Source organism: Schistocerca americana, chromosome 2, assembly GCF_021461395.2.
Source record: "Schistocerca americana isolate TAMUIC-IGC-003095 chromosome 2, iqSchAmer2.1, whole genome shotgun sequence".
Lineage (NCBI taxonomy): Eukaryota > Metazoa > Arthropoda > Insecta > Orthoptera > Acrididae > Schistocerca > Schistocerca americana.
Genome location: NC_060120.1, coordinates 52,820,365 through 52,892,453, shown reverse-complemented (window position 1 = coordinate 52,892,453; position 72,089 = coordinate 52,820,365).

Genomic DNA, 72,089 nt, shown 5'->3' with positions numbered 1-72,089 from the left:
AAAAAGTTCGTTCCAAGTCAACATAAGTCGACTAGTATGAAACATATGCCTTAATTTCAGGAAGAAATTTCTGAGAATGTACGTCTGGAGGTCAGCATTGGTGAAACATGGAATGTGGGAAAACAGGAAAAGAAGAAAATAGAAGACTTTGAGATGTGGTGCTACAGACGAATGTTGACGATTAGGTGGACTGATAAGGTAAGGAATGAAGAGATTCTGCGCAGAATCATAGAGGATAGGAATACGTGAAAAACACTTATAAGAAGAAGGGAGCTGTAGAAGAGGGAGCTGTAGAGGGTAAAAACTGTAGAGGAAGGCAGAGATTGGAATACATCCAGAAAATAATTGAGGACGTAGATTGCAAGTGCTGCTCTGAAATGAAGAGCTTGGCACAGGAGAGGAATTCGTGGCGGGCCACATCAAGATGAGCCGAAAAAAAAAGAGGCAGCGTGCCTCAACTTTCTGTAGGGGACTTTCAACGATTTGTTGAGTATATGCCACATCGAGATCCTGCACGACGTCGGGCAAAAGGAGGCCCGACATGGTATCAGCAGTTATCCCATTACTTTTGTCGTCTCGTTGCACTAAGACCCAGGCAGTATGAGTCCACTTAACAGTACATCGTTGCACTATCTGGACTGGATGCATGCACTGACTCGGCTGAAAGGGGTGCCATAAAGCCGTTGTACTCTCTCATGAGGAACTTGGCAAACACAGCCGTGACCTGAATCCATGACCCATGGCTTCCCAAGTCATAGCGACAGGATTAGCATCGCTGTGGAAGAGTAAGACTGGTGGAAGAATGGTCATCTGCGATAGTGCAGAAGCGAGATTCATCGGTGAAAGCAATGTAGCTCCGTTCATCAGCAGTCCACGAATCTGAGACGAGAAAAATCACCAAATGCAGCCAATTATTGTTGTGGTGTTAATGACAGCTTGTGAATGGAGTGACAAATCGCTAGTCCACTGCTGCTAGTTTCTGATTAATGGGATGGGACGATATGGAATGTTGCAGTGAGCCCGTTACTTGTTTTTGGATGACAGACACAGATGTGAATGTATGCACAGTTTAGCGATCTTCCCTTGTGGAGGTCACGTATGGTCGACTGGAATCTTGACGACGAGTGCGCCTGCATTCACGTTCCCACGAGTCCAGCCTTGGGCCACTATCACAATCGAATGCCCCACAAATCTGGATATTGCACAATTCGACCAGCCTGCCATAAGGGAACCATGGCCGAGGCCCTTTTCAACCTCTGCCAGGTGCTGATACACCGTCTCACGCGAGTCCCAATGTCTTTCACAGTCAATACTCATCATCTGACTCTTTTCACACTCCTTATACATCCTACCATGTGTGATAACACAAAACACGAGCAACATCAAATGCACCCTGTTGGCCATTCTACCTACCACGAAGGATCAATTACGAACCTGCAGACGGTGTGAACGTCTTCTGGAAGCTTCTCTTTTTTTTTCCCTCGGTTGTTGTAATTGCAGAAAACGTAGGTGCCAGGCTGAAATTCATTGCGGGAAGCTTAATGATATGTAATTCATAAGAAGTGGCTTACGAAACACTTGTTCGCACGATTCTTGAGATTTGTTCACCATCGTGGGACATTTTCAAACTGGAGTAATAGAACACTTAAAAGATTCGATACAAAATGTTGCGGCCGGCCGGTGTGGCCGAGCGGTTCTAGGCGCTACAGTCTGGAACCGCGCGATCGCTACGGTCGCAGGTTCGAATCCTGCCTCGGGCATGGATGTGTGTGATGTCCTTAGGTTAGTTAGGTTTAAGTAGTTCTAAGTTCTAGGGGACTGATGACCTCAGAAGTTAAGTCCCATAGTGCTCAGAGCCATTTGAACCATTTTTTTACAAAATGGTGCGATTCGTCGCAGAATCGTTTACTCGTCACGAGAACTTTACAGAGCTCTACAACAAACTACAGTGGCAAAGACTACAAGAGTGGCGTTTGATCACGGGTAGGTATACTGTTAAAAAGTCGTGTGACTAGGGCTCCCCGTAGAGTAGACCGTTCGCCGGGTGCAAGTCTTTCTGTTTGACGCTACTTCGGCGAATTGCGCGTCGATGGCGATGAAATGATGATGATTAGGACAACACAACACCCAGTCCCTGAATGGAGAAAATCTCCGCCGGCCGATGTGGCCGAGCGGTTCTAGGCGCTTCAGTCTGGAACCGCGCGAGCGCTACGGTCTCAGGTTCGAATCCTGCCTCGGGAATGGATGTGTGTGATGTCCTTAGGTTAGTTAGGTTTAAGTAGTTTTAAGTTCTAATGGACTGATGACCTCAGATGTTTAGTCCCATAGTGCACAGAGCCATTTGAACCATTTTGAGAAAATCTCCGATCCAGCCGGGATGTTTAGAGAGTTTACCTTGCAAGAAGAGTAAGACCGGATATTACTTCCTCTCACTCCCGGCTCGTAAATCACCATTATGAAAATATCAAAGAAATTAGAACTTATACAGAGATTTATCGACAGTCGTTCTTCCTACGTATGATTCGAAAGTGGAACAAGAAAAGAGGATAGGGGGGGGGGGGGGGAGGGGGAGAGAGACAGTGGCACACGCCACACACCTTGAGGTGTCTTGCGATAAGCAGATGTAGATGAGATTTCACACAGATCTCCCAAACAATGTAATAAATTATCCTGCACAGTATGAAAATTAAAATACCCACAATAAGCGGGTTACACGAATCCAAACTCGATGTGTCGAATAGCGACAGATTATTAAGATTGCTTACACGTAGGCCCAATATCATTATGTCAAAGCTCAGTCAGTGGGGAGTCATAAAAATAGTGAGAAAGTAATATTCATTATGCCTGCCTTCTCTGCTTCAAAAGGTACAGTGTCATTAGTCGGACCGAATGGGGAAGGTACTGTAAGATACAATGCAACCACGACACAGGGTGACCGCCATCAAATAGAAGACTATACACCTTTGTCCACAGTCTTGGAGTGTTGGCTCGACGTTGAAATAATCCTTAGGAGAACTTCCACACAGTTCCACAGCTGAAAGGAAACAATTCGATTTTCCGACTTAACCTAGTTCCTATTTCAGTAAGTTTAGGTTATCTTCGCCAGTTGTGTTTAGCAGTTGAATTTTCTTTTAACACTGTTCGGTGACGGCGCTTGTTTCAGTTACGTTGAGTAGATTTACCACGTTTACTCAAGGATACACTCACTAAGGAGGCACCACCAGTTTTCGCTTGTTGTAAGATTCAACGTAGCTCCAGGTCACAAAACATGTCCACGATCGTGGAAACAGAGCCTTCTCAAACCGCCTTCAGAGGCGTCATAGTGCAGAGACAAAACTAAAAATGATGTAGCACTTTACAAACAAGCTCGGAAAATGAAGTGGTTATTCCAAAGTGTTCGCACTATTTCATTCAACTCTCCATGAAACGTGCAAAGTTTCATGAGCACCATAGAAGTTTTGCTGTAACGAACCTTCAAGTGGTATCTTGTTGAAAATCCACAAAACGAACTTGGTCGTAATATTTTGAAGTTGTGCTCACTAGTAAGCTGTGAATCTAAGATGATGTTCTTTTATTTGACAAGGTTCTTCAAACCAGTCTAGAATGTCTGCTTTTGAGGTTCTGACGATATTAATCTAACATTGTTTAACAGTACACATCATGTTTCTTGCAACGCAGAATTCATAATAGGTTTTGGGTGTTACAAGAGATCGAACAAACTTCTCGCCAAATTACGTCAGGCAAAGAGGCGAGAATTTTCTTGTGTGGTTATTACTTATAACTTTCTTATCTAACGAATCACTTAAGAAACTCAGGTTTTTCAGAAACGTAATTGTGCACTTTAGTGTGATTTTCATAGGTCTTGGAAAGAGGAATGCAGTAACGTATTTCTGCTTACACGGCGAACTATTCTAATTGCAGTCCAAAAATTTACTAAGATGATCGACGCAGAGCGGCTTTTGTATCGTATTCGATGTTGATGACGAATGTGAAATTAAAAAGGTTATTAACTAACTGTTTTACATTTCTTTGGTTAAATTAGAACAAAACGTAGCGAATATGTATCTTCAACGTTTGCAACCGCCTCATTTATCTTAACCTTCCTCGGGAAACGATTTGGTGGCTCAAAAGAGACGATCCTCGACCCGAAGGTAGTCGGCCATAACTCCGATAGCAGAGATATTTTACTGACTGAAGCCTCGCTGGCAGAGTAAGGAGTTTTCGAGGCGTATAGGTAGTAATCAGCAAATTATACGTCGGTGTTCTGAATAGAATTACAGTTTCCCACTGCACCTTGTGATGTAAGCGTATGAGATGCTGGCGGCGGTGATCATAATGTTGGCTGTGGGTATTATGCTCGGTGACCCAATTGGTAGCTTGGACCTTTTGGGTACTTAACGTTCCTTTATCACATTCCTTCATAATGGCAGAGGGACAATGCTACACTTATTAACAGTTGGTTACCACCATTCACTGTTTGGTGATCCAGTTACACAGCCAGCCCACAGTTAGGAGGTTGACAATGACAGTCACCTCTGTTAGGATATTGTCAGCAGGACATGAAGGATGATAACAGCAGGGGGAGGGGGGGGGGGAGAATGTGGCTGGAGGATCTTACACCGCTAACAAACATAGGCATGTCTACTCGCGTCTTCAAGGCGAAAGCATAGGTTGATTAAAGTTTACTGATCGTCGATATTGAGGGAGGGCTGATAAGGTTTGAAAAGGATGTGTGGAAGTATCACCCATGCCATTCTGAGATTCACCTAAATAGAGGTGGGAAAACTACGAGAGAGGAAGTGAATGTCGTGTAGCGATCAATCAACTTACTCTTTGTCGACTGTTTCACCTCACCTCACTGAGACAACACTGTGAACCTACTCCCGACGTGAGGAATTTCACCCTCTACCTCTCTGTTACCTTATGCTCTTCGCGTTTTTGCAATAAGTGTTATCGACATGCAAATGGTGGTACGTCAGTCTTCTACGTATTCAGTCCGGCTACCGAGATCAAACCATTTTAATTCCACAAATCAAGTAACGACCTCTCAAATGCGCATTCAGACAAACGTTGCCCTTTAGAAAGATAAACTAAAGACACTTCATGTGCGCTGGAAGTATAGATACTTTTAATTTTGCTGCTTCACGAAACCCAAATGCTGTAATCGTATTGTCACTTACAGAGAAAATGTATCCATTTTGTAATCTGATGTTATTTATACAGAAACATAATTCATTAAAGTCAGATACACACGTCTTTTGCAGTATCGTAACTTCAGTAAATGTGTGTCACGACGAGAATAGTGAGGACATGCAATGGCAGCTGAGAACTTCTAAGGCCTGAGGTACAGTTACCAGGCAGCTAATGTTAAGCCACAGATGCCTGCAGTCACTTCCAAGACACGCTTGAGGTGGTGGAAAGAGCGAGTCCACTGGACAGTGGATAACTGGAACCGAATGATTTGGGGCGATGAAGCCAAAGGAAGGGTTTGAGTTTGGTGAATGCCTGGAGAACGTTACCGGCCATCATGCGTAGTGCCTGTAATGAAGTACAGAGGAGGTACGGGAATGTTTTTCGTGGTTAGGGCGTAGTCCCCTTATTGCTCTTCTGGAAACGTTAAATGCGGAACAATATGAATAGATTTTACTGCTTTGAGTAGTGCATGCAGTAGAGGAACAGTTTAGGGGCAGTGACTTTTTGTATCAGCATGACAATACATCCTGTCATAAAGAGCATCTGCAGGCAATGTGGGGCAAATTCCTGAGAGGGTCTCACCGTTCTGGAGTCCCGTTCTGTACCCAACCGAGCACGACGTTGTCATGAATTAGAACGTGGACTTCGCTCCAGACGCCGGCGTCCCAGATCACAACATTCTCTGGTTTCAGCTCTTGCGGAATAATGAGCAGCCATTACTCCACAGACGTTCGGACGCATGACTGAAAGTGTCCTCTACAGTTCAAGCCATCATAAACGTGAAGGGTGGACACACCTACATTAATGACAATTGGAACGTCCCCTTTGAACAATTATACACGACTGTGCTTAAACTGACACACAATGTTTTTAGCGCAACGCAATCTGACTTTCAAAATTCCCTACTAAAGAATGGCCCTGACTAACATTAAACTATACCTTTCACAAATCACTTGCCTCACAAAAATCTTCGCTGCTCAAGCTACTGCAATACAGCGAGCGCCACTACTGCCAGCTAAATAAAAGATTCAAACTATGGAAGGCACTAACTACTGATAGGGATAGTTAGCAAATAAAAGATATTAATAGAGAACAAACAATGTATTTACCTTGATATCATCATGTATAAATTGCTTTCATGACAAATTTCAAAACTCCGCCATCTCTCTCCCCACATCCACCACTGCTGGCGGCTCACCTCCAACTGCGCAACGCTACGCGCTGTTCACAGCCAGCTGCCTAACACTACAATGGCGAGTATTACAACAATGCAAAGCAGCCACAGACTGCACGCAGCACAGCCAGTGATTTTCATACAGAGGTGGCGTTACCAATAAAAAAACCTAAACAGCCTACTTACACAATCACTGTTTCAATTTTGAGCAGAGAGTGTATGCAGTCATAGCTGTATTTTACGTTGTAGTAGAGCATTGATCGTACCTTCTGTGGCTGATAAACATGATCTCATGCACTGGGTACGGGAGTCGCTCAGGAGGACAACTAGCCAGCCGATTCTGTGTTTAGGGTTCATGAGGGCTGCATCTACCACACAGGGTAGCAACCCATGACTTTCAGTAAATGTGTTCACTGCAAGTATATCTTTTATTTCAGCCTGTGAAGATATATGTTCAAATATTTAAAAATATTTTCAATTTATTCGTTCCCAAAGCCGTGAAGGAACATTTGTAAGGTGAAGTGCTAGATTATTTGTGGCAAAGTCGAGGAACCTACTGCCATGATCTTGTTCAAGACATTATTTTGTCTAGATCAATGTAAAGAAAAGCAGAGTGGCTGGGCCAGGTAGAGTGCAGATTCCGTTGTTGCCAAATATCCCCTTCCCCTCCCTCTCCCCTATCTTGTCTTGATGATATCGTTAAGTAGATGTTTCCTTCCTCTGCCCAAATCATGTAATAGGCCAGTTGCCATATGCAGCCCCAGAGCTACAATACACTCCTGGAAATGGAAATAAGAATTGACACCGGTGTGTCAGACCCACCATACTTGCTCCGGACACTGCGAGAGGGCTGTACAAGCAATGATCACACGTACGGCACAGCGGACACACCAGGAACCGCGGTGTTGGCCGTCGAATGGCGCTAGCTGCGCAGCATTTGTGCACCGCCGCTGTCAGTGTCAGCCAGTTTGCCGTGGCATACGGAGCTCCATCGCAGTCTTTAACACTGGTAGCATGCCGCGACAGCGTGGACGTGAACCGTATGTGCAGTTGACGGACTTTGAGCGAGGGCGTATAGTGGGCATGCGGGAGGCCGGGTGGACGTACCGCCGAATTGCTCAACACGTGGGGCGTGAGGTCTCCACAGTACATCGATGTTGTCGCCAGTGGTCGGCGGAAGGTGCACGTGCCCGTCGACCTGGGACCGGACCGCAGCGACGCACGGATGCACGCCAAGACCGTAGGATCCTACGCAGTGCCGTAGGGGACCGCACCGCCACTTACCAGCAAATTAGGGACACTGTTGCTCCTGGGGTATCGGCGAGGACCATTCGCAACCGTCTCCATGAAGCTGGGCTACGGTCCCGCACACCGTTAGGCCGTCTTCCGCTCACGCCCCAACATCGTGCAGCCCGCCTCCAGTGGTGTCGCGACAGGCGTGAATGGAGGGACGAATGGAGACGTGTCGTCTTCAGCGATGAGAGTCGCTTCTGCCTTGGTGCCAATGATGGTCGTATGCGTGTTTGGCGCCGTACAGGTGAGCGCCACAATCAGGACTGCATACGACCGAGGCACACAGGGCCAACACCCGGCATCATGGTGTGGGGAGCGATCTCCTACACTGGCCGTACACCACTGGTGATCGTCGAGGGGACACTGAATAGTACACGGTACATCCAAACCGTCATCGAACCCATCGTTCTACCATTCCTAGACCGGCAAGGGAACTTGCTGTTCCAACAGAACAATGCACGTCCGCATGTATCCCGTGCCACCCAACGTGCTCTAGAAGGTGTAAGTCAACTACCCTGGCCAGCAAGATCTCCGGATCTGTCCCCCATTGAGCATGTTTGGGACTGGATGAAGCGTCGTCTCACGCGGTCTGCACGTCCAGCACGAACGCTGGTCCAACTGAGGCGCCAGGTGGAAATGGCATGGCAAGCCGTTCCACAGGACTACATCCAGCATCTCTACGATCGTCTCCATGGGAGAATAGCAGCCTGCATTGCTGCGAAAGGTGGATATACACTGTACTAGTGCCGACATTGTGCATGCTCTGTTGCCTGTGTCTATGTGCCTGTGGTTCTGTCAGTGTGATCATGTGATGTATCTGACCCCAGGAATGTGTCAATAAAGTTTCCCCTTCCTGGGACAATGAATTCACGGTGTTCTTATTTCAATTTCCAGGAGTGTATATCGGAACCGGAGTAAAAACTTGATATCGCACCCCCTCCCTCCCTTTCTCTCTCGAGCGTTTGAGGTAGGATATCACAAATTAAAAAAAAAAACGATTTTTCAAAAATGTGTTGAGAGTGATATGTACCGTATAAAACATATATGTTCGAGGAAATGTGAGACATGTTATTCAGTCTTAAGTGTGTCAAAGTGTAGTGCCACGCCCCTTCACACAGCATTCTTCTGTTGCATGTCACTGTATTTTGCTCTGTGGAATTCAAACGTGTGTATTTTGTAATGGAACCATCAAACCGATATTCAGGACAGTGGAAATTAAAATGTCCTGGTGTGCCTCTCCTGCTTCCAGTAGGCCAGTTCGACGTCCTACTCCTTTTTAAAACAAAACTCACACATTAATACTGGGTGGGGTTATTTGAGACCAGGAGAATACAAACTCTTCCGAAAATTTGCGCTCTTTATTGTCAATTAGCTAATAACTCGACATCGGGGAATAGCAGTTAGGATTCCGTGGAAATGGAACACGTGAGGCAATACTGACTCTACGACTAATCTTAGAAGACAGATTAAGGAAACGCAAACCTACATTTCTAGCATTTGTAGACTTAGAGAAAGCTTTTGACAATGTTGACTGGAATACTCTCTTTCAAATTCTGAAGGTGGCAAGGGTAAAATACAGGGAGCGAAAGGCTGTTTACAATTTGTACAGAAAGCAGATGGCAGTTATAAGAGTCGAGGAGCATGAAAGGGAAGCAGTGGTTGGGAAGGGAGTGAGACAGGGTTGTAGCCTATCCCCGATGTTATTCAATCTGTATATTGAGCAAGCAGTAAAGGAAACAAAAGAAAAATTCGGAGTAGGTATTAAAACCCATGGAGAAGAAATAAAAACTTTATGGTTCGCCGATGATATTGAAATTTTGTGAGAGACAGCAAAGGACTTGGAAGAGCAGTTGGACGGAATGGACAGTATCTTGAAAGGAGAATATAAGATGAACATCGACAAAAGCAAAACGAGGATAATGGAATGTAGTCGAATTAAGTCGGGTGATGCTGAGGGAATTAGATTAGGAAATGAGACACCTAAAGTAGTAAAGGAGTTTTGCTATTTGGGGAGCAAATTAACTGACGATGGTCGAAGTAGAGAGGATATAAAATGTAGACTGGAAATGGCAAGGAAAGCGTTCTGGAGAAGAGATATTTGTTAACATCGAGTATTGAATTACGTGTCAGGAAGTCGTTTCTGAAAGTATTTGTATGGAGTGTAGCCATGTATGGAAGTGAAACATGGACGATAAATAGCTTAGACAAGAAGAGAATAGAAGCTTTCGAAATGTGGTGCTACAGAAGAATGCTGAAGATCAGATGGGTAGGTCACATAACTAATGAGGAGGTATTGAATAGAAATGGGGAGAAGAGGAGTTTGTGGCACAACTTGACTAGAAGAAGCGATCGGTTGATAGGGCATATTCTGAGGCATCAAGGGACCACCAGTTTAGTATTGGAGGGCAGCGTGGAGGGTAAAAATCGTAGAGGGAGACCAAGAGACGAATATACTAACAGATACAGAAGGATGTAGGTTGCAGTAGGTACTGGGACATGAAGCAGCTTGCACAGGATTGAGTAGCATGGAGAGCTGCATCAAACCAGTCTCAGGACTGAAGACCACAACAACAACAAGAACAACACAGCTAATAACTTTCTCTTTTGTGTGACATAAAATTAAATATAAGAAATATAAAAGCAGTGAAGGCAAGAGGCAAGCAAGACAGTATCCATTTCCTCAATCCTTAGGTCCCAGCATTCTTTTCTCTCTACTATTGCTACACCTTTACATGGCGAAAGAATCTGTTGCCTCATCAAAGTTCATCAAACGTTTTGCTACAGGAAAAATGAAAATGTCGTTGTCTAATATTGAAAAGGCTATTAATACGAATTGCACCCAAGACTAGTGTGGTTTTTCGATTTGTTTACATCTATTTTGTCACTGTCTGCTAGATAAAACGAAATAGGCTTTTCTAGTTTTGCAGCAGTTGTCACACACGCCCAATGAGCGAGACTGCTTTTGTATAAATGGTCATTTTATGAACCTCATTTGCATAAATATCACGACAGAACATAGTTCACGAAGTACCAGTATCAAATGCCTGTTAGACATTGTTTTATATTAGGATATACTTTCACACTTCATTCATAAGCTCCAATTTCTCCAGCATGAGATCGAAAAGTAGTAGTACGAAATTTTTATGTAAATTTGGAATACTCATATTCTTCCATATAATTTGTGTGATTTCCTTGTCCCTCCTCCTTCCTCGTTCTAACAAACCATCTTGTCATCACGAATTGTGTAATTATTCCTGCCATTCTCAAAACTTATTCTCTGCTTAACTTCACTAACCCTGACAGAAGCACAGGTACAGTTATCTCGCGTTTATTCTCTGGTTACCTGTTATTACGTGTTCGTACAACGCGTTTTCCGCGCTATTCCGAGAGTAGAACATAAAGCAGCTGCTAATGCGGAACCGTACAACTGATAGTATAGCGATCTGTCAAAAATTTTATGTCAAAATTTAATTTTCTTGGATACACCGTAAAGATAATATGTAATCTGTCTTACCTCTTACTCCTGTTAATTGTGTATCTGGTATGTGACTTTATTGATTTCGCTAACAATCATAATACTGATCATTCACACACCGAACATAAACAAACAGCGATTGGAATTCGCCCATTCGGGTTTATTCGTCTCAGCTCGTACAGTTCCATCCCATTTTGTCTGCAAGAGAGTTTTTTTATTTCTAGATGCGACGGGGATTTCCCTGTCAGAGACATCACGTACATTAAGCACATCTTCAAAAATCAACTTATGATTCGTTCAGAAATCAACTTAGAATGCCTTCTAAAATGTTCAACGATCAGTTGGAACGCGTTTCAAAATACGAATAATCGATAGACCAACGTGCACTAGATGCTAGACACTTTGTGAAACAAGGTTTTTTCCTCAAGAATGTGTATATGGCGCCCCCTGAAATTGCCAACCGGTGCAGGTACCATGGTTTGCCTTCTCTCCTCCCTCCCCCCCCCCCCCCCCCCCCCGTCACCTAGATCCAGGCCTGGCCCCACCTGTATAAAAGAGCGGAAAATTCGAAAATGATAGGAAATTCCGAGTTATCCCACATGTTTTCCCCTACCCCTCTGACATCGTATCCACTTGTGCTAATTATAAAATTCTGCAAAATTAAAAAATCCAAGCTTAATGCTTGTACATGGTCCAGCAGTAAAACCTCCCTTAATTGTAATAGGTTGTCACAGAAAAACTAAATAAGATAGAGAAAAATTACTTACATTTATGAAGGATACATACTTTGCCATTTTGGATTATTTAGTTTTAAAAACTATATCTGCCAAATGACGTCCTCCATTGTTGTCTCGCAGGTTCGAATCCTGCGTCGGGCATGGATGTGTGTGATGTCCTTAGGGTAGTTAGGTTTAACTAGTTCTAGGGGACTGATGACCATAGATGTTAAGTCCCATAGTGCTCAGAGCCATTTTGAACCAACCATTGTTGTCACATTGACGAATTCTATCCCGAAAGTTCTCCATACGTCTTCGTGCCATTTCTGTTGCAATGGCTGCCACTTCTTGGGTAATGGCGTCTTTAAGTGCTTGCAGTGTTGTGTCACCAAAGAAAAAATAATCACAAGGCGATAAATCAGGCGACATTGAGGGCCACACGATGTCTCGTCTCAAAGAGACAAGATGACCAGGTACCAACTCGCGCAACATTTCCATAGAACGCCGAGGGATGTGGGATGTTGCTCCGTCTCGCTGGAACCACACTTCTTGATCTTCATGATCTGTAATAAACTGGTTTAGCCTAGGTTGGCGTAAGGTCCGTAGCATGTGACAATAACGGTTTAAATTAACTGTTACCTTGTGGCCACCTTATTCGAAAAAATACGGTCCCCACACAAAACATTGAGCAACAGCGCGTCAGACTGTCACATGAGGGCTGTGTAGTGGTTGCTCATGAATTTCTCGAGGGTTCCTTGCAGCCCAGTAGCGGAAATTCTGTTTGTTTACAGTTCCTCATAAGTGGATATGGGCCTCATCCGAAGAAATAAACAAAGCACCAGGTGGGATGTTTTGAAGAATTTCCTCACATGCAGCTCTGCGAATTTCAGAATCACTGTCACTTAATTCGTAGGTAACCATCGTTTTGAAGGGGTGCATATGAAGTTCTCTATGAGGATTTCTTCTTACACTGCTATCACATAATCCCAGGGGATCTGCATGTTTAAGTGTTGAACGCACTGGTGATCGTCGCACAGACACTCCCACACGCGCCACATTTTCCGGCGTTGTTGCAGTCTGCGGAACTTGTCATTCTAAAGTCTGACACCCACAATTGAGTAGTTTTTCTATCAGGGACACGATCACATCGGCCAAGTTCGAATCGTCTCCGAAACGCTCGCTGAGTACTAATCACCGAACCACCGTTACGAATAAATTCCTCCACAACAAACCCTCGATGCTCACCGAGCCACGCCATGGCGCACACTGAGAATGACACGTACACGCTTTCAAACAAAGCACGCTCCACATCAGTATCCCCACTACAACTCGCACGCCGGCTACGTCAAATGCGGGAGGTTTTGTTGCCGGACCCTGCACTATTGGTGAAAATTCCAAGATGGCCGACCTGGGGATATTTGCATAGCCTGCACGGTTGTCAGATCAGTTAAACCCAAGACTGATCCAGGATGGCAGACTTGAGGACTCTGGCACAGCCAGTATTCTGGTTAGGCTTCCAAGGGAACCTCCCCATCGCACCCCCCTCAGATTTAGTTATAAGTTGGCACAGTGGACAGGCCTAGAAAAACTGAACACAGATCAATCGAGAAAACAGGAAGAAGTTGTGTGGAACTACAGAAAAAATAAGTAAAATATACAAACTGAGTAGTTCATGTGCAAGATAAGCAACATCGAGCATAGTGTCAGCTCAGGAGCGCAGTGGTCCCGTGGTTAGTGTGAGCAGCTGCGGAACGAGAGGTCCTTGGTTCAAGTCTTCCCTCGGATAAAAATTTTACTTTATTTATTTTCGCAAAGTTATGACCTGTCAGTTCGTTCATTGACGTCTCTGTTCACAGTAATAAGTTTAGTGTCTGTGTTTTGCGACCGCACCTCAAAACCGTGCGATTAGTAGACGGAAGTACGTTCCTCTCCAATGGGAACCGAAAACATTTGATCGCAAGGTCGTAGGTCAACCGATTCCTCCACAGGAAAACACGTCTGATATATTCTATACGACACTGGTGACGGGATGTGCGTCACATGACAGGAATATGTTGTCGATCCACCTAACTTGTACACTTGGCGAATGGGTAAAAAGATTCTTCTACCATGCCCGATTTAGGTTTTCTTGTGGATGTGATAATAACTCCCAAAAAAGAGATGAAAACATAAGAGTTTGTCACATAAACTGCAACAAATGAATGCAACAGTTTCACAGTCACACAGTTTTCCCTGTGCTCTGTCAAAACATATGTTTTTAACGTTTTCCAATTTTTCCGTGTGTAGACCGTCAAATCCTGCACACGTCCAAGCAAATCTGAACTGGAATTTTCGAGAGCGAAGTTGATTGTGTGAGTGCCTGAACTTTGATAATTGACACACGTCAATTGCTAGAAAATAAAAAAGTTAAAATTTTTACTCGAGGGAAGACTTGAACCTTTTTTTTTTTTGTAACCATATATATTTATTTAAATATTTTAACAACGATACATTAAAAAAAAGACATTTTATTCTATTAATCTATTATCCTAGTGATGGTTAATATTATTGTCATTTTATATGTTTTCGTTTTTCTCTTGTTGTTTGTTCCTTAAACCCTTTTACATGGCCATTTGTCGTCTTTTTTTTGAGGGGGTTAGACATTGCAGGACAGGCATAACAGTTTATATTTGGCATCGTTGCATTGATTTGAGTTTATGTTTCTGTATGTGATGCACTTGTGATGACACAGGCACATTGTGTATCCTGGTTTGATCTCTTCCTCTAGTTACACTGTTTAGTGGGACAGTATGAAGGACCGTCACCATGATAGGTGGAAGTCCTCTAGTACCCCAGCTGCTTACGCTAACCACGAGACTACGGCGCTCCTCAGATCAAATTGTCCTTGATGTGGGTTATGTTACACATCGACTACTCAATTTGTATATTTTGCTTATTTTTTTCATAGTTCGACAAAACTTCTTCCTGTTTTCTCGATTGATCTGTGTTCAGTTTTTCAAGGCCTATCCACTGTGCCAGCTTATAACTAAATCTGAGGGGGGTGCGATGGGGAGGTTCCCTTGTTAGTATGTTTTCTCCAGCTGTATGACGTTAGAATCCAAGATGGCGATCGAAATGGCGGACCTGAGGATGTGGGTGCAGCCTGCAATGTCGCAGGCCACTTGCTCTAACAAGGAATCCTTGACTGAGAGGTCGCAAAGGCCAATGACTTTTACGACATTCGACGCCCCACATACTGTCCACCATGCAGCCACAACATCGGCTACTAATGGCAACAAGGGAGGGGACTGGGCGTGTCCAGTGGTGAGCACAATGTGAGGCTACAGAGCATGGTAGCATTGCTTAGTCGACAAGTAACTCACAACAGTGCTACAGCACTGTTGATACAAAGCAGAGCAATGGCAACAAGAAACAAAGCAAGCATTTGCATTATATCTATAACCTAAGGAATTTTGCAGAGGGGCAGATTAAATATTAGCCTTTCTGCAAGATGAATCAATGGAATGTGTGGTGTCGCATGCACTTGGCTGTGTGGATAATGTTTATGAGAAGTACAGTAATGATGATACATGCTTATCAAGTGAAAGTGGTACTGAAACAGGGGTCGCGCTTTGTAGTTCAAGATGCTTGTCGGATTGGGAACCCCAAATCTCATCCCCAGTGAAACATAGCAAAAGACAGTCGTTGTCGAAGGAGCGGATACTAAACATAATTATGTACGTGGAAGAACATCCGCAGGATCGAAAAAAATTGCGAATAAGTCCGCAGCAATATTGCAGTGTAGTGAATATGAAGACCTACGGATATTCAAAGGAGGACACGAAGTACAAAACTGGTGTTTGTGTTTCTCAAGGATGCTCGATTTAGTTTAGGGGATGTGCATGATAGTGACGTACCATGTTATACACATCAAATTGTGCACAACATAGATTACAATGATTTCAAGGGAAGCAGCAGGTGGTAACTTCAAACTATGCTGTAAAATCTCATTTTCGGCAACAAGTGGCAATATATAGTTATTGCACCAATTCCTTCAATTCAGAAATCCAAGATAGTATTTCCAATTTCTGTCACTGATATGTTATTTATTATGTCGCTGGAGCTACCCCCAGCATCCCTCTGATATCACATCCCAAGTGTCCTAAGTTAAAATAGCAAGGATGTGTGAAGCAAACTTATGCTTTAACCCATATTAAAAAAGGAAAAGAAATTAAAAACTGACCTAAATTTAAAATGTCGTCAGTTGCACAGTGGCCCACACGTAGGTCCAGCAGTATCACATTATTTCAAGTGTCTCAGAGGAAAATTCAGACATCCTATTTCAGAATAGGACTTGTTCAATGGCTCAGAAGACGAAAGGTTCAGGTACTATGTTTTTGAAATCAAACACAAAAAAATTAATGTACAGGATGTATGGCACCTGTTATAAAAGCTGGTCTAGTCAACAGCCAACCAACGCAACCAAAACTCACAAACTTATATGCACTAGGCTTGTATCAGCTACATTTGAGAGCTGAACACATTTACACGAAGCATGAAGTTGAATCATGACCATCAGAAACGCTACAGATATGGTTGCTGAAAAGGAACAACATTTTACAGGAATCGCACTTGGTCATTGCACCTGTGGTGTAGGTGTAGCCGGCATGGCAGCTCAGGGTGTTCGGTATGTAATAAAAAACTGAGTAAAAGAATCAACGATCAAATTCAACGAATGTCAACTGATGTCCGCCCAGACCAAACGCAATGAACAATGAAGAGATGAGACGGTCTGGGGCGCTACAGTCATGGACTGTGCGGCTGGTCCCGGCGGAGGTTCGAGTCCTCCCTCGGGCATGGGTGTGTGTGTTTATCTTTAGGATATTTTAGGTTAAGTAGTGTGTAAGCTTTGGGACTGATGACCTTAGCAGTTAAGTCCCATAAGATTTCACACACATTTTTTTGAAGAGATGAGAGACATAAAAAAGGGGTAGCATCTTTGATTAGTAATCAAAACGTAGTCGGTCCCGTGTTCGAACCCCATCACCGGTTAAGTTTGAATAAATATCATCAGCAATGGCGACCAAAGATCTCCAGCATCAGAAGTCACCCTCATTCAGCCAACGGCCTTGTCAAAGAGGGCGGAATGGTGGACAGAGGTTCCGGTCGATCTCTTGCCCATGGGACAGGAAAACTACCCCTGAAGAAAGAAGTATTAGCAACGATCAACAGCATGAGGATGCAGAAGGCAATGGAAACCACTGCATTAAAGACACATAACATGTTGTCTGAAACTTAAAAAGTGTCATAATGATCTCTCCATTTGAAAAAGTTTTCGGAACAGTCCTCACTCGTATGCAGGAGTGGACTGCCAATTGAGAGGTGAAGATGAGAAAAAGATAGAAGAACCAACAAAGGATAACGTTCGACGAGTCGAGCCGTGGAATGTTAGAATTCTGAACGTGGTAGGAAAGCTAGAAAATCTGAAAAGGGAAATGCTAAGGCTCAATCAAGATATAACGAGGTTCAGTGACGTGAAATGAAAATAAGACAAGGTTTTCTGGTAAGATGGGTGTAGGGTAATATAAATTGTGGTTGTAAAAATTGTAATTGTAAGTGGTATAACGGTAGTAGCATTCGTTACGAGTAGGAAGGTAGGGTAGAGTGTGTGTTACTGTGAACAATTCAGTGATAGTGTTTTTCTCATCAAAATCGACAGCAAACCAACACGGACAACGATGGTTCAGGTATACATGCAGCCGTAGCAGGCTGAAGAACAAGAGACAGAGAAAGTATATGAGGATATTGAACGTGTAATTCAGTACGTAAAGAGAGATGAAAAATCTAATAGTCAAGGAGGATTGTAATGCTGTTGTAGGGAAAGGAGATGAAGAAGTGTTACAGAAGGATATGGGCGTGGTACTAGGAATGAGAGATGAGAAAGATTAATTGAATTCTGCAATAAATTTCAGCTACTAATAGTGAATACTCTATTCAGGAAACACAAGAGGAGGAGGTATACTTGGAAAAGGTCGGGAAATAAGGGAAGATTTCAGTTACATTACATCATGGTCAGGCAGAAATTCCGAAATCAGGTATTGGATTGTGAGGCGTACCGAAGAGCAGATATAGATTCAGATTACTATTTAATAGTGATGAAAAGTAGGATGAAGCTTAAGAGATTAGTCAGGAAGGCTCAGTAAGCAAAGAAGTACTAAGGAAGCAACAGATACAGCTGAGGTTCTCTGTGGCTATAGATACCATGACAAGGAGTAGCTCAGTCGGCAGTTCAGTTGAAGAGGAATGGAGATCTCTAAAAATAGCAATCACCTAAGCTGAAAAGGAAAACACGGGAAAAAAAAGTAACTGCGAAGAACCCTTTGGCAGCAAAAGAAATACTACAGTTGATCGATGAAGGAGAGAAGTACAAAAATGTCCAGGGACATTCAGGAATGCAAAACTACAAGTCGCTGTGAAATGAAACAAACAGGAAATGCAGAGAAGCTAGGACGAAATGGCTGCATGAAATATGTGAAGAAATCTAAAAAGAAATGATTGTCGAAAGGACGGACTCAGCATACAGGAAAGTCAAAACAACCCTCGGTAAAATTAAAAGGAGGGGGGGGGGGGAGAGGGGGTAACATTAAGACTGTGCAATGGGAATTCCTCTGCTTAATGCAGAGGAGAGAGCGGGTAGGTGGAAGCAATACGCTGAAGGCCTCTATGATGGGGGAGACTTGTCTGTTGTGATAGAAGAACCAGCTAGACACGACATAGAAGAAATCAGGGATCCAATATTAGAATCATAATTAAAAAGGGCTTTGGAAGACCTAAAATCAAATAAGGCAGAAGGGATAGCTAACATTCCATCAGAGATTTTAAAATAATTGGAGGAAGTGGCAAGGAATCGACTATTCACGTTGGCGTGTAGAATATATGAGACTGGCGATGTACCATCTGACTTTCGGAAAAATATTCCGAATACTGTAAGGGTTGACAAGTGCGAAAATTATCGCACAGACAGCTTAACAGCTCATGCATCCAAGTTGCTGACAAGAATAATACACAGACGAATGAGAAAGAAAATTGAGAGCTTGTTAGACGACGATCAGTTTACGTTTAGAAAAGGTAAAGGCACTAGAGTGGCAGTCCTGACGTTGCGGTTGGTAGTGGAAGCAAGAGTAAAGAAACATCAAGACACTTTCGTAGGATTTGTCGACCGGGAACAAGTGTCCGTCACTGTTGGACGTGTAAGATAATCGCATTTCTGAGGAAAGTAGGAGTAACCTAGAGGGAGAAACGGGTAATATACAACATGTACAGGAGTCTAGAGGGAATAATAAGAGTGGAAGACCAAGAACGAAATGCTCGGATTAATAATGGTGTCAGACAGGGGCGTAGTTTTCGTCCCTACTGTTCAGTATCTACATCGAAGAAGGATGACGGAAATAAAAGCAACGTTCAAGAGTGAAGTTAAAATTCAAAGTGAAATAATATCAATGATAAGATTCGCTGATGACGTTGCCGTCCTCAGTAGAAGTTAAGAAGAACTACAGGATCTGATGAATGGAAGAAACAGCCTAATGAATACAGAATGCAGCTTCTGAGTAAATCGAAAAAAGAGGAAAGTAAGGAGAAGTAGCGGAAACGAGAACAACGAGAAACTTAACATCAGGATTGATGGTCACGCAGTAGATGCATTTAAGGAATTCTTCTGCCTAGGCAGGAAAATAGCTCACTATGGACGGAGCAAGGAGGACATCAAAAGCAGATTAGCCCTGGCCAAAAGCGCATTCCTGGTCAAGAGAAGTCTACTGGTATCAAACATCGACCTTAATTTGAGGAGGAAATTTCTGAGAACGTACGTCTGGAATACTGCATTGTATGGTAGTGAAACACGGACTGCGGTGAAGCCGGAACAGAAGATACTCGAAGCATTTGAGGTGTGTTGCTACAGAAGAACTAGGTAGACTGATAAGGTGAGGAATGAGGAGGTTGTGTGCGGAATAGTAGAGAAAAGAAATATATGGAACACATTGCAAGAAGAAGGGACAAGATGATAGGAGATCTGTTAAGACATCAGGGAATAACTTCCATGGTACAAGAGAGGGCTGTAGAGTTTAAAAACGGTAGAGGAAGTCAGGACGTAGTTTGCAAGTGCTACTCTGAGATGAAGACATTGACACAGGAGAGGAATTCGTGGCGAGCCGCATCAAACCTGACAGAAGGCTGATGACTTGAAACAGGAGCCTCATCAGTCGAATGATTTGCACGGCAGTGTACCTACTCGTCATCTCACAGGAGAGTGCGGTGTCCGTTTGCAGACACATAAGAGAGATATGCTCCACAAAGCCCAATCAGCTCCTCACAACGCCTAGGTGACGACTGGACCAGCCGCCCTGCTAGGTGAGTCAACAGTCACAGGATCGTGCGTGAATATAGATGAACGAGTTACCAGAATGCAAGACTAAAGGTGCAGTGGTCGTTTTTCTAGCGGAATTTGCAATGTTTGGAGGGGTTAACATGCAGTGCCGTAGCTGTTAATGTTTTTTGTGACGAGTGCCTCATAAGAAAAACTAAAATGAGAAAATTTGCCTCCATATAAATATAATGTGATCTGTTCTGGGCCACTTTTCAAAACACTTTCTGGAATATGACAAAGTCAGTTATCAAAATATTGCTATCAAAGTCCGAAAACATATGAGATTGTACTTTGAAAAGTCAGCTGTCCAAAACGACATAAAAGGAAATGTATGTACACAGTATAACGCATATGTACAGCATAATTAGTAAATTTTGTAGCGAAATCATTTAAATTTACGTTAAAATCAGTGATCCTTCTAACAAAATTAATGAATTTTGTGCAAAATCTCAGCTTATCAGTCAATTTTATTTGGATATCATTGAATTTTCCTAATCAGGTATTTAAAGTCAGTCCATATGAATATAAACACTGATGGTGATACCAGCCGAGTCTTTCAATAAAAATTGAATTTTCCATCGAACTTAATCAATTACGTGCCGAAATCAACGAATAATGTGCGCAAATCATTAAATTTTGCAACTATAGTAGTGGAACTGCGTCACACCTGATCCTCTATCACTGCACATGTACATCAGAGTGCCCAATACAGTTTTTCTCTCAATTTTGGAACTCGCAAATGATACCTCGTAACAGAACATGCATCGATCTGTACGACCATTATTGCTTCGCTATGTTTTAAGTTGCACATATGACACTAGATTTTTCGACAGCATTACTAAATGCGTAATTTCCGACGAAAGCAGGTATAGCTTCTTCAACAACTCTTATGCTGGTTAACGCTGAGAGCAGTCATGATAGTGAGTGTCAGGAGATGAGTGATAAGACAGTGACTACGGTCTTGCAGGAACTCTGCAAATATGCCAGTTTGTGGGACGTTGAAATATGTTCGACTGTAGTTAGACTTTGAAATATTTCCGGCAATCGACGAACTGGTCTTGGGGCTACAGGGTTTGAACACCAGAGTGACAAGCGATGATTGACGTCGACAAAGTCTCATTCTATGACAGTGCAAATGGTTAAAGGAGACATCTGTCTCAGGAAGGATGGAACACTCGTTAGTGACGTAGTAACTAACGTGTTGCTATTTTACATCTACGTCTACATCTACATTTATACTCCGCAAGCCACCCAACGGTGTGTGGCGGAGGGCACTTTACGTGCCACTGTCATTACCTCCCTTTCCTGTTCCAGTCGCGTATGGTTCGCGGGAAGAACGACTGTCTGAAAGCCTCCGTGCGCACTCTAATCTCTCTAATTTTACATTCGTGATCTCCTCGGGAGGTATAAGTAGGGGGAAGCAATATATTCGATACCTCATCCAGAAACGCACCCTCTCGAAACCTGGCGAGCAAGCTACACCGCGATGCAGAGCGCCTCTCTTGCAGAGTCTGCCACTTGAGTTTGCTAAACATCTCCGTAACGCTATCACGGTTACCAAATAACCCTGTGACGAAACGCGCCGCTCTTCTTTGGATCTTTTCTATCTCCTCCGTCAGACCGATCTGGTACGGATCCCACACTGATGAGCAATACTCAAGTACAGGTCGAACGAGTGTTTTGTAAGCCACCTCCTTTGTTGATGGACTACATTTTCTAAGCACTCTCCCAATGAATCTCAACCTGGTACCCGCCTTACCAACAATTAATTTTATACGATCATTCCACTTCAAATCGTTCCGCACGCATACTCCCAGATATTTTACAGAAGTAACTGCTACCAGTGTTTGTTCCGCTATCATATAATCATACAATAAAGGATCCTTCTTTCTATGTATTCGCAATACATTACATCTGTCTATGTTAAGGGTCAGTTGCCACTCCCTGCACCAAGTGCCTATCCGCTGCAGATCTTCCTGCATTTCGCTACAATTTTCTAATGCTGCAACTTCTCTGTATACTATAGCATCATCCGCGAAAAGCCGCATGGAACTTCCGACACTACCTACTAGGTCATTTATATATATTGTGAAAAGCAATGGTCCCATAACACTGCCCTGTGGCACGCCAGAGGTTACTTTAACGTCTGTAGACGTCTCTCCATTGATAACAACATGCTGTGTTCTGTTTGCTAAAAACTCTTCAATCCAGCCACACAGCTGGTCTGATATTCCGTAGGCTCTTACTTTGTTTATCAGGCGACAGTGCGGAACTGTATCGAACGCCTTCCGGAAGTCAAGAAAAATAGCATCTACCTGGGAGCCTGTATCTAATATTTTCTGGGTCTCATGAACAAATAAAGCGAGTTGGGTCTCACACGATCGCTGTTTCCGGAATCCATGTTGATTCCTACATAGTAGATTCTGGGTTTCCAAAAACGACATGATACTCGAGCAAAAAACATGTTCTAAAATTTTCTGCCGTTATAGGCGAGAAAGCAGTTGTCATCAAGTCAGCAGCATGGAATCTTGAACAGTTAAACCTTACACCAGGCTGGAAAACTCTTGCGGTGTGGTCTGAAACCGCAAAATGAATGAGTCTGAGTTATTCTAAAACTATTTTTTTCGAAATACTTTAAGTACTTAGTCGAGGGATATTTAATTAATAGAACGCAATACATTACACTTCAAAGTGAATTTCACACATTTCAGTATACATAAACGATATTAACATATAGGGTCAATGGCACTTTAAAACTGTTAAGTTATAATGTTGTGTTTTACTGAACAGTGAGTATCACAGATCTCAGTATACATGAATGATTTTACCATATAGGGGCAGTAGGACTATAAGACTGTTCAGTGATGATACTGTTATGACAGCCGAGTTCCATCGTTGGACACTCATAAGAAATTGTGGAAAACTGGAAACAAAATTTTGTCTTGGTATAATGAGATATGCTAACTTTAAATGTACGATAAAAGCTAAGAATCTCTCAATTTCTGTCACAGACTGAAAATCAACTAGGGAGCTGAAAGCTCCACTCGTAATTATATAGGTTTGGTGAAGTAAGATGTGATATGAATAGCACCTCTTCCCTGGCGTGTAATTTCTGATCTCTTCTTAGGCGCGGGATTGGTCATGCAACTGTCAGTATGTGTATTACCGTTATGATGGCTTTAATAACATATAATATCAGATCTAATGCACTTTGACTGAGTGCAAATAGGAGTCAATCTTTGCAACAATATTAGAGCCATAAACTGGCACATAGTGTCATGGGAAATTTAGACTGCTAACTATGATCTAGGAAGAATAACTAAATATCAGTAAAGAAGCTTATGACACATCTATACTATGAAGGTAATAGTTAGGCTAACATGCTACTAGAGAATGGTGTCAACAAAAGCAGGACAGGAACTGCAGCAAGCATACAGTGATGTATACAGCATCTGCTGTAACAGAAACTTTGGTACAATTTCGTTGTAATATAAAACACTTCTATTACAATGTTACTGAAACAGGGGGCCATTTTCTATAATTTTATTGAAAGATGGTGTGTTCTGTAAAAATTTTTCTTTAACATGAGGTACTTTATCATAGTTTCCGATATATGAGGGTTATTTTGTCAGAATTTTTCCAAAAAAATGGCAATATGGGGGCTAATTCGTGAAAATTACTATGTCTGGGAATGTGACACCCTATAGGGCAGATACATAAATTTATAATGATTGGAATGTTGTTATAAGTCGTTATTTCAATAAGTGAGTTTTCATAGTCACCAACGACCAGCTGAAGTGCACGTGGTATTCACAGCATGATTAACTCTTAGACACAACTTATTACCCCTATTTCCATTACCAGGAATGTGACGATGAGAAATGTGCTTTTTCGGGAATATAATCTGTGTAACAATTGTAGGAGCTAAGCTTAGCTCTGAAACAGTCATTAACTGGCACAGCCTGCATAGTTATCAGATTTCAGGTGTCCTAAGTTGAGAATACAAGATAGCCACTTGTCAAATCCAAGATGGCAGGTCTGTGGACACAGGCATATCCTGCATGCTTAACATATTTCAAGTGTTGTAAGTTGAGAATCCAAGATGACAAGTTGTTAAATCCTGGATGATAAGGCTAAGGATACAGGCACAGCCTGCTTGTTTATTAGATTTCCGATGATGTCACTGACAAAGTCAAAATCCAAGATGATGAACCAAGATGGCGATCCAAGATGTTTGACCAGGGCAAAGCCTGCAACGCTCGAGTCCAAAACAGTGGTACCAGTTTCTATGGTGCTGCAGTCGCCTACTACCATCCATCATTCACAGTTTCCACGCGTATTAGCCATCATGATGATTTGGCATTGTGCTGTGCGCTTCTAGCATCTTGGGGACACTATAAAAAAAAATGGAAGGGTTCCTTTTTGGGTTAAAAAACGCACCATCAACGTTCCAGTGGATGCAGTGCTTAAAAGCATTAAAATCACTTCTGTGTCTGATGGATCTCGATGACATAATCGTGTTTTCAAGGAATATGCAAGAAAATAGGCAACAGTTGATGGAAGTGTTCAAGAGGTTACGAGCAGCTCGTTTGACACTAAGTATGGAAAATGTCACTTTGCACTGCGAGAAGTCAGTTATTTAGGCCATGTCATTTGTACGAATGGTGTAAGAACTCATTCTAGATATCCCTGAAGACCGCCATCTTGGATTCTATATTTAGAACAAGCGACCTGACACTGTTGAAATGAAGATACAGCTCTTCCCATCATATCCAGTTTTACACATTTGAACAGTACACAGGTTTAACCTCAGAATACTGTGGCTTTTGGAAATCCAGTGGGGTTTTGAAATTCACCACTATTTCACACTTAGTACAGAGTCTAAGCTTATCGTAAGTGACATGGCAAGCATGCATCCTGCAGATGTTTCCCTCGTGTAGGCAATCTTGGAGTCACCACCTTGCAGTCTGCACCTTTGTCCTCAGGTCTGCCAACTTAAATTGATGTGTTAGATTCTAAAGTGATTGTGCTAGAGAAAATCTAGGAAATGCGGCAACCATGATGACTGTGCCGATATTCTCAAGTCCACCATCTTGGATCACCATCTTGGATTTAAGGCACCTGACAACCATTCATGGTGTTCCAAGACACCTACGTCAGCCATCTTGAATTTTCTACAAACAGAACGATTACCTGTTTCGAGTTTTCGAATTTCCCACAAATTTACACTTAGCACAGATGGCCCTTGAGGGCAGATGGGTTGAATTTCCTACCATTTTTCAAGTTTCTGCCATTTTATACGTAGAGCAATTGGCCTATGTTGCCAGGGGAGAGAAACGTGGCAGTGTGGTATGGTGACATCATAGATGATGTCATTGTGGGAGAGGGAAGAGAAAATCTGGCAACAATGCAGACTTCTGTCGAACTGGACAGCCACCCTGCTAACAAATCATGCAAAATACAAATTATGCTATCGATACCAAAAATTACAACCTCTAGTAAATGGACCTAGTGTCTTAGAAATGCTTCCCCTCACTCTTTGGTGCAATGGCAACCCAGATTATTCGCATAGAAGATTTCCGTAGTTGCCATCACATTACCTCTTTTCTGTTATACGTATTATTGCTTAGGAACTCTCTGGACTATAGCTGCCTTTGATTACAGGACGATTTATGTAACCAAATACAACTTTCCTAAGTCACTGCTACTTCCGTGCTGTTACGTGAGAAGACAAAGTATTCACATCAAGTTGTATATAATTACTAACTTTCGAAACTTTTAGGATGTTATAATTTTTTCAATGGTGTGCTACCTGCTTTTGGAACCTAGGGTGTTGTCTTAATTTTCTCCCTGAAAAACAACATTCTATTGTACTCTGATTTACTTGAATAAGTCTAATATATCACAATGAGAACTGTAGTCGAGTACACTCATACATCGTCGATTGCAGTTTGCCTTGTGGCCATACAACGGACGAATAGATTTTTTGTTTCTCCCGTCATGATTCGGCAAAACAGCTGAGCGTATGCATTACCACGTTCTGTGACTCGTCATACATGTATGTACTCTCGAATGAATAGCTGTATTGCATATTTTCTGATGTTAAAAGGGAGCAAGGCGTTTTCAGTCTGTGTGAACAGTAAGGTGTTGTTGTTGTTAACATCCGCAATCAAAACGACATAGCTGGCTGCTGTTTCTTTATTCTAGGATCTGGTCAATTATTCCTATCTTCAAATTGACCTTAATTTGCTGTAACGTCTCAAATTTTTATTCAGTAGCTCTGTACAGCAGTTTTAAAGAACCAAATTCAAGAATACTCGTTAGTTGTCACGTTATGAAATGAGTTTCTGAAGCATTATTCTCTGCCGTTATTAGGGCGGGTCTTGCGAGTATGGTGCCTTATTCTTACGTTAATTTTATGCAAATTTTAACAGTAGCTGCGTTTACTGTTTTCTTCGTCAATAATAAAAGTTTTGGCTGTCAACATAATTTAATATCCCTGAAGAGTAAACAAGTACATGTCTATCAACTAAAAAAACCGATATTGATCCAGAGTATTTCCTGCACTAGCTCGTAAGTGATGGGTTGCCTTCTTGGTATCTAGCTAACGGAATAAAGAAATAACAAATTACTAAAACAGAGAAAATTGCGTTAACGTAAATACAACGGAGCATTAAGCGCTATGGGTGCTATTCGAATTCTGTATTTTGCCTTTCGTATAGAACAGCGCAATTACCCCGCACAGGTGTGTCCATCAATAACACCTTAAGGACCATGTAGCTTGTAGATGGCGGCAGAGGCGAGCATTGTAGCGCTGAATGTTGAATGTAGTACCGAGAAAATTAATTACTGACAGAAAGAACAATGAAAAATTCGTGTGTAGTTAAAGGGGCCTAATAAAAGGGATCAGACACTTCTGATTTACAAAAACTTTCCGCTCAGCCATTATACGAAAGTATAAACTTCTAGTGAACAGGATTGGAGATGCTCGAATAAGAAGAAGTGTAAAGGCAAGATTTCTACAACAGGGATTCATTAGGTTTTTTGCCTAGGCGTGTGAGAAATCACAGAAATCGCCATCTATTATCCCGAATTTCCTCGCGTGTACCAGAGAAAAACAGGAAATTGGCAACAAATACAATAGTACAGAAAGGAAACTGATTAAGAAACGGGGAAATGACTTCATTATTGCTTCTCTCCGACCTACTAGAAACATGAACAAATAAGAGAGTCGTTTTTCAATCATTATTCGCACGGTTCGCTACCTCATAGAAAAATATATTGAAGAGATAAATGTGTATTTGTCTCCCTGTATTTGAGCAGATTAGTCCATTCCACTTTGGAGAACGTGTACAAGAGTTTTCTCATTCTCGTTTTAATACTGCTTGATGAATCAGCTCACCCTAAAATTTGTGGATAACTTGAGAAGAACATAAACAGATGCAGAAAGTCACATAAACAATTTCAGCTCTGGTGTCATACCAAAATCTCAAAAGAAAATACAAATATTCAACCAGAAGGAAACTATGCAATAGTAAAATGGTGTAAAAGACATATCATTCTCTTTGAAGACTGTTCAGTGCACACCATAAACGTTATCATTAGCTTAAGAATATATTCTGAATAGAGGCCGTTATTTGTAGGAAAATATGACCCATTCGGGAAGAGGGGCAAGGGGGATGAGCAACCTGCATAACAGTGTCAAATCGGGCACTGGGGCGAGAGGGACAGGCAACCAGCACTAGTAAGATAGCACGGCAGGTTCTGGGCCAGTTTCATGGTCACCGCTGACATCACTTTCTCATTTGGCCTTGAGAGGGTTCATCAGGTTACACATCAGGGAATTCGCGATGGCCTTGACAATTAGTACCAGGTTACACATCCTGCCCATGCAGCCCTCCGCCCCCCCCCCCTTTATCCCAGGACTGCCTACGTACCAGGGATCCTGCTGGTGTCAGATTACTCTTGGGCTTAAGAGGGGGTATCAGCAGGTATGCTAGATATACTAAAGATGATAGATGATCTCCCACCACCTGATGTACTGCCTTGAACCAGTTCAATCCATTTCCTCTGCCCCAAGAGGACTGAAGCTCCCCATGCTCTTCTGCCTTTATAACTAGGACACTTGAGTGGATAGCTTCATTCTAGTGCTGGACACCATAGGTAGAAGACCATTAGGCTTGTTATAAACAGTAATTTTCTCTCTGTAGGGAAAGTGTTAGGAAATAACAATGTTGCAGAAAATTTACTTGTGGTACATTGATAATTTTTGTGATAGAGTTTGCTAAGAAAAGTTTTAACAATTTTTTCAGTCACTGCATATAATATTTAAATTTTAATCATTTCTCTCTGATCATCATTCTATTTGCAATATATTCAAAATGGAACTTGCAGCAGGTGAAGAAACAAAAACCATACAAATATATCCACAATATTTACACAAATACCCACATAAAAACTCATGTCAACCGGTTCATCAAACTATTCCGCATACACATCTACAATAAATTAACCAACCCATCACTCAGTGAATATAGTAAGCATGGGAGGGTCCTTATCCTGTCCACCAGATGAACTATTTGTCACATGAAATGACAGCCCAATTTTCAGCTGCAGTGCAATGTGTATGTCTTACGGCCTCTCAATATAAAGACGACTTGGCGCACTATGTATGGGATGGTGCCACCACTGGCGAGCAAGCACGTCTTTACATCCTCTACTTAGATAGTCTTTGAGGTTGCACAATTACAGTCTTATACCACCTCTGGGTGACACTTGCTTCCATGTGATACCCGTACATCTTTGACCTTAGTCCCACAAACGGCACAATGTGCAACCTATTCACTTCATCTTTTAACCATGTTTTTCAGTACTATTCAGTAAGGATTATCTGCTGCGTATCCAGATGTACTGCGTGTTTTGGGGTTATGTCTGCTAGTTCATAGCATTGCAACATTTCACCCAGAAGATGAAGCTGTTTGTATCCATATAAAGTAACTTTGGATTGTTCACGTTTGGCTTGTTGAATTTGGAGAGGTACAGAATAAACATACCCATAATGAAACCTTAACCATCTCCACAGGTACTAGTCTGTGATTGAAGATGGTGGCCCACTTCAGATTTGGTATGGTAATGTAATCTCTTGCGCCATAGAGCTCACCCCACTGGCACACTAAATGAATTTCATGGTATTCCCTAACACTTTCCACTGTTTTTCCAAACATTATTGTTCATTAATTTATAAAAATTGTTTTGGAAATCACACCTTGCGGATTCCCACTTTTCAGTGTTTAAATCAATGTACTCCTTCAACCAGCATGACTGGTTGAAGGAGATATCATGGTTGTTTCTAACATGTCTCATTCCTCGACGTGAGGCATTGTTTGAGATTTCTGTACTGGAAAAGTATCTCTGATTGTTCCACAACATTGCCATGACGTATGGAACAGACTCTCAGTACCACCTTAGATGCTCTGGGCACAGTGGCAAGTTCTTGTGGCACATCATGCATATGGGCGGGATATTCCAGTCTGCCTTCAGGACAGATCAGAATCGTTAGCTACATATAGGATCTTTTTCGTCAGACTGTTGGTTTCCCTTTGGACATCCTGTGGTGTCACCTCCAGACACCACACTTGCTAGGTGGTAGCTTTTAAATCGGCCCCGGTCCGGTAGTATACGTCGGACCCGCGTGTCGCCACTGTCAGTGATTGCAGAGCGAGCGCCACCACACGGCAGGTCTAGAGAGACTTACTAGCACTCGCCCCAGTTGTACAGCCGACTTAGCCAGAGATGGATCACTGACAACTACGCTCTCATTTGCCGAGACAATAGTTAGCATAGCCTTCAGATACGTCATTTGCTACGACCTAGCAAGGCGCCATAGCATTTGATATTATTTTATATTGTGGTTATAACATGTACCGTCAAGAGAGATGTTCTACAATTGTGAATTAAAGTTAAGTATTACATCAACTACGTACTTTATTTGCTACTATTAATTCCTTTAACTGTTCCAGACCTCACGCCAATCTGCGTGAGCTTAACGTGGGCCTTTCGGCTTCCTCTCATTGTGACTTGGCTGTCTTGCCAAGTCACAACACATCCAGCGGAACCCTCTGGTCCACAGAGATTGGTGTATGACTTTTCATAGAGACTGTTTACCTCCGAGTAAAGGATGTACATTAAATCGTCAGATGGACTATATTCCTCCTCACTCATTTGTGAGTTATTTGTCTTGCCATGCTTGTGCATTCCCTGGCAAATTCCTTTCCAAATCCCACATTCAAGAGAGAGCGGCATGTCAACATTGGTCAATAGTTCGTTGTTGACACACATCTTCCTTAAGATTACATCCCATGAAAGCACTGGCATGGTGAAATAGAAGGCAGCATCCACAGAGTATGTGCCCAGCCAGATGTATGTGTGAGCAGGTGTACATTGGAGTTCACATATAATTTTGCGTGTTCGCCTAGATCAAGGATATCCAACACCTGTCAAATATTCACCATATACTCACACTCTGCATCCATTATGGCAGAGCTTGTCAGGTTGCTGGAGAATGTGGTTGTGTTAGGCAATGTGATTTCGTGGAGTCTCTCGTCGAATCCTGATGTTCATAAGGAAAGACTCCCTTCTTCATCACAAGCTGAAGCTTTGCATCGTCAAGATATGTTGCGTTGGTGATATGCATATCCTCCTGATGCATCATCTAAGCAAATTCCTAAGAGACGTTCTCACGAAACTTAGCAAATCAAGAAACCAGAACCTTATTCTTGGTGTGCTTCTCCTGGAGAAGGAAATGTATTTTGCAGTGGTATCAGAAGTGTCCTAACTCTTAAAATTAAGAGCTCTTCAAGGAAGTGAACATCATACCCTAATTAGGGAAGAAGATAGGTATGTGCCATGGCAGTAGGCTCTTCAAGTTGCAAGCGTTATCAGTTGCACCACAGATCTTCCCTGTTGGATGGCAGTAGCCTGTACATGGAGTTTCCACTTTTCTATCCATAAGAAGTCCACAAATATGCAATCAACTGCCTACTAGTATGAGGCACCGTTCTCGTGCAAGCTGGTCATGGGGACATTGTTGCGATCCCATCAACTTTTCGAGCTTAGAATGCAATCATTATGCATGATTATCCCTTACATATGATCCGAATTAGTTGCGACTGCTGTCATTAGAGTATATAACTTGATACCCAGCCTGATGTAGGGTGTGCCGTTCTCTGAGGGTGGTGTAAGGGGCAGTGGGGTCACTTTCCCAATGTGTCACAGGAGCCAGGAGACATTCAGAGTTTGTGTACACAATGAAAGGCACTGCTGCTGATGGTAGGGATTCTTAAACTTCAAGAACAGTATATCCTTGGTAAGCATTTCAGCATGTACTGGTTCCTGGTTTGGGTAATAAATCAAATAACTTACAAGAAACATTCTCTTTGGAGAGAAGCAGCCTACTCACGCCATATAGAATTCATGTGCTTTCCATTGAGTGCCAGCCTAGTCCACTGTAACTAGCTATGACGTCACGAATGTTGCACAATACCTTAAAAGTAAAGTAAATAATCTGCAAAGTTAATAGCATGTCAGGAGTGATGCTAAAATAATAATGTGTTAAGTTTCAGTTTAGCAACTTTAACAGTTTTCGAAATTTGGACATTTTACGTAAAAATCATCGGCGCAACAGGAAGGAGCTGGAAACTTCAAAATTTATATTCGGATTCCTTTTTCATTGTAATTTAATGGGAACAGCATGCTGGATCTCACAAAGTAATTTTTGGTTGAAATTCACGATTTCCTGCTTTTGTGTCCTAAAAGTACAGAAGCAAGATAGATTATGTAAGTGATTAGATAAAGCTAGGATGTTTAGATTTAGGTACAATGGAGATACGCTATAGTAACTAAGATGTGAGAAGTTTCCAAAACTATTGCTGTAGCGTCTCTCCAAAGGGCAAGTTCAGAGCTCATCCATTGCATGCAGTGCGAATAAAATAATTCCCTCGCCAAAACCTAGCCACATCAGAATTTTATTACACCTGTGTGCTGATAGCACAATTAAATTGAGAGCTTCATTGCCCTTCAGCGAATGAAGCAATTAACTATTTAGTAACATGAAGTGGTGTTCTGCTAGCCCCAGCGGCTAGTCAAGAAGGCAAATGTTGTCGGCTGCGCCTTCGGCGGTCCGCACCATGGCTATATAAATAAGATCACTGCAAGCCAGAGTCAGGCCCCAGTTCTCTTCTAGATTCGTATCAGCACGCACTCTGTGTCGGAAGCCGCGTCGCGTCTGTGCAGTTGCAAGGAACAGCCTTGGATGCCGTATTACGTAAATCGGCATGCACGTAACAATGAGTTTGCATTGTGGTAAAGTGTTAGTTGTGGAATGACTTCAGTGATTTATTCTCAGTTTGCGTATGTCGTATTTTCATCGTGTCGCGACAGGCCAGACCTTCTACCATTACTAGCGTGGCATTTGATGAGTATTAACATCAAATTTTGGAGAGCATTCACTTTTATCATCTACACCGATAACGATTATTGAACAGTTTAGTTATCTAGGGATAACAGGAACCACGCAATAGACTGTGAACAGTACAATAGCTGATAGTAGCATTGGCTGGGTAAACATTTGTCTGGACCTTTACACTTTATCGTTTTCAGAATGTAGTGAAAATTATTACAGTAAACTGCATTTTCTATGAATCCCAGACACCATCCTAAATCTTCAGCATAATGAACATCAATGATCAATAACTTTATTTCTCCATCAGAGTGGGCACAGTGAACTTTAATTACAGGCATCAAGTTTTTGCTAATCACTTTCAGGTTGACAACAGTGTGTTGAGAATGGCAACAAGAGAAAAATTTTCCACCCGCCACCCCACATCTTGGTAAACGAGTTGGGGCACCTGTGGCAAAATGTTTTGTTGTTGTTTTTTTTTTTACTCAGTTGAGCGGAAACTAGCAGGATTTGCTTTTCATCCAGACTTAGTGTCGCTTCTCATCCTTGGAGAATAGCAACAGATCCATGTATATGGGGCACTGAATGCCTAATATTAGAAAATACAGGAGCCCAACTACTTTATACTACGCTACACTCGCTATCCTCAACATCCAGGCTGTAAATGTGAATTGAGTATTCCTAATTCTGCCTCTACAGTTTTGGTAGGACCTGGAGTTTTACAGGCTATGAGATATCTTTGAAATATCTTGCAGACATTAGATGACTGATACATACTTTTACAATATGCGTTTTTGTTGTGTTGGAAAATAAGCCAATGTGTCACCAGCCTGTACCACGCTGAAGATGGCAGACAGGGCTGTTGTGGTGTCTGCAGGTGTGATGAGTACACTGTCGATGGACCAGGCTGAGATAATGAATGCATCATCACTGTGTAAGGTCACAGAGTTGTTGTTGCAGATGCAGGACCTAGTCTGCAGACGTTCATCACATCTACATCTACATCTACATCTATACTCCGCGAGCCACCTTACGGTGTGTGGCGGAGGGTACTTATTGTACCACTATCTGATCCCCCCTTCCCTGTTCCATTCACGAATTGTGCGTGGGAAGAACGACTGCTTGTAAGTCTCCGTATTTGCTCTAATTTCTCGGATCTTTTCGTTGTGATCATTACGCGAGATATATGTGGGCGGTAGTAATATGTTGCCCATCTCTTCCCGGAATGTGCTCTCTCGTAATTTCGATAATAAACCTCTCCGTATTGCGTAACGCCTTTCTTGAAGTGTCCGCCACTGGAGCTTGTTCAGCATCTCCGTAACGCTCTCGCGCTGACTAAATGTCCCCATGACGAATCGCGCTGCTTTTCGCTGGATCATGTCTATCTCTTCTATTAATCCAACCTGGTAAGGGTCGCATACTGATGAGCAATACTCAAGAATCGGACGAACAAGCGTTTTGTAAGCTACTTCTTTCGTCGATGAGTCACATTTTCTTAGAATTCTTCCTATGAATCTCAACCTGGCGCCTGCTTTTCCCACTATTTGTTTTATGTGATCATTCCACTTCAGATCGCTCCGGATAGTAACTCGTAAGTATTTTACGGTCGTTACCGCTTCCAATGATTTACCACCTATGGCATAATCGTACTGGAATGGATTTCTGCCCCTATGTATGCGCATTATATTACATTTATCTACGTTTAGGGAAAGCTGCTAGCTGTCGCACCATGCATTAATCCTCTGCAGGTCCTCCTGGAGTACGTACGAGTCTTCTGATGTTGCTACTTTCTTGTAGACAACCGTGTCATCTGCAAATAGCCTCACGGAGCTACCGATGTTGTCAACTAAGTCATTTATGTATATTGTAAACAATAAAGGTCCTATCACGCTTCCCTGCGGTACTCCCGAAATTACCTCTACATCTGCAGATTTTGAACAGTTAAGAATGACATGTTGTGTTCTTTCTTCTAGGAAATCCTGAATCCAATCACAAACCTGGTCCGGTATTCCGTAAGCTCGTATTTTTTTCACTAAACGTAAGTGCGGAACCGTATCAAATGTCTTCCTGAAGTCCAGGAATACGGCATCAATCTGCTCGCCAGTGTCTACGGCACTGTGAATTTCTTGGGCAAATAGGGCGAGCTGAGTTTCACATGATCTCTGTTTGCGGAATCCATGTTGGTTATGATGAAGGAGATTTGTATTATCTAAGAACGTCATAATACGAGAACACAAAACATGTTCCATTATTCTACAACAGATTGACGTAAGCGAAATAGGCCTATAATTATTCGCATCTGATTTATGGCCCTTCTTGAAAATGGGAACGACCTGCGCTTTCTTCCAGTCGCTAGGTACTTTACGTTCTTCCAGCGATCTACGATAAATTGCTGATAGAAAGGGGGCAAGTTCTTTAGCATAATCACTGTAGAATCTTAAGGGTATCTCGTCTGGTCCGGATGCTTTTCCGCTACTAAGTGATAGCAGTTGTTTTTCAATTCCGATATCGTTTATTTCAATATTTTCCATTTTGGCGTCCGTGCGACGGCTGAAGTCAGGGACCGTGTTACGATTTTCCGCAGTGAAACAGTTTCGGAACACTGAATTCAGTATTTCTGCCTTTCTTCGGTTGTCCTCTGTTTCGGTGCCATCGTGGTCAACGAGTGACTGAATAGGGGATTTAGATCCGCTTACCGATTTTACATATGACCAAAACTTTTTAGGGTTCTTGTTTAGATTGTTTGCCAATGTTTTATGTTCGAATTCGTTGAATGCTTCTCTCATTGCTCTCTTTACGCTCTTTTTCGCTTCGTTCAGCTTTTCCTTATCAGCTATGATTCGACTACTCTTAAACCTATGATGAAGCTTTCTTTGTTTCCGTAGTACCTTTCGTACATGATTGTTATACCACGGTGGATCTTTCCCCTCGCTTTGGACCTTAGTCGGTACGAACTTATCTAAGGCGTACTGGACGATGTTTCTGAATTTTTTCCATTTTTGTTCCACATCCTCTTCCTCAGAAATGAACGTTTGATGGTGGTCACTCAGATATTCTGCGATTTGTGCCCTATCACTCTTGTTAAGCAAATATATTTTCCTTCCTTTCTTGGCATTTCTTATTACACTTGTAGTCATTGATGCAACCACTGACTTATGATCACTGATACCCTCTTCTACATTCACGGAGTCGAAAAGTTCCGGTCTATTTGTTGCTATGAGGTCTAAAACGTTAGCTTCACGAGTTGGTTCTCTAACTATCTGCTCGAAGTAATTCTCGGACAAGGCAGTCAGGATAATGTCACAAGAGTCTCTGTCCCTGGCTCCAGTTCTGATTGTGTGACTATCCCATTCTATACCTGGTAGATTGAAGTCTCCCCCTATTACAATAGTATGATCACGAAACTTCTTCACGACGTTCTGCAGGTTCTCTCTGAGGCGCTCAACTACTACGGTTGCTGATGCAGGTGGTCTATAGAAGCATCCGACTATCATATCTGACCCACCTTTGATACTTAACTTAACCCAGATTATTTCACATTCGCATTCGCTAATAACTTCACTGGATATTATTGAATTCTTTACTGCTATAAATACTCCTCCACCATTGGCGTTTATCCTATCCTTGCGGTATATATTCCCTTCTGTGTCTAGGATTTCGTTACTGTTCACTTCCGGTTTTAACCAACTTTCCGTTCCTAATACTATATGCGCACTATTTCCTTCAATAAGAGATACTAATTCAGGAACCTTGCCCTGGATACTCCTGCAGTTTACCAATATTACGTTAACTTTTCCTGTTTTTGGTCTCTGAGGACGGACGTTCTTTATCAACGATGATAATGTCCTCTCTGGTAAGCCGTCAGGTATTTTATCGTTTCGCCCAAGGGGGGGTCCCTCTAACCTAAAAAACCCCCGTGTGCACGCCACACGTACTCTGCTACCCTAGTAGCTGCTTCCGGTGTGTAGTGCACGCCTGACCTGTCTAGGGGGGCCCTACAGTTCTCCACCCAATAACGGAGGTCGATGAATTTGCAACCATTATAGTCGCAGAGTCGTCTCCACACGGCTCCAAACCAGAGGACCGCGATCGACTCTGGGCACTATGCTGCAGATATTAAGCTCAGCTTGCACTCCGCGTGCGATGCTAGTTGTCTTCACCAAATCAGCCAGCCGCCGGAAGGAACCAAGGATGGCCTCAGAACCCAAGCGGCAGGCGTCATTCGTTCCGACATGTGCTACTATCTGCAGCCGGTCACACCCAGTGCGTTCAATAGCTGCCGGAAGGGCCTCCTCCACATTATGGACGAGACCCCCCGGCAAGCACACCGAGTGCACACTGGCATTCTTCCCCGACCTACCCGCTATTTTCCTGAGGGGCTCCATAACCCGCCTAACGTTGGAGCTCCCTATAACTAATAGGCCCGCCCTCTGTGACTGTCGGGACCTTGCCGGAGAATCGGCCACTGGCCCAACAGGCGAGGCATCCTGTGGTGGCTCGGAAACGATATCATCACCACTAGGAAGCACCCGGTACCTGTTGGAAAGGGGTAAGGCAGCTGCCACGCGGCCAGATCCCACCTTCGCCTTTCGGCCAGGCACGCGCGAGCCCACCACTGTCCGCCATTCACCCTGGAGTGATGGCTGACCGGTAAGATGCTCACTGCCGGAAGACGCAGCGACATCAGGGGTTCCATGTGATTCCAAGGCCACCGAAGTAGGCATAGGTCTCACCACAGTTGCCCCAACGCCACTACGAGCCGACGCCTGCGCCTCGAGCTCGATGAGCCTAACAGACAAAGCCTCCACCTGCCCCCGAAGAGTGGCCAATTCTCCTTGCGTCCGCTCACAACAACCACAGTCCCTACACATGACTATGTTTACCCTACTCTATACGGTGACAAATTCCCAAGATAATCTTCTGATGAGCTACTCTGATAATCAAGAAACACTCACTGAAATACGAGACGCGAAAACTACGCTAGGTTTTCCCAGAAAAACTATTTAAAAGCTAAGCGCAGCAAATAAGTACAAAAACGCTTTATACAAACAGTACTCACTGCTGCTGGTGCTCTCGCTCTGGCTGTCACAAGACAACTGCTGATTCAAGTGACTAGTGGCTAACGGCCGCGAAACAAACAAAAGACGGTTTTAGGGCGCTTTCTGTTCTAAACGATCAAGAAAACACTAAGAAATCTAACACGAAAACTACGTAAAGTTTTATCAAGAACTGTTAGTTACTATGCAGAGCAGATAAACACAAATAGAATCCCTTCCTTAGTGGAAGGTCGTAAACAAAATGCAAAATAAACGCTTTATACAAACAGTACTCGCTGCTGCTGGTGCTCTCGCTCTGGCTGTCACATCTCCAACGGAGGAAGAAGAAGAAAAAGAAGAAGGAATTAATTATTGGGTTGCAGCTATAACGAACATACACTGACATGAGGAAAAATAATCTCAAGTACATCCCAGCAGTATCACCAATGTCCACTGGGGGTTGCTTATTGGACCCTGATGAAAAATCGTCATAATCATTTGCATTATGCCGTTTCGCCACTGCTGATGTTGGTGATGAAGATGTTGCTGCGTGCTTATCTCTAGTTATGTGATTTTTAGACTGCATGGATATATGATGATGATAATGATGATGATGATGTTTGGTTTGTGGGGCGCTCAAATGTACGGTTATCAGCGCCCGTACAAATTCCCTACCTTTGCCCAGTCCAACCTCACCACTTTCAGGAATGAAGACTGGATGGAACCAGCTTGCGGTTGGGCGTAGGTGACTCTGTCTTATTCCCCTTCCACAGGTGTTCTTGAATACAGGATTACACCTGTATTTCAATGCAGGTGAGCTCGATGGTCCATCGCAAGAGTGGCGAAGGAATGCAACACACATCCGGTGATGACAGAAAAGAACATTTTTCCGACACTTGGAGTATTGCAGCACACTGCGACCACAATCTGCGGGTACTGCCGCCCCACAGACTCCACTGACCCTTGTGTGTTCTGGGCAAAGCGTGCTGTGGGGAATGACTTTGCCATTTTTATAAAATAATATGGCCAAAATAGATTTTGGCACCTCAGTACGCTTATGCTTCTTCTATAGTAAATGTTTCAGTTCACAAACAGTTCGATTTTGCGCAATAGTTTTCCACGTTAAGTAATTACGACACAGGACAGTCGTGAGACAGAAATATCGACAGGCCTCACCAATTCAGCAGAAGCACACCTAACCTTCCACATTGTATCGATGAGATATGGACAGAAATCGAGCTGACAGCATCTCCAAACTCCTCTCTCGCCAGAGTGCATTAATTCTCCTCCAGAACAGTCTATAGTATATGTGTCTAAAGCAGTATATTCCCCACAGCTCATACTGCTGGAGAGAACAATCGAAAAAATGGTTAAAAGTAAGGTAAAATAAAGTAAGGTAAATTAGAAAAACACCGATCAGTAGTACTAGGTGCTGGTCTAAGTCATGTGAATAAAATACGTCCTGTCTGTGTTGAGCACAGAACCCTTTATCCCACATTAGCGAACTGCTCATGATTCCCTCTCTAGTAGTGCAATAAGTGATTAAGTGATCCACATGTATTCCAGAAACTGACAACTTGCATATACTGGGGGAGAATACCACCGAATTCAGAATCCAAATAAGTATCATCACCATTAATTCATGCAAAAATGGTTCAAATAGCTCTAAGGACTATGGGTCTTAACATCTGAGGTCATCAGTTCCCTAGACTTAGAACTACTTAAACCTAACTAACTTAAGGACATCACACACATCCATGCCCGAGGCAGGATTCGAACCTGCGACCGTAGCAGCAGCGCGGTTCCGGACTGAAGCGCCTAGAACGGCTCGTCCACAGCGGCCAGCTAATTCATGCATACTGAACTAGTGGGAGTATGACAATTTTGTCGTGTCGCTCTGCCTCTCTTCTGTGCACCATTTTTCCACTATTAAAGCATAAGCAGTTCACTCCCTCTCTTACATCTTGTCGTTAGATTAAGGACCCACAGCTAAAAAATATTCACGCATTATTTCTAAGCGTATGTGTGGCGGCAGGTTTCTCCTCTATCTAGGGTGATTCAGGAGGAATGTCACAAAATTTGTGAGGTGATTCTACATTTGATAATAAACCGGAAACTCCTATGAACATGTGTCTGATTTTTGGTCATTACGGAACTGAAGTGGGTAGAAGACTACACGTATCCGTGAATGATTATGAACACAAGTGTGAACATTACTTACCAAAATGTTGTTTAAGCACTGTGGTGGACAGCATAACGATGGGACAGATGATTGACCCATCCTACAAGAGGTGATGCCCCACTGTCTCAATGCAGTGTCAGTACATTGGATAGTGTGTTATGTTGCACATTGAACATAATCTGCCGGCCGAAGTGGCCGTGCGGTTAAAGGCGCTGCAGTCTGGAACCGCAAGACCGCTACGGTCGCAGGTTCGAATCCTGCCTCGGGCATGGATGTTTGTGATGTCCTTAGGTTAGTTAGGTTTAACTAGTTCTAAGTTCTAGGGGACTAATGACCTCAGCAGTTGAGTCCCATAGTGCTCAGAGCCATTTGAACCATTTTTTGAACATAATCTCAGTTGGCTTTAATTCAGCCAACCGCATCAGTGATGCGAGGTACAGGTTCTCACGTACATCCAACTTCGTACCATACACATCGCCCTTTAACCAGCCCTGTAAACAGAAATCTAATGGGGTTAGGTCAGGTGATCTCGTAGACCAATCCACCGTTGAGGCAGTGTTTTATTCAGATACTGAGATACTTGTCTGGTACAGTGAATCAGTGCTACATTATGTTGCTGTTACATTTGTCGTCGTCGCTCTAATGTCACGTCTTCCTAGAGTGCAGGTACGTCATCTATCAGGAAATGTGCTACTGCTCTGGCTGTCATGTGTTTTGGCAGGAACACAGGCCCTATCATCAGGTCGTCAATCATACTTCAACAGCCGTTCGCTGAGAATCTAATTTGGGATCTTGTTTCCCTCGCCTCGTGTGGGTTCTCTGTTGTCCATGTATAAGGACTGTCTGTGTTTATGATACTATCATGTGTAAAAGTAGCCTCATCTGTATATAAAGTGCATTGCACAAAATCTATAATCACAAAATTGTTGACAGCTTACGGAGTCACCTGGATGCAGATGTTGCATGGGCTACACGTGGAATGGATACAAACCTTTCGTATGTAATATACGCCACACTTGCATTTGTGGAATATCGAGCTGATAGCTAGTGCGGCATCTACAGGTGGTGGGACTCCATTCTACAATTGCAATAACGTCTTCCCTTTGCTCAACTAACTGGGTCACCTCATGCTCTGATGTTACATGTACACTAGATAGTGTTCTGGAGTCATGCGAAAAATCTTGGAAAATACCCGGTCACAGGGGGTTCATCGATGAGGAAAACATATCTGGTGTTGTTACAGCCACACAGGCACTACCATTACAGTAACTGTACACAAGCAACATGTCTACATATTCTGCATGGGTGGATGTTTGTGGCGTGTTGCTATTCATGGACACAATGGACTTGCTCAGTTAAACAACACTAAAGCATGACAAAAACTTGGCCTCGAAACTCCTCACTGTTCCATCCCATGATTGCACACTATATATATATATATATATATATATATATATATATATATATATATATATATATATATGGTGTTACAAAAAGGTACGGCCAAACTTTCAGGAAACATTCCTCACACACAAATAAAGAAAAGATGTTATGTGGACATGTGTCCGGAAACGGTTAATTTCCATGTTAGACCTCATTTTAGTTTCTTCCACCTACGCTCAATGGAGTACGTTATCATGATTTCATACGGGATATTCTACCTCTGCTGCTAGAAAATGTGCCTTTACAAGTACGGTACAACATGTGGTTCATGCACGATCGAGCTCCTGCACATTTCAGTAGAAGTGTTCCTACGCTTCTCAACAACAGACTCGGTGACCGATGGATTGGTAGAGGCGGACCAATTCCATAGCCTCCACGCTCTCCTGACCTCAACCCACTTGACTTTCATTTATGGGGGCATTTCAAAGCTCTTGTCTACGCAACCCCGGTACCAAATGTAGAGACTCTTTGTGCTCATATTGTGGACGGCTGTGATACAATACGCCATTCTCCAGGACTGCATCAGTGCATCAGGGATTCCATGCGACGGACGGTGGATGCATGTCTCCTCGCTAACGGAGGACATTTTGAACATTTCCTGTAACAAAGTGTTTGAAGTCACGCTGGTACGTCCTGTTGCTGTGTGTTTCCATTCCATGATTAATGTGATTTGAAGAGAAGTAATAAAATGAGCTCTAACATGGAAAGTAAGCGTTTCCAGACACATGTCCACATAACATATTTTCTTTCTTTGTGTGTGAGGAATGTTTGCTGAAAGTTTGGCCGTACCTTTTTGTAACACCCTATATATATATATATATATATATATATATATATATATACTCCTGGAAATTGAAATAAGAACACCGTGAATTCATTGTCCCAGGAAGGGGAAACTTTATTGACACATTCCTGGGGTCAGATACATCACATGATCACACTGACAGAACCACAGGCACATAGACACAGGCAACAGAGCATGCACAATGTCAGCACTAGTACAGTGTATATCCACCTTTCGCAGTAATGCAGGCTGCTATTCTCCCATGGAGACGATCGTAGAGATGCTGGATGTAGTCCTGTGGAACGGCTTGCCATGCCATTTCCACCTGGCGCCTCAGTTGGACCAGCGTTCGTGCTGGACGTGCAGACCGCGTGAGACGACGCTTCATCCAGTCCCAAACATGCTCAATGGGGGACAGATCCGGAGATCTTACTGGCCAGGGTAGTTGACTTACACCTTCTAGAGCACGTTGGGTGGCACGGGATACATGCGGACGTGCATTGTCCTGTTGGAACAGCAAGTTCCCTTGCCGGTCTAGGAATGGTAGAACGATGGGTTCGATGACGGTTTGGATGTACCGTGCACTATTCAGTGTCCCCTCGACGATCACCAGTGGTGTACGGCCAGTGTAGGAGATCGCTCCCCACACCATGATGCCGGGTGTTGGCCCTGTGTGCCTCGGTCGTATGCAGTCCTGATCGTGGCGCTCACCTGCACGGCGCCAAACACGCATACGACCATCATTGGCACCAAGGCAGAAGCGACTCTCATCGCTGAAGACGACACGTCTCCATTCGTCCCTCCATTCACGCCTGTCGCGACACCACTGGAGGCGGGCTGCACGATGTTGGGGCGTGAGCGGAAGACGGCCTAACGGTGTGCGGGACCGTAGCCCAGCTTCATGGAGACGGTTGCGAATGGTCCTCGCCGATACCCCAGGAGCAACAGTGTCCCTAATTTGCTGGGAAGTGGCGGTGCGGTCCCCTACGGCACTGCGTAGGATCCTACGGTCTTGGCGTGCATCCGTGCGTCGCTGCGGTCCGGTCCCAGGTCGACGGGCACGTGCACCTTCCACCGACCACTGGCGACAACATCGATGTACTGTGGAGACCTCACGCCCCACGTGTTGAGCAATTCGGCGGTACGTCCACCCGGCCTCCCGCATGCCCACTATACGCCCTCGCTCAAAGTCCGTCAACTGCACATACGGTTCACGTCCACGCTGTCGCGGCATGCTACCAGTGTTAAAGACTGCGATGGAGCTCCGTATGCCACGGCAAACTGGCTCACACTGACGACGGCGGTGCACAAATGCTGCGCAGCTAGCGCCATTCGACGGCCAACACCGCGGTTCCTGGTGTGTCCGCTGTGCCGTGCGTGTGATCATTGCTTGTACAGCCCTCTCGCATACTTTGATCTAGTGATTAAGTGACAAATTTCAACTACTCCCTCTGTACAAATACAGATATCCTGCATGACCATTTGATATTGGGATTTTACCACATTTTGACATTTTTACTGTTTTTCCATATTTTTCAAATTCTCAATTCCTTCCATTTTTCCATATTTTCCCACATTTTTACGATTTTTCCAATTTTTCCACATTCTTAATGTAAATGTATAAGTGTATATACGCTCTTATTGCTTACATTACGAAGTGTGTGTTGCTATTTCTCTCATCTAAATGTGAGACAGAGTCCCAACACAGTCAGACTATCTGCAAACTGTACTTCTCCCAAAATGTCAGCCCACACATTGACAGCCATACCCGATGCTAAAACACACACAAATATGTGAGTTGGTATGGAGGTAGAGTTTTGATTTTATTCTGTTATAAGCAAACACCTACTTATGGCTGAGCTACACTTCTTGTGCGTCAGTTTTCCACAGGGGCTCCCATTCCCTATACCACCACCAGGCCTACTGCCATACATCCTCTTTCAGGTGCTACCCTGGATCATATGACGGTGGATCCACTTCTGAACACTACCCTGGACTTAGCACTGGAGAATCCACTTTCGAAAACTGCATCAGACATACCGCAGGGTGGTTCAATATAAGTGCTACTTCTGACTTATTCTATCCTGGACGTAATGCAGGTGAACTATTCTACTGCAACATAAATTTCTTGTAAGAACTACAAAAGATAAGGGAAATTAGGACTTGTATGGAGGCATATCGACAGTCGTTTTCCCTTTGCTCTGTTTCCAAGTGAAACAGGAAAGATAATGGCTAGTTCTGTTACAAGGTTCCTTCTGCCATGCCATATAGTGGATTGTGGAGTATGTATGTAGATGTAGACTGAAAGTCTAGCCCATAATGGTGTCTATAACAGTAATGTTGGTACAACAGGTTTGTAAACAGTGATTTTATGTATATTTTTCTTCTTGTGTTAGTTATTTCTATTGTTTCTTAAGAATGAGTTAATCAGAAACTGTCTTATGGGGTACAGAACAGTTTTAGGGCCTCGGTTTGTATTAATCAATCTGCCATTGAAATTAACTGTGAAAACCAGTGTAAAGCTTATTTAATTGTCTCTCAAATGTTTGTGGATTCAAGGTAACGAATCGTAGTAACTTCCATAAGCCACATCAAATTCAGGGCCCCCATATGTAATTCATAGTCTGCGCAATGCAAAAGCTTATACACAGTCTACAAAACTATTAGCATTCATGTGACTTAAAACAACAGTTTGGTGACTGTTTCAAAATTTCTTCTTTCAGTAATGAAGTGTTTTCATGTTCAAATTATGTGTACTTTTCCCCAGTTGAGGGGTGCACTGCAATGAACATTACTCTCTACACAGTAATGCAAGCAATGTACGTTTGTGTGAATTAGGTTGTTTTCTATACTTAATCACCTCATGTCTGGTGAATCTGCTATACGTCCTAGTGTTTTTCACATTCAGTTTCCAAACAAATTTTTCAGTAAAGTGAGGTTTAATTCAGCAACTTTTTACTTTGTTTACTATACAATTACCTGAAATTACTTTCGCCTAATTTTTACACTGGCGACGATATTCATTGGCATGACCACGGGTATTACTTTCAAAACAACATACTGTAGCTTCAATTTCCACTCCAATAAAACTGTATCCTTCCAATGCATATCTCTTCAGGTGACGAATTACTGTCTGATTCTCTTTCCATTGGCATACATGGTGTAACATATAATCTGTCAAAGGGCTAACATTTTAAGATGTAATTGCTATTTTAATTACCCCCTGCAGTAGGGTGGCCGAGAATTCAGCTTCTGAGCCTTGCCCTAGCATGAGTGCCATAGTGCCGGCCGCTGTGGCTAAGTGGTTCTAGGCGCTTCAGTCCGGAACCTCGCTGCTGCTATGGTCGCAGGTTCGAATCCTGCCTCGGGCATGGATGTGTGTGATGTCCTTGGGTTAGTTAGGTTTAAGTAGTTCTAAGTCTAGGGGACTGATGACCTCAGATGTTAGGTCCCATAGTGCTCAGAGCCATTTGAAGCACTTAAGTGCCGTAGTGCTCAGCCTTTCCCCCACTGCCACGCTACGCTGTCCGAACGCGAGGAGGGAGAAGAGGAGAAACTGCGAACGCGCCGATTTAAATGGCAATGCAATCGCAGTGCAGACGGCTTAGTTTTATATTTCATACTTCTCAACAACACAGATCACAAATAAAATAAATTACCAGTATTTTTTAATTATTTTTGGTGAGCTGAAGACATAACGTAATTTTTGTGTTGCAGACTGTCGGCATACGGACAGAGGCAGACAATTTCACAGGATTTTGAACTCCGGTCGCCATTTAATCGTGATTTATTTAGCTTTATTATGGAAGAAATGTCTTACACATATCGATCGAGATATTGTAGCAACCCTGCAGCTTCATTATGGAAGTATGGAATCACTACCTGCAGAAAGCAATGGACAGTTTTAACATTAAAGGAATTTTTCTTTAAAATGGGAATTACCTTTTAGATCAATCAGTTACATCTGCACACTCACAGGGGCGCATTCAACTGAAACGGCAGACGGTATCGAATACAGATGTAAGGTTGACAGTGCCCTCGATATGTTTAGGAAATTGTCCTTGTAATTCTTTCAAAGCCAGAATGAATTTTTCTTTAACGCCAGCTTATGTTTCATAGAAAGTGGCCCTTCTAAAACACTACTTTCCTTTTAAACTCGTCCGCATCAAATAATAAAGAAGTTGTTTACCACCTTGCAGTTTCACACAGTGGGCAATGTGCAATTAGGCCGACTTAAAATGCAAGGTCTCCAATCCATTCCGGATGTTGTGATGTTCCCTCCTGCACTCCTTTTCCTTTCAAAAACTCAGCAATAGCGGGTGTCAGATCGAAAAATTGTTCCACGTATGCCCCTTGACTTAACAAACGTACTTTGCAGTAGTGGTGTCACCGCCAGACACCACACTTGCTAGGTGGTAGCCTTTAAATCGGCCGCGGTCCATTAGTATACGTCGGACCCGCGTGTCGCCACTGCCAGTGATAGCAGACCGAGCGCCACCACACGGCAGGTCTAGAGAGACGTACTAGCACTCGCCCCAGTTGTACAGCCGACTTTGCCAGAAAGGGATCACTGACAATACGCTCTCATTTGCCGAGAAGATAGTTAGCATAGCCTTCAGCTAAGTCATTGGCTACGACCTAGCACGGCGCCATTATCCTTTGTTATATTCCCATTATACTTCTGTATCATCAAGAGCGATGTTCTACAAATGTGGATTAAAGTTAAGTATTTCAGAAGCTACGTACTTTTCTTTATAGCATTAATTACGTATCCTGTTTCAGACCTCACGCCAGCCTGCGTGAGTTTAAGCGCCTGCCTTTCGGCTTCCTCTCATTGTGTTTAGGCTGTCTTGTCTAGACACAACAGCAGTAATATATAAAGTCTCCATACTCTTCGTCCGGTTGCATCGAAAACTGTTGCTACTGACAGTGGAATAATGAGCGCTACTTCAGAAATTTTGCTATGTGCACCATCAATTTCTTCATGTGTTCAGTGCCTCCAAATAAGACACATAATGCATCTTGATTTACAGAACAATAAATCTGGCCTGTCGATCACTGTAATTTTTGGCTATTTCATTGTCAACTAAATCTTTAAATTCTTTCTGCATCGTATTTTAATGTCAGTTCGTAGCAAATTGACGATACTCAGTGCGCATGCAGCTGCGTAACATGCAGGGTAGCCCACGTTTCAGCGCTGATATCTCTGGAACAACAACGGCTATTGAAAAACGACTTTCGTGGATGTGAGTGTAAAGCAGGGGCTCAGAAAAGTAAATACTACGAGACATTCTAAAACATAAACAAATATAACTTTCAACAAAAACTTATTTTTCTTTAAATGGACGCCCCGTTTTATTTCTTAGGCAATGGGTTACATGAAAAATCACGGCGTTGTTCGCATCACGATACGTCATTTACATCCCGAGAAATTGCAAACCGAAATTCACGCTTGAAGTAAACGAAACACGCCGCTATTGCACATCCTGAGATACAAGCGCGATCCCCACATATCAACGTTTGCGGCAGGAAACCCTATTATTACTTTCGGCCCTTATGATAACAGTGAAAGTAAGATTATGTACATGACTCACATCACGATTATGAGCAACGTGGGATTCATGATTACACTTCAAGATGTGTAATAACGACGCATTTCGTTTATTTCAATCATCACCTTTGCTTTGCAATTTCTCGGGATATAACTGACATACTGCAATGCAACTATCGCCATTCTTTTCGTGATTTTTCATATTATTTATTGCATAAGAAATAACACGGGGTGTCCATTTACAAAAATAGAAGTTTATTTTGAAACTAACACTTACGCTCCAGAAAGCTTCACAGTATTTATTATTCCAGGCGCTACAGTCTGGGACCGCGCGACCTCTACGGTCGCAGGTTCGAATCCTGCCTGGGGCATGGATGTGTGTGATATCCTTAGGTTTAAGTAGTTCTAAGTTCTAGGGGACTGATGACCTGAGAAGTTAAGTCCCATAGTGCTCAGAGCCATTTGAACCATTTTTTGAAGTAATTATCACCCTGAGCCCCTGTCTTACAATAATCATATTAGGGGAAGCCGTTTAGCAATATCTATTTTTGTTCGAGAGATATTTATGCTGGAACGTTTAAGTGTGAATTATTAACCCTGTCTACTGTCATTCCAATTCATTTTGAAAGACTTGTGACAACAGTTCCATATACAGTCTCTTTTTGTGCAAAAAACCACAAGACCTGTGAAAATACTTTCATACCATGGGGGAATAACGAAGTGTAAACTCCGTTGACACCACTGTTCTGCTGAACTGAAGAGGATCGTGCCGACAGAAAAACAACACAGCGCTATACTCAGTGAGGCGTCGCGCTGTTCCATTTATTTCCGAGAATGCCCGAGCAAAGCTAAGCAGCTGAGCGGGACGAGCCTTGGTCCACAAGCTTCCTGCACGCCCCGCCTGTGTGGAGTTTGGCCCGGCGTGGCTGGCCCTGCCCCAGAGTGCTATATATTCCATAAGAGAACAGGCAGTGAAAATACGAAAAATTGCCTTAAGTCAACACAGTGAGATATGCTGCTTATGGAAGATCAGTTACGTAGTTTAGAAACAAGAGGCAGCCTGTTACCGATCCCTGTGACACGCCATAAGTTATTGTGACGTAATTTTGATGCCTGACAAGGGAACCTCCCCATCGCACCCCCCTCAGATTTAGTTATAACTTGGCACAGTGGATAGGCCTTGATAAACTGAACACAGATCAATTGAGAAAACAGGAAGAAGTTGTGTGGAACTGTGAAAAAATAAGCAAAATATACAAACTGGTCATCAGTCTTGGCCACATAGGCAACATAAGGAGAACGTGAGCTCAGCACCGCCGTGGTCCCGTGGTACAGTGAGCAGCTGCAGAAGGAGAGGTCCTTGGTTCAAGTCTTCCCACGAGTGAACATTTTACTTTCTTTATTTTTGCATAGTTATTATCTGTCCGTTCGTTCATTGACGTCTCTGTTCACTGTAATAAGTTTAGTGTCTGTGTTTTGCGACCGCATCGCAAAACCGTGCGATTACTAGACGAAAGGACGTGCCTCTCCAATCGGAACCGAAAACATTTGATCGCAAGGTCATAGGTCAACCGATTCCTCCACAGGAAAACACATCTGATATATTCTATACGATACTGGTGACGGCATGTGCGTCATATGACAGGAATATGTTGACGACCCACCTAACTTGAACACCTGGCGAATGGGTAAAATGATTCTTCTACCTTACCCGATTTAGGTTTTCTTGTGGATGTGATAATCACTCACAAAAAAGTGATGAAAACATAAGAGTTTGTCACATAAACTGAAAATAAAAATTTAAAGTTTTCACTCGATGGAAGATTTGAACCTAGGACCTTTCGTTCCGCAGCTGCTCACGTGACCACGAGACCACGCCGCTGCTGCGGTCCCAGCCTCCGTAATGTTGCCTATCTTGCCATAAACTACTCAGTTTGTATATTTTGCTCTTTTTTTCACAGTTCCACACAACTTCTTCCTGTTTTCTCAATTGATCTGTGTTCAGTTTTTCAAGGCCTATCCACTGTGCCAACTTATAACTAAATCTGAGGGGGGTGCGATGGGGAGGTTCCCTTGTGAGAAACAGTGTGTTAATGACAACCTTGCTTTCTGTTATGGAGGTAAAATTCAGTCAGTGCAAGAGGAATGCCATTAATAGCGTAACAGTTTAGTTTACTCTCCCTCTCCCACCCTCCATTTGAAAGGGTCTCCGAAGGCCCAACGGTACTGACAGACCGCCGTTTCAGGCGCCACTGGATGCGGATATTGAGGGGCATGTGGCCAGCACAATGCTCTCCCAGTCGTTGTCAGTTTTCATTAGCGGAGTCGCTACTCCTTAAACAAGTAGCTCCTCGATTGACCTCACATGGACTGAGTGCACGCCACTTGCCAATAGCGATCGGCAGACGCGGGTCTTCACCCATCCAACTGCTAGTCAAGCCCACCAGCGCTTAACTTAAGTGAGCTGATGGAAACCGGTGTTAGCACCGTGTCAAGGCTGTTGGCTACACTTTAGTTTGACAAATATAATTTTGTGATGCACGTGCTCAAAGGCTTTGGAAGGATCGCAGAACATACCAACAGGATGATTTTTCTTATTTGGCTCATCAAGTACTTCATACGTGAGGAAGCCAACAATTTTGCAGCACAACTTGCCTGAAAGGAGGAATCACTTCGTAGGACATCGTGAGGTATCAAGAAATCTTCAGTTTGATGGGAGGTAAGTCTTGTGGGTAATAACTGTAGAGGGAGGCCAAGGTTTGGCTACAGTGAGGTCATTCAAATGGAAGTAGGTTGCAGTAATTACCCAGAGATTAAGAGGCGTGCACGGGATAGACCAGTGTGAAGAGCTGCTTCAGGTCACTCTTTGGTCTGAATACCACAACAAACATGAGCTATTAGGTTGATAGATATGTTCGTAGCGTTTTTCCATAAGTTTAATAAACACAGTAGATACACACAACAGAGACTTCACTCATCAGTAATACCAGGTGATCAAAAAGTCAGTACAAATTTGAAAACTGAATAAATCACGGAATGTAGATAGAAAGGTACAAATTGACACACATGCTTGGAATGACAAGCGGTTTTATTAGAACCAAAAAAATACAAACGTTCAAAAAATGTCCGACAGATCGCGCTTCATCTGTTCAGAATAGCAATAATTAGCATAAAAAAGTAAGACAAAGCAAAGATGATGTTCTTTACAGGAAATGCTCAATATGTCTACCATCATTCCTCAACAATAGTTGTAGTCGAGGAATAATGTTGTGAACAGCACTGTAAAGCCTGTCCGGAGTTATGGTGAGGCATTGGCGTCGGATGTTGTCTTTCAGCATCCCTAGAGATGTCGGTCGATCACGATGCACTTGCGACTTCAGGTAACCCCAAAGCCAATAATCGCACGGACTGATGTATGGCGACCTGGGAGGCCAAGCATGACGAGAGTGACGGCTGAGCACACGATCATCGCCAAACGACGCGCACAAGAGATCTTTCACGCGTCTAGCAATACTTTCTTGTTTTTTTGTTCTAATAAAACCCCATGTCATTCCAAGCATGTGTGTCAATTTTTACCTCTCTATCTACATTATTCCGTGGTTTATTAAGTTTTCAAATTTATATTGACTTTTTGATCACCCGGTATATTTTCCTTCACTATTTGCAACGATTCCACAACTGTAGAAGTCACGTGGTTTCGAGGCGAAGAACTCGTTGAGAAATGCTCATAGTGCGGTTTCATCTCGAAATGAAGTCCCTTACAGGTTGTTCGACACAGAGGCGAAAAGGTGAAAATCTGAGGGCTTAAGATCGGATGAATAAAATATGGGTTTGAAATGACGTCCCAAACCAACCCCTGTATAGCGTTTTTTTTTTTTCAGTCTAGCAGAATGAGGGCGGGCTTTATCGTCGAGTAGCATCGCTTCAAGCAGTCTTCTTGATCGTGGTTCTTGGACTGCGTCTGCAAGACGTCTCAGTTCTTGACAGCAAATATCAGCATTGGTGGTCACATCTCGGGAAAGCACTTCGTAGTAGATCACACCATCGCTGTTTCACCAGATGCATAACATTATCTTTTGGGGGTGTGCGCAGGTCTTTGTTGGGAAGCTGCAGGTTTCTTTGGGCTCAACCGTGCCTTTGTTTTTCTTACGTTACCATAAAGACATCATTTCTCGTCACCAGTAACGATGCAAGATAGGAATGGTGGGCACTTCATGACGAAGCAGAGATGCACCTGCAGATTTTTTTGATTTTGACTTGGAGTATGCGGTATCTATACACCCGATTTTTGAACCCTCGTCATTGCACGCAAATTTCACACGATGGTGGAATGATCACAGTTCATCACGTTCGCCAGTTCTCCCGAACAACGGCGTGGATCATTGTGGATTAAAGCGTTTAAACGATCTGCACTTCGCACTCCATTTTCTAGCGTCCGCAGCTCCACCATTATCTCCAAACGACAAAATGACAATATGTAAACTGAAATAGCAACAGTGAACTACAAATAAGAAATGACAATCGAGAAATGAACCCTTAGCAACCGGAACACGAACATGCAAAACAAAAACGCTACGAACGTGTACACCAGCCTAACATACACTGCTGGCCATTAAAATTGCTATACCAAAAAGAAATGCAGATGACAAACGGGTATTCATGGGACAAATATATTAAACTAGAACTGACATGTGATTATATTTTGACGCAATTTGGGTGCATAGATCCTGAGAAATCAGTACCCAGAACAACCACCTCTGACCGTAGTAACGGCCTTGATACGACTGGCATTGAGTCAAACAGAACTTGGACGGTGTGTACAGGTACAGCTGCCCATGCAGCTTCAACACTATACCACAGTTCATCATGAGTAGTGAGTGGCGTATTGTGACGAGCCAGTTGCTCGGCCACTATTGACCAGACGTTTTCAATTGGTGAGAGATCTCGAGAATGTGCTGGCCAGGGCAGCAGTCGAACATTTTCTGTATCCAGAAAGGCCAGTACAGGACCTGCAACATGCGGTCGTGCATTTTCCTGCTGAAATGTAGGGTTTCTCAAGGATCAAATGAAGGGTAGAGCCACGGGTCGTAACAAATCTGAAATGTAACGTCCACTTTTCAAAGTGCCGTCAAAGCGAACAAGAGGTGACCGAGACGTGTAACCAATGGCACCCCATACCATCACGCCGGGTGATACGCCAGTATGGCGATGACGAATACACACTTCCAATGTGCGTTCACCACGATGTCGCGAAACACGGATGCGACCATCATAATGCTGTAAACAGAATCTGGATTCATCCGAAAAAGTGACGTTTTGCTATTCGTGCACCCAGGTTCGTCGATGAGTACACCATCGCAGGCGCTCCTGTCTGTGACGCAGCGTCAAGGGTAACCGCAGCCATTGTCTCCGAGCTGATAGTCCATGCTGCTGCGAACGTCGTCGAACTGTTCGTGCAGATGGTTGTTGTCTTGCAAACGTCCGCATCTGTTGACTCAGGGATTGTGACGTGGCTGCACGATCCGTTACAGCCATGCGGAAAAGATGCCTGTCATCTCGACTGCTAGTGATACGAGGCCGTTGGGATCCAGCACGGTGTTCCGCATTACCCTCCTGAACCCACCGATTCCATATTCTGCCAACAGTCATTGGATCTCGACCAACGCGAGCAGCAATGTCGCAATACGATAAACCGCAATCGCGATAGGCTACAATCCGACCTTTGTCAAAGTCGGAAACGTGATGGTACGCATTTCTCCTCCTACACGGAGCATCACAACAACGTTTCACCAGGCATCGCCGGTCAACTGCTGTTTTTGTATGAGAAATCGGTTGGAAACTTTCCTCATGTCAGCACGTTGTAGGTGTCGCCACCGGCGCCAACCTTGTGTGAATGCTCTGAAAAGTTTACCAGTGGCATATCACAGCATCTTCTTCCTATCGGTTGAGTTTCACGTGTGTAGCACGTCAGCTTCGTAAATAAGTGATGGGGCCCCTCCACGCCCGCACCAACGTGGTGACCAGACCAAAAGTTCTACTGTCACCTCCGTCAACATGTTAGTTATCTAATAGGTGGATCACAGGTTGCTGGGCTGTGATGTTATCCGTGCGTCTGGGTAAGACTATGCATTAACACGGTCCATCAGGTGATAGATAGTGGACGAAACGCGAGTGAGGGTAGCAATTTGAAGAGCAGAGGGAAAAAAGTGCCAAGGATCGTGCCGTGGGAAAGAGAAACCTCTGCGACAGTGGGATGGGTAGTAAGAGCAGTAGTGGCTTACTAGCGGCGATAGTTCATGCAAGGTTGCATTTTTTTAGTATGGCTATCATGCATCATTACCGAGGCAAGCGATGGCAATGTATCCCAGTTGCGGCAGCTGCTTCATTCCTGGAACAATCAACATTGTTATATAGTAGTGGAAGATCGGCCATAGATCATCTCACTGTGTGGGGGATGTGTGAAGCTTGTCTGCATGCAGTGTACGGTACGGCTTCCCTGTGGTGCCAGTTATTAGGCAGTGTGTTCCAGCTGGATATCCAGTAATGGCGTCTGATTAACAGGGGCTCACCTGTACCGTTGTGTTTGCGTGTGCTTGCCATAGATGTTAGGTCCTTACGAGTATGTCTTTTGGTCTTTTATGTTGCCATCTATGGTTGTGGTCGTAGTTCCTCAGATTCAGAATAAACGGGCTCTGCGAATGTCTGGAGTTTCTGTATAGTCTTGTGGTGCGTTTGTGGATTACCTCCGTGAGAGTCTCAAGTCGGTATTCCCGGTGAAGGTCCGTGGTGCGTGTGTATCGTGGAGCATTGGTTGTTCTGTATGAGCTGCAGACGGCGCAGGCGTGTAGGCGCAGCGTATCGCCAGACACGGGCTGCGTACGTCATCAGGGGTCGAACAAGTGTCATGTACATGGAACTCGACACCCTTCTGTTGAGTGTGCTACGCCTGTTGAGCATAGGATAGAGCTGTTTGAGCCTCGCGCTTGCTAGGTTGGTCATGTGTTGTATGTGGTCCCCCCAGCGTAATTTCCGGTCCAGCCGGACACCGAGGTATCTGACTTTTTCACGGCAACGTATTGGGCGTACATGTAGAGTTATTGGTCTGCAGTATCAGTGTTGGCGCAGTTGCTTCGGTCTTCTAGGAACAGAACGGCTTCGCACTTGTCGACGTTCACTCTAACACGCTATTTCTCCAACCAAGGCTCAGCCACTCTGAGCGAAGTCTGTAAACGTGACGTAATGTTTGATGGTTTCCAATTTTGCGCGAGGATGGCTGTGTCATCCGCGTAGATTGCCATCGTCGTGTTGTGTGTGGTTGGGAGATCGTTTATGTAGAGGTTAAACAGAAGGGGCCCTAGGATGATTCCCTGGGGTACTCCCACGTGTATACCGTGTCGTGTTGATTGTTTTCCCTGAACGTCAGTGTTGAAACTCGTGTCTGTGAGGTATGAGTGTATTAGACGCACCAGCCCGTCGGGGAATCCCGCGTCGCTGAATTTGCGAATGAGGCCGCTGTGCCATAGACGGTCGAAAGCCTTTTCGATGTCCAGGAACACCGCCCCTGTTGCTTTGTTTGTGTTGAAGCCATGTGTTGTATGTTCAACGACCCGTAAGAGTTGTTGTGTTGTGGAGTGGTGATTCCTGAGGCCGAATTGCTCCGGTCTCAGGATGTCATTTGTTATGCAGTGCCTAGTGATGCGTTTGAGACTCACCTTTTCAACTGAGCGAGCTTAGAAGGCTGATGGGTCGGTAATTTTGTGGGAGGCTGTGGTCTTTCCCCGGCTTCCTGAACATCAGGACCTTGGCCGTCTTCCAAAAGGCGGGGAAGTGTTGGTGTTTTAGTATGGCATTCGTTATGTGTGCTAGGTATTCCGTAGCTTTGTCCGTGAACTCTTGGAGGACACGGTTTTGAATGCTATCACGACCAGGGGCTTTCGTAGCAGCGGAATGCGTTATAGCTCAGGAGACTTCGGCTGTGCTAGCATGTCGAATGTCGTCGCGCTAAAATGCGTGTAACCTCCTGGTCAGTAGCAAGTGTGAGCACTGGATCTAATGGTATTAGGTTCGGTGTGAATGACGCTGCGAGTGTGCGGGCCATTAGTTCTGCTTTCTCTTCCGCTGAGTATGCAGGTCTGTCAGGGCCTTGAAGCGTTGGCGTATAGCAATTTTAATGGCCAGTAGTGTATTCATCGTTTTTAAACATTTTATGAAGACTGCGTCTCGTTGCTGTATTGAATAACCGTAAGCCGGCGACGCTCGCGGAGTTCGGATGACCGCGGTGCTCGCTATGCCTGTACGCCGCGAGCGGAGCGCAGGCGGCCCGTGTGGGCGGCCGCTGTGGGCTACGGAAGTGCCGGCTCATTGTGCGGCCGCCATTGTCCGGCAGTCCTGCGGCGCAGCGCGTCGAGGCGAGCCTAATCCCGCGGCGCCAGCACAGCCCCGGGCATCAGCCCTCTGGCTGCTCTCATTACGGCTCCCTGACGAACGGCTCCGTCATTACCAGCGGCGAGGATATTCGCCTCCAGCGTTACACGTACTAGCTACCTTGAGTTACCAAAATGGTGGGAGTTCTGTGCGAATCATTTTCTGTATCGACATCTACTGTGGTACGAGGCGTACTAACACCGGGTGGTTATACTTAAACTGACAGTGTTCCGACTGTTGCAGTGCAGACAGTACACATTGCAGGACGCTGAAACACCGCAGGCACGTTCATTAATCGTGCCCTCGAGGATATGCTAAAATAAATAAATATGCAAATAGTTCCACTTTCTGCCACCACGTGAAAATATGGCGCTGTAAGTAGTTAGAATGTGGTGTGAGTACAAGACAAGACGATTAACTATCAAACACATGATAATGGTGTTTCTGGCTATTTATTAGGGTACGGTCACAATTTACAAGGGTTCAGTTTCGTGTCCCGACCCAAGACAAACGTGTGGTTCCTGAAAAGGGGCAGCAGCCTTTTCAGTAGTTGCAGGGGCAACAGTCTGGATGATTGACTGATCTGGCCCTGTAACACTAACCAAAACGGCCACGCTGTTGTGGTACTGCGAACGGCTGAAAGCAAGGGGAAACTACAGCCGTAATTTTTCCCGAGGGCACGCAGCTTTAGTGTAAGGATGTAGAGGCTTATCTCACTAGGGGTAAGATAGATACTGCCTACAGGAAAATTAAAGATACCTTTGCAGAAAAGAGAACCACTTGCATGAATATCAAGAGCTCACATGGAAACCCAGTTCTAAGCAAAGAAGGGAAAGCAGACAGGTGGAAGGAGTATATAGAGGGTCTATACATGGGCGATGTTCTTGACGACAATATTATGGAAATGGTAGAGGATGTAGATGAAGATGAAATGGGAGATACGATACTGCGTGAAGAGTTTGACAGAGCACTGAAAGACCTAAGTCGAAACAAAGCCCTGGGAGTAGACAACATTCCATTAGAACTACTGATAGCCTTGGGAGAGCCAGTTCTGACAAAACTCTATCACTTTAATAAGTCACAGCTGCAAAATACTAACGCGAATTCTTTACAGACGAATGGAAAAACTGGTAGAAGCCGACCTCAGGGAAGATCAGTTTGGATTCCGTAGAAATATTGGAACACATGAGGCAATACTCACCCTACGACTTATCTTAGAATCTAGATTAAGAAAAGGCGAAACTACGTTTCTAGCACTTGTAGACTTAGAGAAAGCTTTTGATAATGTTGACTGGAATAGTCTCTTTCAAATTCTGAAGGTGGCAGGGGAAAAATACAGGGAGCGAAAGGCTATTTACAATTTGTACATAAAACCAGAAAACTATGACCGTAGCAGTCTGGTCCCTTTAATCCCAACCAACCAACCATAAACCAGATGGCAGTTATAAGAGTCGAGGGGCATGAAAAGGAAGCAGTGGTTGGGAAGGGAGTGAGACAGGGTTGTAGCCTCTCCCCGATGTTATTCAATCTGTATACCGAGCAAGCAGTAAAGGAAACAAAAGAAAAATTCGGAGTAGGTATTAAAATCCATGGAGAAGAAATTAAAACTTTGAGGTTCGCCGATGACATTGTAATTCTGTCAGAGATAGCAAAGGACTTGGAAGAGCAGTTGAACGGAATGGACAGTGTCTTGAAAGGAGGATATAAGTTGAACAGCAATAAAAGCAAAACGAGGATAGTGGAATGTAGGCGAATTAAGTCGGGTGATGCTGCGATGATTAGATCAGGAAATGAGACACTTAAAGTAGTAAAGGAGTTTTGCCATTAGTGGAGCAAAATAACTGACGATGGTCGAAGTAGAGAGGATATAAAATGTAGACTGGCAATGATAAGGAAAGCGTTTCTGAAGAAGAGAAATTTGTTAACATCGAGTGTAGATTTAACTGTCAGGAAGTCGTTTCTGAATGTATTTGTTTGGAGTGTAGCCGTTTTGGTTGTCATCCGCAACACCGTCACAGCACAGCTGTACGTCGACTATATTCTACGCCCCGTTTTGTTACGCTTCATGGCAATCCATTCGGGGCTTACATTTCAGCAAGATAACGCTCGCCAGCACAGGGCTAGAGGTTCTACTGCTTGTCTTTATGCTTGCCAAAACCTACTTTGGCCAGCAAGGTCTCCAGATCTTTCCCCATTAAGAACGTTTCGAGGATTATGGTCAAGGCGCTCCAGCCAGCTAACGATTTTGACGATCTTACGCGCCAGTTGGACAGAATTTGACACGATAGCCCTCAGAAGAACATCCAACAACTATGCCAGTCAATGCCAAGCCGAATAACTGTTGCATAAGGGCCACAGCCTGGCCATCGCGTTATCGACTTGCTCAGATTGTGAAGCTCATTCTCTTGAATAAATCATCCAATTTTTCTAAAGTTGTAATCACTTGTTTGTCTGCACAAGTACATGGCATCTACCGATTTCTGTCCCATTACGGATAATTCCTTTGTGGTGCGCTATTTTTTTGTCTTAGAGTGCATTTTAATTATCTAACTTGCCAACCTGTGTTTACTCTTTCTTCGTAATTGGAGTGCTGCCTGGTTTTGGTTGTGTTTTCCGTTATAACTGTTATTCACTGAAGAGCCAAAGAAGCTACCACACCTGCCTAATATCGTGTAAGGGTCCCCCCCGCTCGCACGCAGAAATGCCGCAACAACGTCTCATGGGCTCGACTAATGTCTGAAGTACTGCTGGAGGGAACTGACACCATGAATCCTGCAGGTAAATCCATAGGAGTACGAGAGGGCGGAGGTCTCTTCTGAACAGCGCGTTGCACGGCATCCCCAGATATGCTCAATAATGTTCATGTCTCGGGAGTTTGGTGGCCAGCGGAAGTGTTTAAACTCAAAAGATTATTCCTGGAGCCACACTGTAGCAATTCTGGACGTGTGGGGTCTCCCAATGTCTTGCTGGAATGCACAATGGACATGAATGGATGGAGGTGATCAGACAGGATACTTACGTACGTGTCACCTCTCAGGGGTCCCATATCACTCCAGCTGCACACGCCCCACACCATTACAGAGGCTCCAACAGCTTGAACAGTCCATGGAGTCACGATGTTGTCTTCATATCCCTACACGTCCATCTACTCGATACATTTGAAACGAGACTCGTCCGACGAGGCAACATGTTTCTAGTCATCAATAGTCCAATTTCGGTGATGACGGACCAAGGCGAGACATAAAGCTTTGTGTCATGTAGTCATCAAAGGTTCCGTCTCGATAATGTTTCGTTCAATGGTTCGCACGCTGACACTTATTGATGGCCCAGCATTGAAATCTGCACAAGTTTGAGGAGGGGTTGCACTTCTGTCACGCTGAACGATTCTCTTCAGTCGTCGTTGATCCCGTTCTTGCAGGACCTTTTTCCGGCTTCAGCGATGTCGGAGATTTGATGTTTTACCGGATTATTGATATTCACGGTACACTAGTGGAATGGTCGTATGGGAAAATCCCCGCTTCATCGCTACCTCGGAGATGCTGTGTCCCATCGCTCGTATGCCGACTATAACAAGACGTTCAAACTCAGTTAAATCTTGATAACCTTCGATTGTAGCAGCAGTAACAGATCTAACAACTGCCCCGGACACTTGTTGTCTTATTCAGGCGTTACCGACCTCAGCGCCGTATTCTGCCTGTTTGCATATCTCTGTATTTGAATAGGCAAACCTACACCAGTTTCTTTGGCGCTTCAGTGTAGCTTACCTGCCAGAATGCCAAAAAATAAATTAACAAATTATTTGCCAAATCATGACAGATTTTCTTGGGATTAAGTGCACAAGTTATTACAAATCAGGATTCTGTCACTGTTTATTGCCAGTGGGTTTCAGAAGTGTTCTCTATAATTTTATATACATGCAACATATGCATGAACACTAGGCTATGAGCTGCTCTGTGTTTTTGGTGTCGGTATTGATTATAGTAACTGACTGTTCTGTGGTACTTAATCTGAAATTAATTCCTTTCGTAACTACAATTTGCTAAGTCGGATGTCTATAATGTTGAAACTTCCTGGCAGATTAAAACTGTGCGCCGGATCGAGACTCGAACTCGGGACCTTTGCCTTTCGCGGGCAAGTGCTCTACCAACTGAGCTACCCAAGCACGACTCACGCCCCGTCCTCACAGCTTTACTTCTGTCAGTATCACACTCCGCTGCAGAGTGAAAATCTCATTCTATAATGTTAATAGTTCTTTATTCAATATTTTTTTTTTTTTTGGTCATCAGTCTACTGACTGGTTTGATGCGGCCCGCCACGAATTCCTTTCCTGTGCTAACCTCTTCATCTCAGAGTAGCACTTGCAACATACGTCCTCAATTATTTGCTTGACGTATTCCAATCTCTGTCTTCCTCTACAGTTTTTGCCCTCTACGGCTCCCTCTAGTACCATGGAAGTCATTCCCTCATGTCTTAGCAGATGTCCTATCATCCTGTCCCTTCTCCTCATCAGTGTTATCAACATATTCCTTTCCTCTCCGATTCTGCGTAGAACCTCCTCATTCCTTACCTTATCAGTCCACCTAATTTTCAACATTCGCCTATAGCACCACATCTCAAATGCTTCGATTCTCTTCTGTTCCGGTTTTCCCACAGTCCTTGTTTCACTACCATACAATGCTGTACTCCAGACGTACATCCTCAGAAATTTCTTCCTCAAATTAAGGCCGGTATTTGATATTAGTAGACTTCTCTTGGCCAGAAATGCCTTTTTTGCCATAGCGAGTCTGCTTTTGATGTCCTCCTTGCTCCGTCCGTCATTGGTTATTTTACTACCTAGGTAGCAGAATTCCTTAACTTCATTGACTTTGTGACCGTCAATCCTGATGTTAAGTTTCTCGCTGTCCTCATTTCTACTACTTCTCATTACCTTCGTCTTTCTCCGATTTACTCTCAAACCATACTGTGTACTCATTAGACTGTTCATTCCGTTCAGCAGATCATTTTATTCTTCTTCACTTTCACTCAGGATAGCAATGTCATCAGCGAATCCTATCATTGATATCCTTTGACCTTGTATTTTAATTCCACTCATGAACCTTTCTTTTATTCCCTTAATTGCTTCCTCGATGTACAGATTGAAGAGTAGGGGCGAAAGGCTACAGTCTTGTCGTACACCCTTCTTAATACGAGCACTTCGTTCTTGATCGTCCACTCTTATTATTCCCTCTTGGTTGTTGTACATATTGTATATGACCCGTCTCTCCCTATAGCTTACCCCTACTTTTTTCAGAATCTCGAACCGCTTGCATCATTTTATATTGTCGAACGCTTTTTCCAGGTCGACAAATCCTATGAAAGTGTCTTGATTTTTCTTTAGCCTTGCTTCCATTATTAGCCGTAACGTCAGAATTGCCTCTCTCGTCTCTTTACTTTTCCTAAAGCCAAACTGATCGTCACCTAGCGCATTCTCAATTTTCTTTTCCATTCTTCTGTATATTATTCTTGTAATCAGCTTCGATGCATGAGCTGTTAAGCTGATTGTGCGATAATTCTCGCACTTGTCAGCTCTTGCCGCCTTCGGAATTGTGTGGATGATGCTTTTCCGAAAGTCAGATGGTATATCGCCAGACTCATATATTCTACACACCAACGTGAATAGTCGTTTTGTTGCCACTTCCCCCACTGATTTTACAAATTCTGATGGAATGTTATCTATCCCTTCTGCCTTATTTGACCGTAAGTCCTCCAAAGCTCTTTTAAATTCCGATTATAATACTGGATCCCCTATCTCTTCTAAATCGACTCCTGTTTCTTCTTCTATCACATCAGACAAATCTTCACCCTCATAGAGGTTTTCAGTGTATTCTTTCCACCTATCTGCTCTCTCCTCTGCATTTAACAGTGGAATTCCCGTTGCACTCTTAATGTTACCACCGTTGCTTTTAATGTCACCAAAGGTTGTTTTGATTTTCCTGTATGCTGAGTCTGTCCTCCCGACAATCATATCTTTTTCGATGTTTTCACATTTTTCCTGCAGCCATTTCGTCTTAGCTTCCCTGCACTTCCTATTTATTTCATTCCTCAGCGACTAGTATTTCTGTATTCCTGATTTTCCCGGGACATGTTTGTACTTCCTCCTTTCATCAATCAACTGAAGTATTTCTTCTGTTACCCATGGTTTTTTCGCAGCTACCTTCTTTGTTCCTATGTTTTCGTTCCCAACTTCTGTGATGGCCCTTTTTAGAGATGTCCATTCCTCTTCAACTGTACTACCTACTGCGCTATTCCTTATTGCTGTATCTATAGCGTTAGAGAACTTCAAACGTATCTCGTCATTCCTTAGTACTTCCGTATCCCACTTCTTTGCGTATTGATTCTTCCTGACTAATGTCTTGAACTTCAGCCTACTCTTCATCACTACTATATTGTGATCTGAGTCTATATCTGCTCCTGGGTACGCCTTACAATCCAGTATCTGATTTCGGAATCTCTGTCTGACCATGATGTAATCTAATTGAAATCTTCCCGTATCTCCCGACTTTTTCCAAGTATACCTCCTCCTCTTGTGATTCTTGAACAGGGTATTCGCTATTACTAGCTGAAACTTGTTACAGAACTCAATTAGTCTTTCTCCTCTTTCATTCCTTGTCCCAAGCCCATATTCTCCTGTAACCTTTTCTTCTACTCCTTCCCCTACAACTGCATTCCAGTCGCCCATGACTATTAGATTTTCGTCCACCTTTACATACTGCATTACCCTTTCAATATCCTCATACACTTTCTCTATCTGTTCATCTTCAGCTTGCGACGTCGGCATGTATACCTGAACTATCGTTGTCGGTCGGTGTTGATCCGCTGTCGATTCTGATTAGAACAACCCGCTCACTGAACTGTTCACAGTAACACACCCTCTGCCCTACCTTCCTATTCATAACGAATCCTACACCTGTTATACCATTTTCTGCTGCTGTTGACATTACCCGATACTCATCTGACCAGAAATCCTTGTCTTCCTTCCACTTCACTTCACTGACCCCTACTATATCTAGATTGAGCTTTTGCATTTCCCTTTTCAGATTTTCTAGTTTCCCTACCACGTTCAAGCTTCTGACATTCCACGCTCCGACTCGTAGAACGTTATCCTTTCGATGATTATTCAATCTTTTTCTCATGGTAACCTCCCCCTCCCGGAGATCCGAATGGGGGACTATTCCGGAATCTTTTGCCAATGGAGAGATCATCATGACACTTCTTCAATTACAGGCCACATGTCCTGTGGATACACGTTACGTGTCTTTAATTCAGTGGTTTCCATTGCCTTCTGCATCCTCATGTCGTTGATCATTGCTGATTCTTCCGCCTTTAGGGGCAATTTCCCACCCCTAGGACAAGAGAGTGTCCTGAACCTCTATCCGCTCCTCCGCCCTCTTTGACAAGGCCGTTGGCAGAATGAGGCTGACTTCTTATGCCGGAAGTCTTGGGCCGCCAATGCTGATTATTTATCAAAGTTTAGGCAGTGGTGGGGATCGAACCCGGGACAGAAGACGTTTTGATTATGAATCTAAGACGCCACCCCTAGACCACGGGTCTAGTATTCAATATTTATAACTTTTTATTCAGAATCCCAGAAGGTTTTCTTATACTTATGGCTAAGCTCTATTATGCATGCTCTATGTGCTAGCCTGGACTTGTCTGTTTTCATATTTTTTTTATTGCGTATGTTCTATCTGTTTCCATATGTTACGAGAATTTTTCAAACGTTTTAGCTGCCATGTACGGACAGTTTAATGTTCAGGAAAAACTGTAAAATTGTCTCATCTCAGCGGGCGGCGTGCACGTCAAGACTGTTGGTGACAGGGTCTAGCTGCCTGTTGTAAACTGGGTGCGTTAATGCACGGTTTATTAATCCTTTTAGTGCGCATGGAGCACATTGCAATACTTATGTATTTGTGTCAAGCCTGACGGTAACAAACTTGTGTAAAGTTTATTGTTTTCTGTAAGGAGCAGCACTGACTTCGAGTAACATAAAATAACTTCTGTTTTTAGTGGTAAATGGGTTTTTGTTGGTACTTTCCACTCCCAGCTGCTCGCCCTCTACCCTTCCATACTTTTCTTTCGTAGGTCGCAGAACATGGCGCAAGAAAAGGGTGAACTATTGTTTTTTACATCCGTGCTCAGTAGTGGACAGAAATTTTTCTGTCTCGAGGAAATTTATTATATTTGAACCTTGAATATGCTGAAGAATTTTGCGGCAGACTGATGTTAAGGACACTGATCCGTAATTCTGTGGGTCTGTTCTTATGTACGGGTGTCGTGTGTGCTTTTTTTTTTAGTCTCTTGGGATTTGCGCAGGGCAAGGTATGTAAGCCAAGCCAATGGCCAATGGAGAAGAATTATCTGTGTAAAATCGAGTTAGAATTCCATCTAGACCTGGTGACTTATTTGGTATCAACTGTTCCAGCTGCTTATCAGTACCAGGCGTGTCTACTTCTGTGTCCTCCATACGGGAGTCAAACGACGGTGTGTCTGTGCGATCCTCCTGCATGAGTAAGTTTTTTGAAGGCCACATTTAGAACTTCAAAAAAACTTTTTTTTACTGTCTTCTACAGACACACCGGACAGGTCGACGAGCGACCGAGTAGAAAGAAGTCTTCGATCCACTCAGCGGCTTTGCTTAGGACCAGAATGTTATAGGATTCTCAACTAGATCTTTTGTTAATGTTTGATTGTGGAAGTAATTGTGTGATTCGCGCATCGATTCAAGAATTTCTATCAGCTTTCGCCTGTCGACATTTCTACGTTCTTTCTTCGAACGGAGAATGCTAAATCCCCGTTCTCTGAGCATTTTCCGAATTTTGTTATTGAAGCACAATGGTTCTTTTCCGTCCTTAATGCACTTACTCGCACGTAATTTTCAAAAATGTTCAAATGTGTGTGAAATTTTATGGGACTTAACTGCTATGGTCATCAGTCCCTAAGCTTACACACTACTTAACCTAAATTATGCTAACGACAAACACACACACCGATGCCCGAGGGAGGACTCGAACCACCGCCGAGACCAGCCGCACAGTCCATGACTGCAGCGCTCCAGACCGCTCGGCTAATCCCGCGCGGCCACGTAATTTTTGAGAACACGATATACAATCAGTTTAAACTTTGCCCATAATTCGTGTACGTTCATTTCACCGGAAGCAAATGATGTTCGTTCATAGGGTAGTAATAAAGTGTCAGTCCTTCGGTACGTATTCACCATGCAATACGATTCATTTTTTTCAACGACTGACGACTTGGCGGAAACCTTGGTTGTAGAAGCCTGCATTTTGGCTGTTCTGGGATCATTCCACTTACAAGAAACTCACCTTTTCATCATTCAGAAAATGCCTAATGTGCAATGGCTTCTTCATCCCAGGAAAGAGGAGGATGTCACCGCGTGTCTTGCCAAAAGATTAAAGAAATCGCACAAAATTTGACATTCCAGAGAAGCGACAAGTTGACCGTGTAAAGTACAGAATGAGCCGCGGCGTTAACGCAATCACGGATTTCGGCGGTCGACATTTGTCTGTTCAGAATGTCGATGACGACATTGAAAACTAACCCATAGAGATTTTCACTTTTCTCACTGTCTCCCCTACGCCTCCCTTCCTCTAGGGAATCCAGTCAGACTTGTTTAACGATTGTGATATACTGTGTCATATGATGGTGCATTGTAGCCCCACACTGCCACTAACTCAGAGCGGATTATTGCAGCATTGTTCCCCTCGAAATACAAACAGTGAATTATAGACTAAATCACTTCGGAGACGTTTCCACTTGAACCACCTGAGCACAAATCACAGCTCCGCCAATGCACTGTCATTTTACACCCTGTGCACGCGATTCCACCGTCATCTGTACACATGCATAACACTGTCCCATGGCTTTAGTCACCTCAATGTGTAACGTCCCCTTAGAAAAATTAAGAATGACTGTGCTGGTAAACTTCTACGTCATTTGATTTTCAAACAGCTGAGCAAAACTGAACGTACTCAGACATTTCTCTCTTTACTTACTCTGATCATCACTAAACTGACACACAATATCTTTAGTACAACGCAATCTGACTTTCAATAATCCTTACAAAAGAATGGCCCTGACTAACAACAACCTATATCTTTCATGAATCACTTACCTCACAAAAATCTTCGTTACTCGAACTACTGCAGTACAGTAAGCGCCAATACTGCCAGCTAAATAAAAGATTCTAACTACTGAAGGCACTAACTACTGATAGGCGTAGTTACCAAATGAAAGATTTTGATAGAGAACAAACAATTTATTCACCTTAATAGCGTTCAAAAGTCATAACATATATATAATTCTGTGACATCCAATCAAACAAATTTCCTTTTTCTTATGGACACACGTCCAGATCGTCTGCTCAAAACTCTGCCATCTGTCTCCCCACATCCACCACTGCTGGCGGCTCACCTGCAAGTGCACAACGCTACGCGCTGTTCACATCCAACTGCCCAACACTACACAAGTGAATATTCCAAGAATGAGTCCAGCCAGCCAGAGACTGGCCACAGCGCGGTCAGCGATTTTCATACACAGCACTTCGTGGCATTACCAACATAAAAACCTGAACAGCCTAGTTACAAGTGTACTGCAGCTGCACTGCTCTTCCTTGGCATTCTAGTGTGAAAGGGAACGCGAAATCAACTAAGTTTCAAAATCCGTGCAATTCGCACGTTTATTTACTGATATTTACGGCTATAAGCCGACTCCTGGCATTTTCTATGTCTTCGAGTAAATCACGTGCTTCACATAAATTCATTTCTAAACCTTAGGAAAAAAATTGACGTGTAATTCAAAAGTGTTTTGTAAAATTTAAAAGCTTCTTTTGTGCTCATTTTATCAAAACTCGTGAGAATATCATGATATTTTGCGCAGTATTATATCCTCATTACGAAACTTAATTGGGCTTTTCAGAACCTTTGGCCACAGTATCCCCTTTCACAACCAACAGTTTCAAAATTTCACTACGTATTTACAGAGAAGGGCAGCACGAAGTGTCGCAGGTTTATTTGACAAGCAGGAGAGAATCAGAGAGATGATGAAATAACTGAACTGACAGGTTCTTGAAAATAGACGGAAACTATCTCGAGAAAGCCTACCAATAATGTTCCAGGAATCGACTTTAAATGATGACTCTAGCAGTATACTACAGTTCCCTAGATATCGCTCTGTAGGGATCGTGAGGGGAAGACTAGACTAACTGCAATACCCACAGTGGCATTTAAACAATTTCTTCCCGCTTTTCGTAAGTGAATGAAAGTGGAGAAAGCCCTACTTATTGTTACAATGGGACGTACCCTCCGCCATGCTCTTGACAGTGGTTTGCGTAGTATATATTGTAGATGTAGTTTCTATTTGTAACATACGCCGCGTCGTAGTTGCGGAGGTGGCATGCGCTTCAGAATACGTAGACAAACCACGCAGTCCGTACTGTCGCTTAAAATTTGTGTGGCATCTGCAGACAGGTAAAGCGATGAACAGACGTCCAAAGCGGGATGCTGTAGTCGCACAAGCGCGTACGTTGCACTCCCGTATTGACGTTTGCCACGTCACCAACGGTCCCCTTATTGATTATCTGTAATGCGAGTTAGAAGGTCCCTGAGATGTTCCATCCACTTATACACGGCAATTTACAACTTTCTGCATGCCATCCAGTTATCGCGCTGTCGCCTTCTGAAACCGCAGCGACATGTATGAATGACCCTGCAGGTACGGGATGAAGCCAGCGAACGACCGTCATCAGACTGTCTACAGATAAAAAATAAGCAGACATCAGCACTCATTCTAGAATCTAAACTTGGCAGATATTATACACCGGTGTGACATAAGTCATCGGATAGCGAAATGCACATGTACAGGAGGCGAAAGTATCGCGTACACAAGGTATAAAAGGGCAGGGCATCGACGGAGCTGTCGTTCCTGCTCAGTTGATTCATGTGAAAAGGTTTCCGACCTCATGATGGCCGCACGAAGGGAATTAACAGACTTTGAACGCGGTGTGGTAGTTGGAGCTATTTACATTCATTACATTTTATTTCGAAAATCGGTTGGGAATTCAATATTCAGAGACCCACAGTGTCAAGATTATGCCGAGAATACCAAATTTCAGGCATTACCTCTCACCACGGACAACGCTGTGGCCGACGGTGTTCACACAAGAGCCGATGGCAGGGGAATTTTCGATGAGTCATCAGCGGTAACAGACAAGCAAATCAGATTAAAATGTGGTGTCACCGCCAGACACCACACTTGCTAGGTGGTAGCCTTTAAATCGGCCGCGGTCCATTAGTATACGTCGGACCCGCGTGTCGCCACTGTCAGTGATTGCAGACCGAGCGCCACCACACGGCAGGTCTAGAGAGACTTCCTAGCACTCGCCCCAGTTATACAGCCGACTTTGCTAGCGATGCTACACTGACAAATACGCTCTCATTTGCCGAGACGATAGTTAGCATAGCCTTCAGCTACGTCATTTGCTACGACCTAGCAAGGCGCCATTAACAGTTTATATTGAGATTATAACATGTACCGTCAAGAGCGATGTACACCAATTGTGGATTAAAGTTAAGTATTACATCAACTACGTACTTTATTTGCTACTAAAAATTCCCTTAACTGTTCCAGACCTCACGCCAGTCTGCCTGAGCTAAAAGCGTGCATTTCGGCCTCCTCTAGCACACGGTGTTGGCTCAGAAGCCAACCCTTCATAAAACAACTGCAGAAATCAATGTGCGACATACGACGAACGTATCTGTTTAGACAGAAATCTGGTGTTAATGGGCTATGGCAGCAGACAACAGACTCGAGCGCCTTTGCTAACAGCACGACATCGTCTCCTGGGCTGTGATCAGTTGGACCCTAGACGACAGGAAAACCAAAACCTGGTCACATGAGCCCCGGTTTTAGTTGGTAAGAGCTGATGGTGGGATTCGAGTGTGTGGTGCAGAGCCCACAAAGCCATGGACCCTGGATAATGTGGCAGCTGGTGGTGGCTCCATAATGGTGTGGGCTCTGTTTAAGTGGAATGAACTGGGTCCTCTCATCCAACTGAAGCGACCACTGACTGGAAATGGTTATGTTCGTCTACTTGGAGACCATCTGCAGCCATTCATGGACTTCATGTTCCCAAAGAAAGGTGTCATGCTACTGGGACACAATTGTTCGCGATTGCTTCGAAGAACATTCTGGACATATCGAGCGAATGATTTTGCAGCCCAGATCGCCCGACGTGAGTTCCATCGAAGATTTATGTGTGACGTAATCGAGAGGTCAGTTCATTCAGAACGTCCTGTAGACCCTACAGCCAAAACTTTAGCAGTTACGGATGGCTATAGACGCAACATGGCTCAATTTTTCTGCAGGGGACTTCGAACGACACATTGACTCCATGCCAGGTTGAGTAGTTGCGCTAGGCTGAGCAAAAGGAGGCCCGACACGATATTAGGAGGTATCCTATGACTTTTGTCATCTCAGTGTATGTTCCATAAAGATCCTTGTTTCTCCCTCCTTTTTGTCTATAGACAGCCTGGTGATGACCAGTGGCTGGTCGAAGAAGGTAAGAGCATTTTCAATGCTTTTGTGATTGTTGTTGCAAGAAAATAAAACAAGAAAATTACTCAGTCTCAAAAGTTCAGTGGCAGTATGTTGTATTCCCAGAGGATACATTTCTCAATTCTATCCACGGGAAGAAAGAACTAAATTAATCTTTTAAGTCAAGGTAGACTGTCTGCTGCCTTAAAAGTTCCAGCAGATTAAAATTTATGCCAGACTGGTTGGCTAACCAAGAACCTTCAGTCTGCAGGCAAGTTTCAAAACTGCGAAAACTTCGCTGTGGAGTGAAAGATTCATACTGGAAACAATTCCCTACTTAACCATTCCATATTGACACCCTTTTTTTTTCAGCGATGGTTGTAAAGTAGGAGCGGGGTACCGGCAGAAGTAAAGCTGCGAAGGCGTTTCGTGGGTCGTGCTCGAATTGCTCATTCGGCAAGGGAACTGCCTTAGACAGGCAATGCTCTGGGATCGAGTCCCGGTCTGTTAAACAGTTTTAACCTACCAGAAGATTCAAGACAGAGTCCTGTCTGCTGCTACTTCCGCCGATTCCGCTGCCCCTCCCCCCCCCCCCCCCCCCCCTCCCTCCCCGCGCCACTAGGCTTTCAACTTGTAAATTGGGAATATGTTCTGGCTTACCTCTCCTTGACGCTATCGAAAAACTTAACAATAAAATTTGGGACAATCTAGTAGACGAAGTGATGCATTTCTGCGACCTTGCAAGCCTAATAATGCATGGAGCACGAAGGATGGAGGATGTAAGAAAGTAGACTGTCGCAGGCAAAGAGAGCATCATTCATTAGTTAATGGAATTACTTAGAATCAGTCGTAAGCCTCAGTTTTAGAAAGAAACTTCTGAGAGCGTAGTTGGGAGCACGATACTATGCGGAAGTGAATCACAGACAATGGGAAAACCAACAACGAAGCATATCCAAGCGTGCTGGATGTGAGCTGTGGTGTTACAGATTTCTTTTTCCTTTATTGAATTTCGATTCCCCCCGAAGAGGGTGGGCTGGCAGCAGCTTCGTACAGAATTTTTAAAACATAAGAAGATAAGAAACAATAAAAGCAGGCGATAAAACGGTGACTTAAATTGTAAAACGGCCGAAAATTGTGGAAAGTTAAAACAGAAAATAAAGGGTTGGCGATGCTAATAAAATACACAGGAAGCAGACAGGTAAAATAGCAGACAGACAATTAAAAAACATGGCAACAGTCTGGTTTCTGTTCGCAAGAGATATAAAAATCGCACTCAGCGACAGCATGACTTCCGTTCGCAACACTTCGGAAAAGATGCACAACACTAAACACTCACTGGAAACACAGTACTAAAAAGTCGGCACGAAGATGACACACCACAGCCAAGGGCAGATGGGAGGGGGGGACCTGGACAGATGAGGGGAGAAAAGGGAGGAGGAGAGGAAAACCGAAAAGGGGGTGGAACCGACAGAGGGAGAGGACTCATAAGGGAGGACAGGGCAGACATGAGAGGGAATGGGGAAAGGCAGAAGAGGGAAATGCAAAAGTACTTGTGGGAGAAAAAGGAGGCAGAGAGAGGATAGGTGGGGTAAAAACAGGATGGAAGGGGGGGAGAGGGAGCCCAGAAAAAGGACAGAGGAAGGGAGGGGAAGGCGAGGATCAGAATTGATAGGAGGGATAAATGGAGGGAGGCAGCACATCATCCAGGAGGGGGAGTCGACGGAAGCCACCTTGGGAAAGGAGATGAAGGGTGTAGAGATAGAGGGTAGGGGGGACACAACAGTGAAGGTGTGGCAGAGGGTGGGGGTTGGAGAGGAGAGGAGAGGAAGAACCAGAGGATGAGCGGGATCAACGTGGCAGGAGGAGTAGAGTATGCGGATATGTTCAAGGAATAGGAGCAGATGGGGGAAAGGAATCAGGCTGTAGAGGATCTGTGTGACCCCGGATGGGAGGCGCATACGGAACGCGACGCAGAGTGGTTCAAATGGCTCTGAGTACTATGGGACTTAACATGTAAGGTCATCAGTCCCTTAGAACTTAGAACTACTTAAAACTAACTAACCTAAGGACATCACACACATCCATGCCCGAGTCAGGATTCGAACCTGCGACCATAGCGAGGTGGAGTGCATGGAGCTTGAGGATCTGGAGGGACTTATAGATTTTGGGGTGGGGGCGGATATCCAGGTGGGACTGGCATAACAGAGGATGGGACGGATTAAGGATTTGTAGGTATGGAGGATGGTAGAGGGGTTCAGCCCCCGTGTCCGGCCAGAGAGGAGTTTTAGGAGTCAGAGGCGGTTGTGGGCTTTGGATCGGATAGAGCAGAGATGAGGACTCCAGGTGAGGTGACGTTCAATGGTGAGGCCA